At 36.8% G+C, this 62,131-nt stretch overlaps 2 protein-coding genes across 2 annotated transcripts; one reads left to right on the top strand and one right to left on the bottom strand.

The window, feature by feature from the left end:
- Positions 1–9,798: 9,798 nt before the first annotated feature.
- Positions 9,799–19,122, bottom strand: Phb1 (prohibitin 1). Its single transcript, XM_089245010.1, has 7 exons — positions 19,042–19,122; positions 17,068–17,161; positions 14,793–14,954; positions 14,341–14,483; positions 12,084–12,200; positions 10,812–10,907; positions 9,799–10,117 (listed from the first exon to the last, which is right to left on the bottom strand). The coding sequence occupies exons 2-7, from the start codon at positions 17,153–17,155 to the stop codon at positions 9,905–9,907; spliced, it is 819 nt and encodes a 272-aa protein (XP_089101136.1). The 5' UTR covers positions 17,156–17,161; positions 19,042–19,122; the 3' UTR covers positions 9,799–9,904.
- A 10,205-nt stretch (positions 19,123–29,327) lies between these two features.
- On the top strand, positions 29,328–46,265 carry LOC149077251 (glutamate dehydrogenase, mitochondrial-like). The gene is made up of 11 exons (XM_089245009.1): positions 29,328–30,046; positions 31,916–32,116; positions 33,565–33,651; positions 34,970–35,058; positions 35,177–35,275; positions 35,416–35,553; positions 35,815–35,955; positions 37,406–37,610; positions 39,838–39,929; positions 43,129–43,191; positions 45,275–46,265. Exons 1-11 carry the CDS (start codon positions 29,611–29,613, stop codon positions 45,392–45,394), a joined length of 1,671 nt encoding a protein of 556 aa, XP_089101135.1. The 5' UTR covers positions 29,328–29,610; the 3' UTR covers positions 45,395–46,265.
- Positions 46,266–62,131: the final 15,866 nt, after the last annotated feature.

Here is a 62,131-nt window from a genome sequence, read left to right as displayed (position 1 = left end):
GTCCAATGAATATGGTGAAAATCGTGAACTTGAAAATAAACATCAAATCTTCTCATCTAAGAGAAAGTTCATCACTTTCATCATCAGCATCACTTTGAGGGTCAGGCAAAGGATGAACCCATAGAAATCAATGCTAAAATTGTCGATTCTAAACTGTAGAAATGTGGAAATTTAGTGGAGTTTTCCGCCACATCAATAATTTTACAAATGTTATTGTATTCTCGATTTTTGAAACATTGAGTTCACTCAGAGATATATACGAAGCCCAGAAAATTAAATATGAAGTAATTAGCTGGATCTACTTTTTAGTTGGATATCCATGCAATAACATTGATTTCAACTTTTTATTTATATCTTCTCAAGCATGAAAATTAATGTCTCCGTATTGTCTTTTAATATTCAACTGCATGAATTCATATAGTTTAGGATGTTTTAAAATTAATTATGGGCCAGTAAAGTACATCGAAGAAATTCCACAGCTTGAATTAAGCATTTTTTGAAGCAGAAACAGGCAGATGGATAACTTGAAGTTTGGGGGGGGGTGGGGTCGAAATTCCTAGCGCCCCTTGAAAAAGGAATAAAAACTTATTCATTTCTACGTTTCTTTAAATCTAGATTTGTTTCTTTCATGAGCCGCGGGAAGTCTCCATATTAGTTAACTTGAACACGATTTGTATGTCCCTCAAAGAAAGAGGGAGATATCACGTGATACAAAAAGCCTCATTAAAGAAAACCCGGTCAGCGCCGGGTATTATAGCTAGAAATTTATATAAGAAGCAGAAAGCTGCCCATCATGTTTGGAAACATTAAGATACACGTACAATACGCAATTCTTAAAAGACAAAGAGATAATAATACGAAAATATACTAGTGATATATGACACTGCAGTAAGATTACGATTACAAAATAAAGTTATTACAAATAAATATTTTACATGTCAATTTCATGATATGATAAAATATATTTTATGGCTATCGATAATATCATAGCAATAATTTGAGATCGCATGGAAACCAAATAATAAAACATTGATGAATACACGTGTAAAAAATAAATATTACGTACACATCCATGGATAAAATTTATCAAAATAGGTTAATGCTTTCAAGATCCAATATTTGTTTCAATATATTTTTGAACTGCAGTGGACTCTTTACATAACTTATACAGGGTGTCCTGTAAGTGATAATGCGGCCTTTGTCTCATCAATCGTTTGTCGTAGAGGTATGGTTTCAATTTAAAAAGTGCTCAAAATATATCAAAATTTACTCTGTACCAGTTTTGAGAACCAAAATACAGTGTGTCATAAAGTGAAAAAAATCTATATTTTTATACTGTGCCTCTGTCCTCTAACTTCAAATTAGAAAGTTGTTGCCCTGTCTCTCCTGGAGCCAAAAAAAAAAATTCCATCTTCCTAAGTGTTCGGAAAGAACAGCATATAAATGAGGGAAAGTAGCGTCGTTTTGTTAGTTATGATGTTCTTTCCCAACCTTTCGCCGATTTTTGAATTTAAATATCTCAGTGAACATTGTAGTTAAACACATGGGATTGATTTTTTTTTTTTTTTTTTTTTTTTTTTTTTGTCTCAGAAAGGCCAAGGCAACGACTTCCTAATTGGAAGCTAGGGAGACAAGGGGACCGTATAAAAATGTTTTTTATTTTTATTTTGTGACACACTGTATTCTCACTCTCAAAACTGGTACAGGGTAATTTTTGAACGTCTTTTGAGCATTTTTAAAATTAGAATCATACCTCTACGACAGGCGGTTTGATGCGATAAAGGCCGCATTGGCTCTTACAGAATATCCCGTATATTATGAGGAATAGTAAGTATAGATATTGTTTAATCTTTGTCGATTTACAGATATGTGTAGAAGGTAAATGATGATTTTTCTTTTTCCATATAAAATCAATCTTATTTTTGAACAAATATAGTTGTTTGATTGTGGATATTTTATTATCCCAAAAATATTTCAACACTTTTTTATTTTAAAACTGGAACTTTTTTGAGTGCCATAGACTCCAAGAATTTTTCAGGTGCGAGAGATTTTTTTTTTTCCAATATTGTTCACCTAGAAAAGCACAACTATGAGAGGTACACAACAGCAATTGTATCGTAATACTTGGAATTCCATCACTGAGTGATAACCAAAATGATGAATATTTTAATTGCCATTCTTTTTTTTTTTTTTTTTTTTGTCATTTCTTATAGCTATTAGCATTTTCAAACCCCTGTAACATTTAAATTTTCTGACATACACGCACCTAAAATAAAGGCGTTTCTCACCAAATCTGAAATATCAAGTGTAAGCGCGTACACTAAAGTTTTATCACTTTTGAACTTTTGATTTGTTTCGAAAATAATTTAATTATTGATTTCCTTTAGAATTATAGGTAAGAGAGTACAGTGCAAAAAAAATTGTATTTCAACATACGTGGGTACTGTCTGGAAAATTAATTATCATATATGTAAACTAACTATACGTTTATCATGTGGGCAGATACTTATTCTAATTGAAAGTATTTTTCTACGATTGGCGATTCAAAAGTTAAGGTGAGTATAAAGACCACTCTGCATATGGAGTACCGTAAATTGCCCACTTTCATAGAAGTTTTTATTTAATATTGTGCTAGAAAATAACAAATGACAAATACTGAAATTTAAGGTAATTTTTAGATAGTTCAATATTTTCACTAAAAGGTTATAATATAAAGAATCCACTTTCTGTAGTTTCATGAAATTTATTTATTTTTAGTCTGGGCTAAGGTAACCCATAAGTTAGGCTAACTTTGTTCCACATCAAATATGTCTATTTCAAAACACTGAAAAACATGCTTAAGCAACACAACCCACTGGTTTTCAAGAAAAAGTACTCTCACATATAAATACAAAAATACAATTTATTTACACTAGTACTTTTGTCAAAAAGAAAAAAAGAACGCTTAGAAATTCATAAAGAAGAAAGCGGAGATACGGGGGCATGGGGAAGCAATGCCCCCCCCCCTGTTTTTCAAGTATGTCTCCGCCTATATTAACAACATTAGTCTCAGAAGTCTTGCATAGGTATGGAAAAAGACACCCTTTTCTACAAATGGTCTGATATCGCACAAAAATCGAGCCTGCAAAATTATTTAAAAGAGTAATTTTTTCTGTGACTATTGTATAGCCAAGAATTGAAAGTTGTATTTGAACTTATAAAAGACTGATACAAAGACTATACTTCGGTAACACACACCTATGTATGACTTTGTATAATCTTTGTTTCAGTCTCTTATTAAGTTCAAATGCAACTTTCACAATTCTTGGCTATACAATAGTCACACAGGAAAAAAGGACTCTTTTCAATAATTTTGCTGGCCCGATATTTAATGCTATATTAGACCATTTGTAGAAAAGGATGTGTTTTTTCTGTTGGACACTTTTGTAGGCTACAGCAATCCACAATAGTGCGTTCTGCTACACTCATAACCAGTCCTAGAAAATGTTTTCTCTCTTCCAAGCAACTTCTGAAATACCTCCTTCTTCCAAAGTGTCCTTTGAGAGGCGTCTTCAACCTGTTGCTCGTGAACATCACGATGCTCCTTAAACACCTAGAGTTCTCGATGCTTGTGACCGATTTCGTGTTTGCGAGCACTTGATGAACGTCCCAATTAAACACCTTGTACAAGGATAGTACAGTCCTTGTACCTTGCGTTCAGGGATTAAAATCATACTGATTTCAGGCATATGTATGTCAAATCTACTTGATCCCGGTGTTATCTCGAGCATTTTCCACTACTTCGTTTTTATTTTTTATTTTTGGGACAAAGTACCCCATTTTTTGGAGTTACCAATACTATTTTTTTATCTATGCATATAACTAAAAAACCTTGATAGTTCAACAAAAACCTGTTATGTATGTTCTTAATCCGGGTTACCGACTAAAATTTATTACTTACTTAAACTAAAGCATTTACGGGATTCCTTACACAAACGGAAGTTTGACATCAACAAGATTCGTGTATTTAACTGGGTTATGAAATTAGCACTGCTGCAACCTAGCGGCAAATAATAAAACTCTGTGTTGAAGATGAGCTTGCCTAACTAATGGCCCAGCGGAATCGGCGGTTACCTCGCGGACCTGAAGCAATCGGTTTGTAGCGCACACATGGCTCAATCATTTTTTCGTTTTGGTCAGTCCAAAGTAACAACCCAAACCATAGGTTCTCAAACTGTTCACCGCGGCGTCCTGGTGTGCCTCCAACCTTTGTCAGAGGCGCCGCGGAGCGGTGACCCTATCAAAGGTTTTTCGAAATATTCTTTGCTAAACAGCTCTGGGGAGCCGGTGGAGCTTGCAGATAAGCATTGAATAGGAGGAAAGGGGCGCCACAGGTGAAAATGTTTGAGAACCCTTGCTCTAGGGCCAAAGTAGTCTGTGTTAACGATAGCATATTTTACTGCGTTTGATCCACAACGATGTATTATCCGCACTAAGAAATATATTTCGATGGGTTTTTTAACGTATAATCAGCGGATTTTACGCTGGAAAATACGATACACAGACTTTAATGTTAAAGAAGATTTCAACTATACATAAAAATTTTGATCAAAAATTTAAATTTTAAAAAAAATCCAAGATTCACGTCATACTCCTAAAACCAAAATGTTAATGTCAGATTAAATTTTGGCATTCAACACTCGGTAGCTTCACGATGCGGTCATGATTGTGTTTTACTAATAATAAATCAAAAATATAATGAAATAAAAATTTGAGCTTTAGAAGAATGATCTTTTAATCGAACCTCTCACAAAATAAACTTTCGGAAACAAAACTGGAAGCAATTCCAGAAAGAAAAAAAAAATCTTGACAATCTTTTCTCTGGCGCAATATCGTTCTGCGCAATAACACACGCGCCGCGGCGGCGCTGTATCGTTACATAAACTTCATATTTCGGTCACGATCCTATTCCAGTTCATCGCATAACATACAACACACACACAGAGAAGGGAGGATACCCTTAAACCCATTTACAAATGGCGCCAGACTGCCATTGCGGTTTGGCTCTCTCTCTCTCTCTCTCTCTCACTCACAGTCCAATCCTCTGTACTGTCTCTGCATTAGGGACAGGTACATGGTTAAGAGCACGAATACTCAATCAGCAACATGGGACTTTGCTAGGAAAACAGGTGGTACGTTTACCTCGTGGAAATCAGGCCTTTTTTTTTTCTTTTTTTTTTTGCGTAACGGCGCCAGTCCCTGGCGGCTGCTTCAACACGGAAGGTAATAACGGAAGATCACAGATCTCTTCCAGGATTATTGATTGAAAGCAATTCATTTTTTCCAGCATACGTTGTTGTTACCAAGGAGGCAAATGACACGTTCGACCAAAGTCATTTGAATGTATGGAAGTCTTAAAGCTCTGATACGGAACAAATTAGTGCGAATAACTGAAAAAAATATTTTGAGGTTCTTAGATTAATCAAAAGTATCTGAAGACCTTCAGTGTAAATCGTATAAATTTAAAATCACTTTTTTTTTCTGCTGCGAGATGTCCTTTTTATTTTATTTTTTGTATTCTAATATTTTTTAGTATGTTTCTATATACCTGGGGTTCTTAACCTTTTGTGCTAGATTGACCCTTTGTAACAATGAAAATAAGAATATAATGTTGATAATATAAGGTAGGAAACAAAAGCACCCACGACATAACAAAATACAGAAACTTCAACACTTAGTTTTGAAACCAGAAATGGCATCTCTCGAAAATTTTTGCGATGCCACTCTCTGAGTAGAATTGCCATCTCTTCATATGGTAAAAGATACATCATCTAATAAAATATTATGCAATGCCAAATCCTCGCTGTACTCAAATGAGTAAAATGGATGCAAATGGGTTAATTTCATTTAATGTAATGCTATATTAATTCAATTATACAGGGTTTTCTGTTAATGGACCGACAAACTCAGAGGGTGGTTAGTAGACATCAAGAGGAACAAAAATTGCAATAGATCATGGTGTCGCAAACTACGTTGAGAGGGTGAAAATCACGAAAAGCGCATACAGGTTTCGACGTCACACTGGAACGACAATAAGTACAATAATAACTACAAAAAGATTTGATTAATTGTTACAAGAGTTGTTAGAAGTGGCGGCCGCTGACGTTGCACAGTCTAAAACGACGTAAAAACGATTCCCGGACGTGCTCGAAGATACCAGGTATGCTTTTGATGTTCGTTTCGTCGTCCGCACCACGTGATCCCACCCCAGCGCATGCGTTTCGCGACGCTGCTTGCGTCAGATATAGTGAGCTAAGGCGCTTTGATAAGGATCTATCCTTATTCAAGAGGCTATATGGTGAGCGAACCCACGAACGCATTCGGCGATCAACTGACATCCAACTTTCGTCTCCTCTGGACTCAGAGCCTTCATGCGTTTTTCGCGATTTTTACCCTCTCAACGTGGTTTGCGACACCATGTTCCATTGCAATTTTTGTTCCTTTTGATGCCTACTAACAACCCTGAGTTTATCCGTCCATTAACAGACCACCGTGTATAATCATGTTAGAATTTTGCATATTTTCCAAAAAAATTTCATAAAATATATGCGCGCAAAATATGCCTTTTCCGTAAATACTAAGTCTATTGGATTAGTTTTTCCTCTTTTTCTATTCACAATACCAGTGGTGAAAAAAACAAAAGAAACAATGACATTAATGAGCCCTGCCCTCTTCTCCTCCATCAGCATTCGTTGGTATCCCAGAGTGAAGAACTTGGGCAATTTTGTCCACTACTGTGACAACGAATAGATCATGAGTGTTGGATTATGAAATTGTGAAGTATCCTTCTACAGATTTCCCAGGTGTTTCCAAAAAGTATTGGGAAAGAAAGGCATATATAGTAGCTGATAACGTTCTGTTGAATACAGGGACATTTTATGCGATACCAGCAAATTGCATGTATCAGCATGTATAGGTGAATGAGGAAGGGCTGTTCTTATCTGTGATACCCTTTCAAGGAGAAAGAAAAGCAGAGGAGAGCGCCTGAGAATATGGCTGGAAGCTAAACATATGAAGTTACTGAAAATAACCCCTCCCCCTTTAAAATTTATATCGGTGGCACCTTGGTATCACATATGATGCATATCTCTCGTTGTACAACCAAAGTCATTCAGCATCAGGTAAATGAAAAACATTCTATTGACAAGATTGTTTCTTATGCAATTGATGGATGCATTTTTGTTTTCAGCTTTCATGATGTTTAATATAATTTACATATTTAATATTCTTTCACAGATTTAATGAGTTTTGACAAAAAAAATGAGCGTACTCTAGATCAGAGGTCCAACACTTTTCCTTGAAATCAAGGATGATTTCAATCCTTGAATGCAATTTGTTTGTACAAGGTGTTTAATTGGAACGTTGATCAAGTGCTCACAAGTACGAAATTGGACAAGAGCATTGAGAACTCTGGGTGCTTTAGCACTGTAGTGCTCTCAAACAATGGGTTGAAGATGATTGCTCTAGATTTATTCACTTTTCAAGTTAAAAAATGTCATTGAAATTTGAAATACTTGAATCAAGTCAAACAATATTCTTGTTGGTACAAAACATCTATTATTTTAAATCAGCAAATTAGGACATTGATTTCAAGACTTCATACAAAAGCTAATTTCACGGTTGGATTTTTTTTTCCATCATCAGGGGAACCCTATTGTAATGCATTTAAAATACTTAGTGCTGTGGTATCAAGTTTAGCTCCGTCTATATTTTTCTGAAATTTTCTTTTTCTCCATGCACAAAATAGAACACTAGAAATAGAACAGCTATCTTTCTGCACTGTATTCTAGGAATTAGGTCAAGTATATATTCACCAGATCTATATTTCTTGTAATCAAGAACTTATTGATATAACAGACAGATAAATTTAGTTATTTTCCCATAACATGCATACCATACTAGATTACTTTTACTTCCTTGAAATTAAATAAAAGTGGAATTTTGTGATTTAAATCAATGATTTTTTTTAAATCGTGATTTTAACCTTAATTTGAAATTGGCATACCCTGAGCACCACATTGCATAGCCTATCACCTTGGGTGATAGGAAGACTCCAAGAAAACCTAACTTGGGTTCACAGGTTTTGACTTGAGCAGACCCTTGTGCAAAATAATTATTACTAGAGTTCTATTCGAAGGTTTTTAACAGCTGGCTGATGCGAAAAAAAATATATTTAGGAAAGAGAAAATCTAACTGCCTTTGTGGGGAATCGAACCCACGTCCTCTCACTTGCTGGGTGAACAATCTAGACCACTAGGCTTTTGCCTGAATTAGTTCCACCTGTCCATGTATGGTCACGTTCAGTGCACAAGAGCTCCAAGGAAAGCTATTCGTTGCCTTTGTAGTCTAGTGGTCTAGGGTGCACACCTGGCAAGTGAGAGAATGTGGGTTAAATTCCTCGCAGCAGTTGAATCTTCTCGTTCCCAAATATATCCTTGCATCAGCCAGCTGTTAAAAACCTTTGTATGGATAGCGGGGAGTGACATCATCCTCCAATAGAGTTCCATTATTAACAATCAGACTTCCTAAAAGGTGACTTTCAAAATCAGACTTTAAAAGGTGAAAATCCTGCAATTTTCTCACAAAAATTCGGCAAGCGTGCTTTTGCACATCTCATATATTTGTCATTTTATTGCCATGAAAGACCTACACACAGATGTGCCAACTTTTGGAATCCAGATATTCTCTTGAGGGAAGAGGGTTCCCCCAAGGACCAGATAAAGAAAAATTGTGATAATTTTTTTTTTGAATAAAAAAAATTTTTAAATCAACTGAGAAAAAGTTCCCTGCATCCCCTAGGAAGGTCCTGAGTAGCCCCCGAGCAGAATCTAATCATCATTGAAGCTATATTAGTGATGTATAATTTTGGGTATGCAAACTCTCAAAAACATTTGTATGTTTTCTTTTTGAAGACATTTGATGAGAGAAAACAAAAAACTTCAAAATATAAGATTGCTGACTAAAAAGCTCTAGTGGTATCACATATCACATGATATACAACCAATCTCTGTTATGCATTGTGTTTGCCGTGTGGTTGTTGATAGAATACAATAATTACACAGGGATGTCGATGATTCACTTGCCAAGACCATCCCCCTAATAAATGGTTGCGATAAATGCTAAGTAAACAAAATCACGTCATTGCATTTTTTCAAATCTGGTCACCAAGACATTTTTGGATGGCTACTCGACGGAAGTGACGTCTTCAACTGAGTAGGTAGGCTCTGCTAAGGCAACTGGAATAAGGATAAGTAGTGGCAATAGGTTCCAAGAACTACGGCTGTCCTCTGTATGAGTTTTCCCCCAGCGGTGACCATAGTCATTGATATCATGACATCGTAAAAGCTCAGGGAAAATCTAAAAAAATTTTATCTAAAAGAAATCACAAAAATTTTCTTCCAAAACTAATTTTGTGCTAAAAGCAGGAGAAATTTTCAACAATTCTCCCCCACCCACCCTGGAGAACCGGAGGAGGGGCAAAAGATCCGGAGAGTTGGCAGGTCTAAATAATAACCAGATTTTTAGTCTGTATATGAATATTAGAATGTTAAAACATTTGAGGCCTCAAAATTATCTCTGACCTGGGTATATGCTGCACTTACCCATCCAATCAATAATCATAACAAAGCCAGTTATGACATCTGACATCTCTCCCACACCCCCCAACACAAACACTCAAGCTACACAATGCTTCCTCAATTTAAAAAAAAAAAGTGTACACATGGTGTTTCCATATCATCCCCAAAAAAACTTGAATAGTTACTATTGATGGAAATTATTTATTACAAATAATGTTCATCTGGAAAATTTCAGAAACTAAATTTATCTAAACAATGTTTTTGATCAAGATTTTTTTCTTTTTAATCTACTGCGGGATCTGTAATAATGCGTTCTGATTTGGAGGTAAATATACAATGTTTCTTGATTTCGACATTTGATAGGCAATATCCTCTGCAGCTTCTAATCGCCTGAGTTCCACCAAAGCCTCTCCAGACTCTCCAAAAGCTTTGGCAAGAAGAGTTGCTGCTTGTGTATCACCTTCAGCAGTGATGACAGTTGCCTTCTTATGTTGCTCAGCCTTTAATAAAAAGTAAAAGAAAAAAAAAAAAACATTGGTATGGATAAATAGAATGCATTCATAAACGACTGAAGTCAAAAATAACTTGCTGACCTTCAACATACTCAATGTTATGCTCTGAACTACTGTAGTTACACATGAAAGGAATATAATATTAAGATATTCCCAAATTGTGTAATAGAAGTGTGGCTGAATAGATATTTTACAAAAAAATCAAAGCAAAATACACAGAGGGGGATGAGATAAATTGAATGGGGGAAAACCATGAAAACTGACATAGCTTTAATGTCATACCACAGAAAACACTTTTGCATGAATATGGTTTGCTACTGCTAGGAAAACATGAAAAACTGATGCAAAATGTATTTTGGTCCGGGACAGCAATACACTCAATTAAAATTATTCAGCACTAAAATTTGAGATTTAAATATGAAGATATCGCATACTATGAAATTGTATCTTATTTTTACAAAAACACAAGATATATTCATTTTGTTTAATTTTTCCAACCTTTGAAAAAATAAGGGTTAAATCTAACATAGCTAATCATTTCAATAGGAGCCATAATGAAAACATTTTACTCTCATGGATTATTTTTATGATTAGCATAACCCTTCATAAATCTTTCTAGTTTCACAGTTTTGTTCGCTATTGCGTTATTTGAGACTCTTGTTTATAGTTTGGTAATACAAACCTTTTCGACCAAGAACCTTGCTCTCTCCGCTTCTTGCTGGGCAACCTGTTTCAACTCCACAGCTAGCGTAAATTCTTTGCTGAACGACAGATGAGTCTGAAATTAAAGAAACAAAAATCAGTGACAACAGCATTCAACATCAGAACTTAATAACAGATAACTTAGTAGAATACTGCTTAACAGAATTCACTAAATAACAAAACGTGTTTAAAATATGCTTTAGCATATGAGAAGAATAAATGGGAGGGGCTCAGAAACCAACCAATGTAATGACTTTTATATTGCAAGTGCCTCTTCATTGTTAAAACTTTCAATTGCCAAAGCATTCAAGTTGTAATTTTTATACTTTTTTTTTTTTTTTTTTTTTTTCAAACCGAGCACAACTCAGGTCTATCGCCATAGGCAATTTTCTACCTAGCGAGTTGTGCCGGAAGTGTAATTGTGTGCACCTAACAGTCTGAGTGCGTATCTAGTGTTGTGTATGATTTTTCAGTGCTGCCATCTATATCTCATAAGTGAAGTGAGTGATGTGTCGTGACTGAATATTTGTACTGTTTGTAGGTCTGTTGCTCTCTGTGGCGAGACTTTTTAATGGGGAGATCGGCTCTCATTTGCGCCTCGAAGTTGGGAACCACAGAAAACCAACTTCAGCCGACCACCACTGTGGCGACGGTGGGGCTCGAACCCGGGTCCCCGCGATGCGAGTCCGTCACTATGACCACTCGACCACCACAGCGGCTGTAATTTTTATACTGCAACAGCAGATAGCACGTTTTATACTGACCACAGAATAAAAAGATCCTCTCATCTGATTTTTAATGTTTATCAATACTGAGTGGCTTCTGAGTCCTCCAAATAATATAAACCCAATTCTATGGGAAAACATTTCAGAAACCAAATCTAAAGAACCAGGGCTGTAACTATGATTTTTGCCGCCCGGGGTAATCATTATTTTGCCCCACCCCCACAACTTTAAAACTGTGTACTTTGTTCCTACATAAAAGTTGGCCTGGAACAGTTGCCACCTCCCTCCTCCTCCTCCCCCAGTTACAGCCATGAACACTGATCTACTTCCAAGACAATTAACAGATTTACAGAAGCAATAAAATAAAATTTATGTGTTATTGTGATAACTCAAGAAATAGCATATTTGTATTTCTTAAACAGAAAATTTAGCGCATTTGGGGGGGGGGGGGGAGTCAGTATCAGTAGTCATTATCTTAAACGCAATTGTGTTAAATTTCATGAAGAGGGAAAAAAATATTATCTCACCAGTGAAATATCATCTAGAATCAAACCGAACTGTGCAGCTCTATCTGTCAGCTCTTCTGATACCTTCTGTGATACTACTTCTCGCTGAGTAATCATTTCACTTGCATCAAACTGAGCCTATATCAGAAATATCAGACATCAAATGAAGGCATCAGAAAATATAAAGGGAAATATAAAAGCAAATGAAAGTGTTTAAATTTTTTTCTGATGAGAAAAGTCACTGCTGAGGTCACATTAAATATGAATAACATCAACTTCTTACAACAAATTAAAAAAATGTATGTAACTACAATAATTTTTTCCTTAATTCATTAAAACTGCAAGACGCTTTGATTTTTGTTGTTTTGACTGAAATACATTTTACACCAATGTTTCTTAACCCTCTGACTGCTCAATTTGTGGACCGAAATTGCTTCAAAAATTGCGTAATTTTTTTCACTCAAAAAGTGAAGTTTGAGCGGTAATACCACGTGCCTTCAAATGCCGCAATTTATTGGACAACTAACGACATCTGTTGGCCAAAACGTAAATGAAGCGTCTAATACTATAAATAATTTTTTTCAGTTATTAAACAGGGAAAAAACGGGATGCGCTTCTCAATAAAGGAAGAAAAACACATGCCCGCGGAAATCGCGGGATGAGCAGATTTTGCTACATTTGAGTTGCCCGTGGAAATCGCGGGATGAGCAGCCAGAGGGTTAACCTCTTTTTTGCCCATGGCCCTCTTTGAACCATATTTTTTTTCTCGTGGCTCCCGTCTTATCCAGAGTTTTCGACCCTCATCTAGAAGCAAGATCCTTTATACGTATTGAATAGATTTTTTCGGTGAATTTATATTGAACGAAAATTTTGCAAATAAGATTGGCCTTCATACCACTGGCCTAGAATTTATTGAGCTCCCCGCTAACCCGAGTTCTATTCAGGGCCGTCTCAACATCATGAGTGCCTTAGGCAAAGTGATTCTATGGTAGTCCCATACTTAGCTGGAAATAAACAGCCTACATATTTCCTATTTATTTTCAAAATTTATTGTACTATACAAAATATCATAAGGTGGCGTCACTTATGAACATGAGACCCCCGGGCATGACCTCTCACATGAGTGGGACTGACAGAGCTGCATATTATATCAGGCCCGATATGGTTTTCATTTTTTGTTTTTCACATTATAAATTTAATATAGAGGAGGGGTTTGTGAAAAATGTAGCTGGGGGCCTGCAAAAAACCTCATCCTAGGGAACCTGCTGCAAAATATAGGCTGTGGGACCTGGGTGGATCTATGCCCTAAGGTGGCCCTGGTTTTGTTGGATTCTGTAAGAGTGTATAGTCACTAATATAAAAGCTTTATTTCTTCACACCTTAATTCTTGTTCTCAGCTCTCTGCAGCCCAAAAAACCACCTGTCATGGCCCCTTTCTCCATTTTCTTCTGTGGCCCCTTGAAGTATCTCAGTACCACTAGGGGGCCCATATGTCCCCCAGTTGAGAACCACTGTTTTACACCAATGGTACAAATTTTATTCCACTACCACTCCCTTCTTGTTTTTTTTTTTCATATACAAGTATGATGATTTCAATGTTCTCTATCTACCCTCAGTTTTCATGAGGAATTACAAACCAAAATTGTAATTTAACCCTTAGACATGCAAGGTGCAGATATATAAGCCTCTGCTGTTTTCCTGTTTACCTTAAAATGTTCAAGGTATCGATATATGGGCTCCACTGATGATTTATGAAAAAGAAAAATTGTTAAAAACTAAACCAAAGGTGATATGTTTGTTTATACTTTTGAAATGGGGATCCTCTTAAAACTGTATTTTACATAAACAAAAGCAATTGTATCTTATCCCATCTGTGGGGCACAGCTAATATGTAATACGCCGCCGTGAGGCACTCTTACAAAAACTATTTTTACATAAACAACAGTGTTGTTCATCTCCCCCATTCAAAACTTCTATATCTTAGACTAGTGTTTCCCAACATGGGCAATATCACTCCTCGGGGAGAGGCCCTGGAATGGTTCAGGGAGTAGAAGCTACAGTTGTAACATAATTATAGGATGGGTTAGCTTGCTTTGCGATGGCAGAAAATATTTCTGAAGAAGGGTGATGGAACAAAAACATTGGGAAACTCTGTCCATGACCAAAAAATAGATTTGCAAGAAATTTATGAAGAAAAATTTTCAAAAATAAAGAACGAGTTTTCAGGGCTAGAAAAACACAAATGCTGTTGAGGGCAATAACGTTAAAAAATACATACCACTACCGCTTTCAGAACTTCATTAGTAATAGATGGAAGCACTCTCTCATCATAATCACCACCAAGTGTTGTATAAATTTTTGGTAACTGATCCGCAACAGGCCGGAAAAGAATTCGAAGAGTAATGTTCACATTCTGAAGATCTAGAAGGAATGATTTTCAAAATTCTTTTAATGAGCAATCAAAACTGCATAATGCATGAACACAGAAGTGCAAGTAAACATCATCAATTATTCAATAGAATTTCATAATAAGTATTTTACGTTGGTAAGGCCAAACACAAAAGTTTGACATTACGAGTAAAATCAATGATTGCAAGAATAAAAAATGAAATATCTTGCAACCAAATTGGTTTTTCATCTATTTTTTTCAAATATAAAAGATGGGAAGAGTGAGAAAACATGAATACTTTGGAAATGCATTTCAATTTACCAAACACTTAATGTCCCTACCTTTGCTACCAGTGATAACTGGTACATTTCTTGGTTTGGATCGAACATCAAATATGATAGGTCTCTGCACCCATGGGATCAAAAAATGAGTCCCTTCCCCAGTAACATTTGGCTTGACCCCTGTGAATCTGTCAAATATAACAGCTCTGTGTCCTCCATCCACTGGAAAAAAAAAATCAGTCATTTACAAAAGTGAAAAGTAAATAGAAAATAATTTACGCCGCTTATTAGACTAGATAATGTTATCATTTGGGTATTTTTATCACTTTCCCAAAGAACGAAACCGGTCAATATCATAATATGGGGAAAAATTTGTTGAAGTTATCAGGAAGAAGCTAAGATTTAAATAAACCTAAAGTATTTTCCCGCAAGAGTTATCCTTATCAACCTGAGAGACTATACAAAAAGCCAGAAGGTGTTGTCCTTTTCATTTTATTGATGAACATTTCCATACTGAATGTCATAATCAGCCGTTGTTCGACAAAAAAAACCTTTCCTTCAGTTCTTGATCAGTTTCTTCCAGTTTACCAGAGATTCAAATTTCTTATCCGAGAGACTCTCTCAAAGGATCTATGAAACACATTGTATAATACTAGTGTATTAAAAAGTATTGTAATTTGGGATACACATTAGACAGGTCCATTGTAACGCCCTACAATGGTATGCACATGCCCATGTACAGAGATGCCAATGACGCACTATAGCACATCAAATATCCGGAATTTTGGAAAGGGACACACAAAAATTTGGGAGAGAGAAAAGAACAGAGATACCTCTTTCTCCTACCCAGAACATGGCCTGCTGCTCCCTCTCAACGAAGAGATATAAGCAGGTGATAAAGAACTGGGGGCATGCTGGAAAAAATTCATAGATATACTGGTGAATTATGGGGGAGGGGACTATACTTTTTTACAGATAATTTTTTTGTCATAAGGGACCCACTTTCACTCAAAAAGAACCCAGATTTTTCGAATAACCTGGTCCCGAGACCCAGATAAATTAGAGTACAGTGGCATCTCTGCATGCATTGTTGTACGCAACAGGGGGAGGTTCCAACCAGCACCTCCTAGAGACAGGCCTCTGCAGTGTTTGCCATAAACATCATTCTGACTACCTAGCAAGTTTGCCACATTTGGAAGCACAGCATCCTATTTTGTTTCTTCTTATTTTGGCATCAAATTTTAGCCGATTAGCTCACAAATACCACATAGTGATTGGATATGGGGCATAGAAATCGCCAATTCTGAGCCCGATCATTCCTTTTCCTCACAACGATGATACTGGTACGAGCAGGGAATTTTTTCCCCTTTATATCCTGCGGGAAAATGGACTACTTCCTGAGGTCACAAGCAGACTGCGGAGGCCTTTTATCTCTAGGAGGTGCTGTTCTAACCCTCTCTCAAGCAGAGATTATAGTGTTATTCTGCCGGAAAAAACTTAACCACCACCACCACCATCCCCCCCCCCCCCCGAGAAAATTCTGTGTATGCCTATGTCTGCATGTATATATATTTCATTCTAGCTACAATCAATGGTTAGATTTACCAAAAGCACCCGAGTCCCCTAGGACTAAGTGATAAGTGTGACAGAGCCTGGGTGCCTCTCCGTTCCTATTTCTATTACTATCTAGCTGGGAGTTTGTAGTTATTTTTACTAATGTGGTTTATAGTAGGGATAAATCCATACTTACTTTAATATTTGTGGGGTTCAAGGAAGAAAAACTCTTTCAGAGCAAACACAGAGAACTGTTTTTCTTATGATATGCAATATTTTTAATTTATTTTCATGTAAATGTGGTCATTATTCGGAAATCCTCTCGTTCGGAGGTTAATCTTATCGTCAATCCAATACGATGAGCTCTGTTCCTAGAAAATGTTGCCGTTGTTTAAAGGTGACCATTGTGGGAGGGTTTACTACTACTTCACTAAACGCCAACTCTGGCCATATCGCTATATTGAAATTTACTACCATTAATGAGATGGGTTGGGAATGAAGGCGTTATCTATCGGTTGGTCGCCTCAAGCTTGTTAGAGACAATATCTCATCGTTATCTTCCCTCAGGTTTGAACTTGGGACCATGATGACAACATTAACTGTGGTAGACTAGCATCTTACCACCACGCCACTCAGGCACTGTGAGGGTTTACTGTAATAAGAATAACTATTTTAATTAATCTATTTGAAATAAGCAAGGGAGCTATCATCCACAATCTTAGCACTGAAATTGATCATTCTTCTTTTATTCACATTTCTTTACAAAAGTAATGAGGTTAACCTGTATAAAGTGCTGAGTTGACAACACCTCCAGCTATGGCAAGTCCTAAGCCTACCCGGCCCAAATTGTTGAACAAACGAGCAGCCATCTATTACTAGAAACAAATAAAAGAAAGAATTGCATTAAAAACACATACTTCTAGAAGAGAACATAACATTTAAAAAAAGACAATTATAAGACATAATTATAAGACATAATATTAAGCTGATCAACAATTAATACAAATTGTTGATCAGCGACTATTTCAGCGGAAAAAATGACATTTCATACACTTGAGTTGCAGACGTCATTCCCCCTCCCCCCTTAACTCTACCCAACAGTCTGAATTTGTCTGATTTTTCAGTGCTGCCAGAAGTGAAATGTGTGAGTGTAATAATTGAATATTTGTACCATCGTAGGCCTTTTGCTCTCTGTGGTAAGACTTTTAATTAAGGATTGGTTAACACTCGCTTCTGGAAGTTGGAAACCACCAAAAACCCACTTTAGCCGACCACCACTGTGAAACCGGCAGGGTTCAACCTAGTTTCGTGCATGTGATGCAATTCCCCTCACTGACCACTTGACCACTGAAGCAGCGCCTTTATAGTTCTAGTCCGTTGATGCTTTTCTTCCTGTCTACAATGAACACCAATTTTTTTTCCATTAGCTATCATTTCCTTCGATTTCTAGACTCTCATTTCTTTTCTGTTGCTTATCACCTGAACGTCAGCTGCTGCCCCCTCCCCCCCCCCCCCACAGAGGTCGCTAGGAATAACAAACTTTTGTATAGTGTGCAGTGTTTGAATTGATTTGAGTCCGTCAGAATTCAGCTTTTTTTGTTCATACGTTGCATTATAAACCGTTCTGCCCAGAATGTTACATTCAGTTTTTCCTCGATAGAAATCTCCTTTCGACTGATTTTCTCTTAGGCTGTATATTCATACTTTCATTTTTATTAATTTTTTGCACACTAGCCGTGGTAGTTGTGACTTCACAATCATGTTTTTATTAAATTCAGAGACTGTTTTCGACCAAATGTTTCTGTTAATGTGTTTTCAGTATTAGGCTATTGTTTCTGTCATTCATTTTTTTTATCTGAATTTCTTCGTTTTAACAGAACACACTCTTTCGGTGATGTGTTGGAGACTTTTTTCTTTCGGTAAGGAACACGTCCAAAAGCACACATGGCTCCCTTTCCCTCGCAGGTTATACTGAAACTGTTTTTTTTTTTTTTTTGTCATCTTTCTCTGTTGCTGCGGGCAAATCAAGTAGAATGAAAAAAACAGCCATACCCACATTGCATCCGTGGAATAGCAAAAACACGGGAGAGAAGCGAAAAAATAGCCTACCCTTCAACTTCCCTCGCACAAAAAGATTGAGTGGCAAGTTTACAAAAAAAACATCACTACACAAAGAGACTCTAGTAGCCACAAGTTAAACTGTAAGAGAGTAGCCAATAAGCTCGCTTAAATTTAATCGAACCTTTATAGGGACTACCTGTGAAAAGTGGTAGATATATAGATGGTAGGGATCAGATCCCCTCCATCACATTCCCCCCCCCCCCGTAAATAAAATGTCAATAAATGAATAAACCCATTGCATTCTGATTGCTAACTTCTAAGTTTTGAAATATAGGAAGCTAATGCAAATTTAGGTGACTATAGTAAGACTGAATTTGACTTCCTAATTCATTAACTATATCATTACTTATCAAGCGGAGCATCCCCCTCCCACAATTTCTATGATTTTTCAAGATTATAATTTTAATAATCCTTAATATAATTATCATACAATTTGTTCAAGGCAAAACATGCATAATGGGAGGGGGGGATTTTTAATAGTTCGAGGTACACCACATGCGTATCATTAATGCTCTCATTAAACCTATTATGGTTTGTTTACAATCATTACAACATCAATCATGTTTATAATTAACATAAACAACAAACAAACGTAAAATATAATAATTACAAAAAAACAAGGAAAAAGTCTCACATGCAAAAATTTCAGGACCGGTGACAGTTACGGTTTTTGTTGGGAAACCTGATGCAATTTCTCTTATCTATGAAATAGGACCACACTGAATGTAGTGAACGCACAAAATCAAGGCACGTCCCGTTTGTAGATGTGATGAAGACTGATTTTGCGTGGCTCAGTATTACGTTTGATAGCAGTTTTAAAAAATAATTTGATTCAAAATCAGCTTCATTTTGAAAAATTCAATGAATTCGATTCAATTTCAAGTTGGGACGGTCAAAATTCAGCAAAGTCATGGAAGTGCCCCGTCATATATCAGTAATATGGTCAGCAATTGATATCCAGTTTTTTTTATATCGATGAAATGGGGAAAATTTTTATTTATGCAAACAAACTCTCATATTTCATCGTTGACATTCGAATAATAAAAAAAATTAGGATTTTCTTCACAATTTAAAATTGCACCAACAAAAGATTACGAGGTTTTAAATTAGAAAGATAATTTCTTGAAACTTCATCTGATGTAGTGGCACCTACTGGCGTATTAGAGAACCTCTAGTGTTATCATTATTCGCTAGAGAGCAGCATTAGTTCATAAGGCGTCTTCATATGAAGGGGCAATTGTAGAACCACTTGATACCCAATGACATTGTATATGAAGTCGTCTTAAGGCTCATTTACATTGAGCGAGTTTACTAGCTACTCGCCTACAATTTTACTCGATTCTACTGAACTCGCTCTGTGCAATACTACACTCGCCGCTCGCTCCGCTGGAGCGAGTAAAGTTGAGGGTCGGGCTACTTTTCTCGCTGCTAGCTGGTGTTTTTGCTATCTGGCTTGTGAACTCGCCGTGTGCAATACGCCCGCTCGCTACTCGCTATAATATATATATTATAGCAAGTGTATAAAGGGGTTCTAGCTTGCATGCGCACCCTTGATGACGTCAATTTCTGTAACAGATGGCGTCACTTTTGGTAAAAAAAACCACACACACACAACAAACAAACACACACCACTACAACAATTTTTCCCAATTAAAACAGAACCACTATACATATTACGGAAATTTGATAAATCCCGTTATTACGCATAATCACCGGCTTTTACGCATAGTTACCGACCATTCTTGAAATTTTAATAAATTTTGTTTTTCACATTTGTCCGGTAATTACGTGTAACCCCCCCCCCCCAACTCGTATTGTATAAATATGATAAATCATCAATAAATTACTTAAGTTTACGGAAATGTTACTCAAATGTCAGCCTAAGGTGATGGATTTGATCAGTGATGTTGTTTATGCCTAAAAATATTGATAAATATGAAGAAAATATGCAATTTTATGTATTCTTCAATTTTATGCATTTGTGTGCATTGATACTGAAAAGGGTCAAAATTTGCAAATGTATATGCACTTATGTATTTGCGTATCATCCGAGCTCTGGTTATGAAAAAGGTTATTCAAACTCACCCAATAAGTTGTCACCAAAGAGTAAAACAAATATTAATGATATAGTAGATGTTTACGAAGTAGCTTGAAAGTAACTTTTGGATTCATCTGGTTCTTTCGAGGAAAAAAACACACAGACACGCAAACACTCTTGCCAATGAAGAGATGGTATTTTTTCGGCCTGAATATACTGAGAAATTGAATTTTCTGGATGTTATGCCGAAACTGATAATTGGAAAGAAGTGATTTTTTTCTCCTCCGGGAATCGAACCTGGGTCCCCTTGCATACCGGGCAAGTGCGCTAACCAATGCACCATAAGGAATTCGAAAGTTTGTCTCTGGTGTATTGGTTAGCGCACTTGCCCGGTATGCAAGGGGATCCGGGTTCGATTCCCGGTAGCAGACAATAATCACTTTTCTTTCCAGTTATCAGTTTCGGCATAACATCCAGAAAATTCAATTTCGTAGAAGAGATGTATGTTTCAGAGAGAAAAAAAAAAAATTCCCTGAAGGAAAAAATATATAGAATGATTCCAGAAATCTGAAAAGGAGGACTGACGGTAACCCCCCCCCCCCCCCTTCTTGACACTGTGCAGTTTTTTACTTTCATTTAAGGTTGCCAGTTTTGAAAACTGAGAATGCAGGGCACCTGAGCCAATACCACACTAGAAATATTACACTATCTTCAGTGTGGTGAACTTTTCCCAATTTCCACAACAGATGACGTCACTGTACTGACCAATAACAGTTAAAACCAGCCAGACAACAAATATTTTTCCCAACTAAAACAGAACCGCTGAAAAAAACAAAAGCAGAAAAAATTCTAGGAATTTCGACGGCTATTGGTCAATGAAAAAAAAAACTCATATTGATGAATAGATGTATTTTTCAGAGTGAAAAACAAAAATTTCCTCTGGAAAAAAGGAAAATAATTCCGAAAACAGGAAAAGGAGGACCAAAGGGGGATTTTTCTAAAACGGGGGACACTTGAAACGACATCAAAAGGAAGGATATCCTTTAGGAGAACATTCCCCTAAAGGATGTGTGTGCCGGAAGTGTGCCTGTGAATTGTGCCGGAAGTGTGAGCGTGGTACCTAACAGTCTGAGTGCGTATCTGATTTTTCTGTGCTGCCCATTACATTTCAGAAGTGAAGTGTAATGATTGAATATTTGTAGTGGTTTCAGGCCTGTTGCTCTATGTGGCGAGACTTTTTAACGAGGAGATCATCGCGCATTCGCGCTTTGAAGAAAACCTACTTCAGCCGACCATCACTGTGGCGATGGTAGGGTTCACACTCGGGCCCTCACGGTGTGAGTCCATCACCATGACCACTCGACCACCACAGCGTGACTATACTGATAAACAACAATATTTTTCAAACCTAGAGTTGCTCCTCTGTCGACGTCCTCCTAGAATCATCCTCTATTACGAAGACACGTACTTCTACGTTCCAAAAATAAGAACCCAATTGGGGTGCATAGAGAGGGCAGAAAGTTGTCCCGCATAACGGGACTGCATGACGGAAAGAGCATGACGGAGCCCCGGTCCAAGGGATTTTCTGAGGCCCTTTACCTGCCAAATTTTCGAAAATTTCAACCGGTTCTAATTTCTCTGAGGCCCCTCTTTCCTTGTGGCCCCCGGGCCGTGCCTGGGTGTGCCCATGCGTTTAGATGGCGCTGGTTTAGACACGCATTTTGACTATTCTGTTCCTCCTTTCCCCTCCCTAGTGAGTCATCTTTTTTCGCTGGCTTTTGCTGAAAGCCTGATGCTGCTGTCATGTGACACTTCCGCGACTAATCAGATGGGTCAAAACTAGGAAGTTCAGGAAAAAGTTGTCGAAAACAAGGTTTTCTTCTTAAGGTACTGGGGGGGGGGGCGATAGACGCAAAAGACGAGTCTCCCCTCGGAACATGGGGGCATGCAATGTTTTCCATACCAAAGGAACGTCAACCTCTACCCGACCAGATCATAAAAGACGACGCTCCTGGGCCACCACCTCTCATGACGACTCTCCCGTGGCCACCTCTCTCCATCCGCATCCACCATCGGTCAACACTGCTAGAAGCCATCCACCAAGGGCCACACCTCTGAAGACGACGTTCCTAGGCCACTACCTCTCATGATGACTCTCCCGTGGCCACCCCTCTCTCCATCCGCATCCAACATTGGTCATATACAAGACGAGTGTGGATGGGAAAGTCTGAAGGGATCGGCCTCAGCGAACGTACCTCAATCAGATCGAGGATGTTTTTAGCAAATTTTTAAAAAAATTTGGCTCTTGAAAGAAATTTCAATCATTGTATTGCTGATATTTGGCTCGGTTGACTAATAAGTTTGCCGACCACTGGATTAGAGCAACTTTTTTCCCCTTTCTTCGGTCATTTTCTCACATTTGGGGGACCAGACCCCCACCCCCAAGTCACCCTCGCTACGGCCTTGAGTGGAAGGGCCTCGTGAAAATATGATCTCGTCGAATATTTAATAGTGCGGATATGTCAATTGGGTAGCAGGTATTTTTTACCAGATGTTTTTGAGCAGGCCCCCAGAAAACTCATTTGGCCTGGGGATCTGATGCCGTTAAAATGCTCTTGAGGGAGGGAAGTGCTGCCTCTTTCATTCAGAAATATAAAACATAGTGGTCTTTAAAGTTTGGAAAAAGGAGTCTTTTTCTAGCGATAGTGGTGCCATCTATTGTAAAAATGGTAAGCTCACGTTACCAAGAATGCGCACTTAGGTATACTCCTTTCTCAGATTACGAATCCGGTAACCATAGTTGCATTGCAGGTTCATTAATTTTTTTTCGGGGGCAGGAGCTCAGCCCCTCACAAAATTTATTGGGAGGTCACATGGCCTCATCCTCCAAGACCCGATGCATATATACATTAGATCAGTCAGCTCCATCATTGACATTGCGCGGGGGGGGGGGGGCATTGTCCATCGTATGTGTCCCGTATTCCTTCTCCGTGCCGCGATCGACACAGTAAATGCGGCCCTGAAAAGCGGCAAGATTTGTATCACTCCCCATCATAGATAGCCTCTGAGATCAAGGAACTAAAGTCAGTGTTGATTTCCAGTACCGTTTCATTGTCGTTTAATACAGCAATTCATTTCTTTAAAATTCGAGTTTTTGAACCAGAAGCTAGTTTATATATACTGTACTATACTATTATCGCGTTTCATCTAATCAGGATATAATCCAAAAAGGATGTTTTTTTCAAATTTTTAATCCAATCTAGAGGTGAGAATTGCAGAATTTACGTGTACTGTACTTTATGGGTCACCCAGTACCATCTATATACATGAGTGCCACCGGGTATGGCACGGAGACCCATGCCCCCTGCGTAGGGGTCCCTAGACTGGGATCAGTCTAGAGTGCTCTCGGGCTCCTCCATTATGAATTTTTGAGTGAAAAACAAAAAATGATGAGAATTGTCTCTTGGGGCCCATCATCTTGAACCTTGTCAGCCCAACGCCTTTGTTGGAGCATGCGAGCTTAACTCAGTTGCACAGAGGATTCCACGATAAGATCTGGCACACTGATTCATGACAATAACTATGTATATTAAGAGGTGATGCACCTACTCCCTCTTCCATTTTGACTTATGATGCCGTTGAGACCGCAGTATGGGAACAATTTTTTTTGGATAAATATTCAAAAAAAATTTGTTTTAACTCCTCCGCAGAACAGCCTTATTATCACTAAGGGTTCGTGAAACAGTCATATAACCAGGGCTTCAATTAGGGGGGGGGAGCAGCAGGCGGTTCTGGTGCCCCGGGCGCTGGAATAGAGTTGGAGAGCGCGCTGAATTCGCCCTTTCACTGCTCCTTCTACGTTACACGGGGATGCCAAAGCGAGTGCTTGTCCACCTGACAAAATACCTCGTTGCGGCCGTGCGTATACTATCAAAGGAAATGTCGTCTTAACGCATAGGGCCCACCACGGCACGGCGCGGGAGGCCTGAAGTGCAGAGGGAGCCTCGTAATAATCATGGTAATCAGAACTCGTAAAGATTTTAGAGATTAAGCATGTGCAAATTTTTAAGTAATCATTTCTAGTCAGGCGTGGGGATGTCTAAGCAAAATCAATTAGCCCGGGGCTAATAATGCTCTGAAGACGGCCCTGATCAAGGTTAAAGTGTTCCGCGAAACACTTTACTTTGGAAACGCCTGGGCTGGAATAATATCTGCAATGCTTTGACGTGTCTTAAGTTCTTGTTATCTACGAATTTTGGGTGATTGGTGAAAAAAACATAAACGCACACACACTGATGAAGAGATATATGTTTCGCAGTGCACTTTTTCCTCTCCTAGAAAGATACAGGGTGATCCAAACGTCACGCAACCCGTTCTAATATATTTTATTTTTTAAATTCTATCAAGAAATAAGTAAAAAAAAACTATATAGTTCAAATAAGACAACATTTATGGATACAAAAATAAAGTTTGTTTTAAAATGTTACAACGTGTATTGAAATTGTGAGCATTTTGCATGAATGCAAGCGTGCATTCTTTTTACCAGGATTCTGGCCATTCTTCTCAGGGCACTAACCTTTTCACTCTTCCATTGAATGTTTTTTTTATAAAATTAATCAATGGCAGGCTGCTCCTTGCTCCATTCTGTTGCAAAAAGTAAAAACGTTCATTTTCATCCAACAGTGCAATCTGAATTACAAGATCATATCCCTGTACAGTTCCCCCATCCACTTTTTCTTAAAAAATGAACCCACATTTTCCTACGGCGTGAAATTGAGCACCACTCACCGATTTTGATCTAATGCGGCGGCTTTTGATGATAGACGTGCAGATTTTCGGTGCACCAAATTCTGACATTTGATCTGATCTGAAGCTTTCATATCCGGTGCAACCATAACACGACAGGGTTAAACTCCAATTTCTTCAGTGTTTTGCTTTTTTTAGTTTTTTCCCTTTAGTTCACGCATTCCATGCTGGCTCAGTAGAGATGAACGCCCACTTCGTCTTGCGGTCTTCAACATTTCCAGTTTCTCGAAAAAGGAACACCAATCGGAAGAATGTTGTCTTATTAGGCACAGAAACACTTTTGGATTCACTTTTGAGCGCCTCAATAACGATTTCAAACGAATGAGTTGAAAAATATTGTTCAATCAAGTAACTACTCATACGGCAAACGGAATTCATTTTGCTACTGGATCCATGGACCAGATATCAAAGTTTTGTAATCCAAGAACAAAGCTCAGCTTAAAAAATAAAATTATGATGTACACATAAGTGATTCGTCCATCTTTACTCTATGCGGCACCAGCTTGGTTATTTGCTTCCAAAGGGAACATGTATAGATTACAAATTTTTCAAAACAAAGTTTTAAGACGCTTTACAAGAGTTCCCAAGTACTTCAAAATATCAAACTTACATAAAGAACTTAAAATGGAGTAGATTTTCAAATTTGTAAAAAAGGATTTCAAAGAATTTTTATATGACAAACTGGAGAAATCTAATATCAGACATTTTCAGGACATAGTGGCATATGACCAAAATGAAAGACTAAGACGTCTTAGACCATAGTTTGCCAACCTTTTTTGTCCCATCGCCCCCTTCTTCAGAAATTTTTTTTCTCCCATCGCCCCCCAACGCAATCTCACCCATAGGATCCTATGTTATATCCGTAGCTTCTACCGCCCCCCTGGAACATTCCATCGCCCCCAAGGGGGCGTTAACGCCCACGTTGGGAATCACTGTCTTAGACCAAAAAACCTACTGATGATACAATATAGAAAAGTGTTCTGAGAATATACTTCAGAAAACGGTCACTATGTTGTGCAATTTGTAATTTTAGTGAAAATATTTATATACCTAATATAACATGTAAAATTTTTCTTTTGTTGTTCGAAAGCTATTAAACATTCATTGGGGTAAGATATAAGATAATATACGCATTTCAAATCGGATGATTCTTTTTGAAACACCCAGCATATTAGTCAATATATTATAGATATGGATTGATATATATTATTGAAAACAGTTTTTATATTGGTAATTAAGGACTTTTACTGGTTTTGGATTATAATGTAGATTATTCTGATAAAAATATATAATTTAGATTGTCATTTATTTATTATTTCTCCTTTTATTTAGTGAGCTGTATAGACTTGTATAGACATATGTTTTATAATCGCGTTTATCCTTTTTTTCATTGATACAATAAATTGTAGCAGTTTGTGCTGAGAAGTAATTACATAGAAATTGTAAAAAAAGTGTGTATTTAATTGAATTTTGTTTATAAATATATACTAAAAAGCAGTGAATGATAGAATAATATGTATGTTTTTGCTAAATAAGATGGGAGGGTAAATACCATCATGTATAATTTAATATTGAAAGATGCAATAAGATATCCACCTTTATAGCACAAAATATATCATTTTTCTTTTTATTCTGGATCATCAAGAAATTATGAAGAAGAGAAAGGCATAGCATTGTATAATATGCAGAAGAATGATAGAGAAGAAGGAAAAAAAAGTGGGGGAAGAGAGAAGGAAATTTATAGGGAAAATTGACCGATCCTACGTGATGACTAAGAGCACTCTGAAAGGTGTACTAACTCATATATAGAGAGGTCTATATATCACATTTCGGCTAACGAACGTGATTCTGGAATGAATCAATTTTTTTTTAGCCGAAGTATCACCGTATTTACAGAAGGATGTTGATAGCTGGTCTATCAAATAATGAAAATAAGCCCTACGTTCGAAAGATTAAGTTCATCGTGTGAATGAACTTTGAGTGGATTTTTTTCATAGCCTAATTTTTAAACGAATATAGTACTTTTCTTTTCGACATTTCGAACTCAATCTCAGTCTACCCGGATATCTCCGACCTTAATCAGCGTAGTGTTATTGTGAGATAATCTTCAACGATTCTTGTTAAACCAAACTGGAAGTGCCGTAGAAAATAAAGAGAGTGAACAAATTACATTTAAAAAAATATTTTATCACGTTTAAAATCGTTTCCCCTAACCATATTTTTTGAATGTATCTCATAATCCTTACGCCCATGGATTATAATTGATACCACAAGAAAATTTATTTTTGGAATATGAAAGAATAAAAAATTTTGAAAATGAAAAATAATTTTTTTTGCTAGAGGAAATCAATAAATTTAAAGAGATAGCCAATGCAGTGGAACCTCGTTTTAAGCCGCTCAGTTATACGACTTTCACATTTATTCAAATACACCGTCACAACAGACAAAATGCCCAACGACGTGGCTGAGGGAAAGATGCCATAAAAATATAGATGTCATTTATTCGACGTTTGGCTTAGGTCACATTGATTTAGTAATTTTTTGATTTGCGTAATTTTTGTAGACGGTGAAAACGCATTGCTGAAACACTTCTTGCATATTGCCACCGTAAAAGCCATGAATTTTAAACTGATTGCTGACATATATGAATTGACCGTTGATCTGGCTGGTGATCATTTGGAGTGGATACTTGAGTGATTTGTTTATTGATTATTTCAGAGAATACGCAGACACGGCGACCCTTAAAGGAACAGGTTTTAAGGGGTGTCACGACCCCTGAAGTCGAATTTTATTTCATATATATATATGCAATTATTTGTCATTATAACAGAATTGGGGATGCAATTAAGCACATTAAATTTTATAATATTATAATTATTGCATTTATAAATGGATATCATTATAATTATTACTTTAATATATATATTTTCAAATTTTATAATAATTATAATTTTAAATAATAATAGTTATAATTTTAAATAATAATAATTTTATATAATTTAATAATAATTATTATTATTGTATAAAACACATTAAATTTTGTAATATTATAATTATTGTATTCATAACATATAAATTTGTATGTCTGGACAATGATTTTTTTTCGCGCCATGATACATCAGATGAACATAGTTTTTTTCTGGATAATAATGCCGAGATGAACTTTGGAAAAAAAAAGGTCCATTGTCTCCACACACCAAGAATCGCACCCAGGACTTCTTGCAAGACGAGAGAGCACACTGACCATTATATATAGAGACCTTCGCCTCCCTTATCCCATTAAGACAGAGCTCGATCGATCGTGCGGGTGAAATACATTCATGTTTTAAAAAATTTCCCGGTCTTAAAAACTTATAAGACGCACAAAAAAATTTATTTAAAATTTTTTACTGCATGACTTGCCGAGTAGAAGTAGTGCCGCCTTTCTCAACTTCAGCGAATGGCCTTCAGGTAGCGGCTCTAGAAATGGATTATGATGTTTTTTCTCGGCATACGATTGGTGCAACCAATATGCGTTTATCCGGTTCGCAAGAGGTCCAGGGTTCGATGGAGACGATGGAACTTTTTTTCCCAAGTTCGCACACACCTCGGCATAATATCCAAAAAGTATTGATTTGATATATATTGTCAGTCGGGAAAAAAAACATTATCCGTCTCTACTGCTGCCAGCTGGAGGCCATTTGATAAAGTTGTGGCATAAATCTCTACTCGGCAAGTGCTGCTCTGCTGAAAGTGTTTTGAGGGGGGAAACTCATCTCTGTGGTATAATGGTCAGTGCGCTTGCCCGGTCTGCAAAAGGTCTTGGGTTCGATTCCCGAGAGGGATAACGGAGCTTTTTTCCCCCCAGTTTACCTCGGCGTTAATATCCAGAAAGTATATTGTTTTGGTTTTGCACGTCTATTGGGGAGGGTCATTTTCTTAAAGAAGTCTTAGTTGTGTGACTTACGCATTTATACGACGCTTCGACCCGGCTCTAATAACGTCGTATAAACGAGGTTACACTGCATTTTATTACGTAATCCTTTGATTGATCTTTGACAAATCTTGAGGTCATTTTAAATCCCCTTATTTATTAGTTTGTATTTGGCATCAGAGAACGAAAAACTGTCTGCTTCTGCTGTTGATTTAATCTGCCGCAAGCAGGCAAGACCTTGGAAATTTTGGACCAATGAAACGGAGTGTATTATCAGTTTAAGAGGTTATTGTTGTCAGAGAATTTTTTTCATTGGCTAATGGAGTGGAGCAGCTGTCCGCGCATGTCGATTCAGGATCGGCTTCTGGATCGGTGTAGGACTTGAAATGTTGTAGAGGGATTTTCATTAGCTGAGAGATATCAATCATTCATCACCGGTCGTCATCATGCTCAAGCAAGTGTCTTGCTGCATCATGAACAACATGGGACTGTTTGCGACCAGGTCCAACATGATGCTAGCTAAAATATTGAAGCCTCAGGTACTGTCTTCCAGCGTTTTGCCGTCGCGATCCTACAGCCAGCACGAGATCCCGGAGAACCTGAAGTACGTCGAGGATGTCGAGGACCCTTCGTTTTTCCACATGGTCGAGTATTTCTACCATCGAGGATGGCAAATCATCGAGGACAAGCTCGTCGAGGAGTTCAAGGGAAAGCTCAGCCTGGAGGAGAAGAGGAAAAAAGTTAGAGGGTACCTTGGGATATTGGGACCCTGCCACTCCGTCCTTGAGGTATCTTTCCCTTTGAAGAGAGATTCCGGAGAGTACGTGATGATAAATGGCTGGAGAGCTCAACACAGTCACCACAGGACTCCTTGCAAAGGAGGTAAATTATGCGTCTATTTATTGCAGTTACCTTTCATACGCGCCTTGTTAGTTTTAAGTCTGGTGTAAATAATGTTCACAACTGAGGGGGTTCTTAACCAGGGGTTCACGGACCCCTTAGAGGTCCTTGAGATTAGTTGAAGAAACAATTGCCGCATCAGTTTTACATAGTATACTGAATATTATTCCGAAAAGTGGGGAGGGTTGGCCCCAGAGCCGCAACTAGATGCTTGGTCAGCCGGTGCAAGCATGCACTTTGACACCCCACTTTAAATGTTGAAGGTGTGGCTAATGGGTGAAATTTGTGCCTCTTCTGGTCCAGCGTCTGGGGTATGGTAGGGGGTGGTCTACCACACCCACTTGCTCCCACCTAGTTGTAACCCTGTTGCAGATCCTGGATGATGTGTCTGGGAGAGGTAAATTGTCTACGTTTGTTGGATCGTCCTTTGTTTTACGGTGAAAGACAAATTTCCCCATGCTTGGTTCTTGTATTGCCCCTTTCTCTGGATCCGTGCCTGAACGAAGGTAGATGTCTTCATATATTTTCAGCAGTGAATGAAGTGGAGGCAGGTGTATCAAATGTACGATTTCTGGCGAATTTTTCACCCATTGCAACTTGTTCTATTTCCCACTAGTAGTTATTTTCCAGCAATTTTAGCGAAAACTTTTCTTGGAAACTTTAACGACAGACAAATCTTTTTGGCTGTAATTGGCAGCTTTTCTTGCCTTTGAAATTATTGAGAAAATTGGCGAAATCTCATACGTTCCCCACTTTGCTGTATTCTTTTATTAAGGAAGTATGGTTGGTCTAGGTATTTATCGTGTTTTGTGTATTGACACTTTCTACCGGAACACCTTCCGCGAGCCAGATGGGTCATGCCTGAGTGAAGGCATGGTGGCAGGTGTCTTCAGATTCAAATGAAGCAGAGCCAGGAATCTTCAGCTGCAAAAGAAGCAGAGGCAGGTAAATGCATGGCGATGTGTCCGATAAGTGACTTGTGTAGGTGCATTGAATCATCCCATAATTTATGAGACACATGTTTCTTATATTATTCTTCTCTTGGGAGGGGCAGTTACCCCCCCCCCCCTTCCCCCTGTGATCCGTGCATGTGTGGACCACAAAATGTTAATCCTTTCATCAGAGTTCTGAGCATGCATAAAAAAATATTTTAGGTGTTCAGGATGCGAGTTTGTACCATCGTTATGAAGAAAAGGGCCTCTGTGCTGGTAGAATTACATTTGAATTATGGCACACAGAGCTGTATTAATTCATGGGCTCATCCAATGAAATTCTCCATCCATCAAAGAGATATTGCCTCTTGATATAATGATAATCTCTCTACAACAATGTATTTTCTTGGTCCGCAGAGGATATTTATGTCGATGTTTCAATTGTATATAAATTATCAGGCAGTTACACTTCCAATTAGGCATAGGATCACAGAATGTCACATTGCCCAGGGGTTGTGATGTTGTTAACACGACTCGGCGGTATTATCAAATTCTGTTTAACCTTTTACTGGCCGAATTAAGATTTAAATTGGTTTTTTAAGTTTTTTCCTGATATTTTTCCTTCTGATACTTTCATTTAGAAATATCAACAAAAAATTAATGGAAAATTTTTTTGTTGACTTGCCCTTGTCCATAGAAACATTAAAATTAGAAACAAAAAAAATTGAATTTTATTAAAAATAGTCAGTTAAATGCAAGTACTTTCATCTTACAAAAATATTTTTTTCTAATTAATAAAACCAATGTTCGCTATTGGGGGAGAAGAACATTTGCTATTAAAAGCTTAACAATCGTATTTATTAAATCCTATCTTATCATTATGATTACCCTAATTATCTTTATTGATTTTTCATTGAAGGGATCCGATACAGTCTTGATGTGAGTTTAGATGAAGTGAAGGCACTGTCCGCATTGATGACTTTCAAATGTGCCGTTGTTGATTGTCCGTTCGGAGGAGCCAAAGCTGGACTCAAGATCAACCCTAGAGAATACAGTGAGTTTGAATTGGAGAAAATTACAAGGAATTTTGCACTTCATCTTGCGAAGAAGGGATTCTTGGGTAAGTCTATTTTGCAATTCATGCAGCCTACTTCTACAGTGTTTCCTGCAGACCCCAGTTGCTTAAAGAATAGCTTTCTGACATTTGGGACATCTTTTTTGTATGAAACTTTTACACATCGGAAAAATTTAAATTCAATTGTGACATTTTTTTTCTTAAAATACTTCTAATCAAAGATTTGTGGATTCCTCAGATTCATTGAATGTTTGCACAAAAGAATTATTTATATGTATTGACAAATACAAGTCATGAAATTCTCCCTAGAGACGAAAAAAAAAGCATTAAACCAGGGGTGCATAACCTCCGCCCTGCTGAAGTTTTCCTACTAGAAAAGTGTCAGCAATTACCAGGGATGATCATATTTCTTTCATAAAAAATACAGGATATTGCTAAAAAAGTTGTCAAAGCAGGCAAAGTTGTCAGTTACAGTAAAAAAAAAAATATCAGGAGTTTCCATTTATACAGCAGAAAAATTTCTCAATGGCAAATAAAGTTGCCATTTATAGCCAAAAAATTTACAAAATTATTAAAGTAATTTACAGCTGAAGTAAATTGCCAAAGGCAAGTATAACTGCCTTTGTTAATAACTGCCAAAAGAATTGTTAAAGGCACATAAAGTTGCCAACTATCACTAAAATTGCTGAAATATTACCAGTCGCGAAAAATTATGGCTACAACAAGTCAAAACGTAATTTGTCAAAAAAACTTGTTTGACAAATATCGAAGATAGTTAATTATAAACATATAAATATATTTATGATAATTATAATTATCATAATATAATTCATAAGTCATGAAAATCATCTCTATTCTTAATTTCAAAAAATTCAACTAAGCTTTGTTGAAGATGGGAGATAAAAAAGGGCATTCTATTTAAAAAGTTGGGACGGTCAAAAGTATTCCATAAAATACTGGTCATGTGGCTACAATCTATATACAAGTTTCTGGCTCACGAGTGGCAGAAATATCGCATATCTGGCCCACGGACCAAAAAGGTTGTGCACCCCTGCATTAAACCATCACTGAGCATTCACAGTGAAATCTTGATGTAATGATATTGTGTATACCAAGATAAACAAATATATATATTGTTATATTCACCATCGAAACACCGGAGACAGCATCAGCCAGAACACAAAACAAGCACAACTCTGAGTACATAAATATGTTAGGGCCACATATAAACTCAGAACATGCATTCCGCAATATGTAAAATTCATTAGAAATTCTGTAGGGTAATTTGTACAAGGTGGGTTTATGGTTAAGTAGTAGTGTAGTCATTGGCCTATACAAAGGGATGTTTGTGGCTCTAACCCCCTAGAACGAGATTGTTTTTTCCTGCCTTTTGCAGGAAAAATGATTAAATGTATAAAAATTTTGGTTTTAGCTAATTCATTAAATCAGGGTTTGACGGTATTAATTTTTTCGCCCTCATTGCATTTTCTAAGGTCCTGGATTAGATGTGCCAGCACCAGACATGGGGACCGGTGAGAGAGAAATGAGTTGGATATCTGATACTTATGCTCAGACGATTGGTATGTTTTTCAACTTTTGTACAAATCAAAAATGAAAATAGACATTGTACATATCTATAGATTACTAACATGTCCATTGTTTTGGATAAAATGTTGTTTACTTTTGGTACCATCATTTTTTTTTCTAATGAAAACTAAAAATATCAAGTGCTTTTTCATTTTCATATGTAACATTTCTTGTTATTAATCCACAACTTTGATTAAAAAATTATGTTTATAATTTGTTAATCAATAATAAATTTATTTTAACTTAAAACATAATAAATTTATAATTATGTTATATTACATTTTCAGATTCATTCATATTTCATTCAGAAGTTTTTCTATAATTATTTGAATAATGCATTCATTTCATAGTCTATAATATTTATCACACATTGATTATGATGAAGTACAAATTTTAATTTTCTACTGCAGGTTGGCAAGTAAAATTTTGAATAACAAAAGTATTTATTATTCAGAATATGATTTTTATACATATGTTTGTTAACCTTATTATTGGTCTTGTGCTCTCTATTACTTTAGTTTGATCTTTGGATATATTTTTGTTCGAATGTTGGTTCATGTTCACTCATCCTAACCATTTACAGCACCAATTCTTTTATTCAGTTTTTCAAAAATTATTCAAGTATGATACAGTACCAACACTAATACTCCTAACATTTAAAATTAATTTTTGAACCAATTTGGCTTCTCCAGTTGAGAATTATATGCAAATACAGTCGAATCCAGTTTTAACAAATACTGTTATATGTAGTTAAAAATCTCCTTTTAACAAACACTTTAAATCTCCCAGATAAGCTTACATAGAAACAATGCAAAAACCTGGAATCCCTTTATAAAATTTCTTTACAACAAAGTGATTTCTCTTGGCTCTTGGAGTTTGTTAGAACGGGATTCAACTGTAAAATCCCCGATTCTGTATGAGAGGTAAAGAACACTGTCCGTTTTTGTCAATATTAGGATAACACTATTAATTTGCAGTACTTCTAAACTTCCCATAACTAGAAGACACATAACTAGAGTCCTATTTAAATAAATAACAGTTATTTGCTTTATAAAACAAGTGAGCTTCATAGAAAGACAGACCAAGATAAATATTTAAACAGCCTCTCCTGTAAAATTTCCTTTTTGTGACATGGTGCCTTTTACCTTTGGCATACAGAATTGTCTCTGAATATTATTTATTATGAAGTTTAAGAAGTTTTATCTGTTCTGATGAGGCTTGTTATGCATGAAAGGGTGAAGCCTGTTTGCACTGATTTCTTTTATATGAAATTTTTATCTGCTTTTCAAGCAAAATCATTTATTTTTTCAGGTCACCAAGATATGAATTCTCATGCATGTGTCACTGGCAAACCCATCAACCAAGGTGGCATTCACGGAAGGGTATCAGCTACTGGCAGAGTGAGTGTATAAAAATGTCAATGTAATGACATACAAGTTTTTGCTAGTGTTTTTTTATAAAAAATGCATGCATTTTTATTAATTATACTGATTTTAGGCCACTTTATTTCTATCCTAGGGAGTATATCACGGTTTAGATAATTTTGTAAATGAAGCAAGTTACATGAGTATGATTGGTACCACACCAGGATGGGGTGGAAAGTCATTCATTGTTCAGGTATTAACATAGAATTTTTCTTTTACTTTAACAATAAAGAAATTTTATTCTCTTTAAAAACTATTAGTTGAAATTTGAAAAAAAAAATTATGGAAATTGATTTTATTAGAAATCATTTATGAAAGTTTATTTTTTGTTAGGGTTTTGGAAATGTTGGATTGCATGTAATGCGTTACCTTCATAGAGCTGGAGGTCGTTGTATAGGTGTTATAGAAGTTGATGGAAGCATATACAATGCAAATGGTATTGATCCACGGGAATTGGAGGACTGGAAATTGGTTGGTAAAATTCTAAAGTTAATCTTTTTTCAATTATGCATGTATTTATACTGATTACTGTTTTTTTGTTTATATTCTTATTAGATTTATTGTGTAATTGTGTGAAATCGCTATGACAAACCAATGCAAAATCCATAGCTATGAAATTTTGGTATTTTTTATAGATCATTTGAATTTTTTTTTTAATTTTTGTAAATAAAACGAAATCTTTAAATTTAAACTATCGTGTCAAATAAAAATTGTCATAATTTTTATTTCCAGGCTAATGGAACTATTGTTGGATTTCCTGGTGCAGAAGCTTATAAAGGAGATAACTTACTGTATGAGCCTTGTGAGATATTGATCCCTGCTGCAACAGAGAAAGTTATCACCAAGGAAAATGCGAATAAACTGAAATGCAGAGTATGATAGTAATGATTTGTTGTGTAAAACACAAAGTATGATAGTAAGAATTGTGTTGTGTGTGTTAGAATTGAACAGAAATATTGTTTCAAAACTTTAACTGCTCAACATTGAATACAAAATATAAATTTAATATGAAGCAGTATTCATACATCACCTGAAGGAGGCTCCACAGCAATTGGCAGATATACACACACTCCCAGGTTACCTTTAAGAGAAAATCATAAACACTCTGCTGCTATAGCAGAGCCACGACCCGAAAACACATGAAACGTATCAGAGGTGGAAAAAGAAAACTTTACATAATCTCAACATAGCGAAACAATCACAGCTCTGACAACATAAATACGTTGAGACTGCACATATTGGTGCATACAAGGGGGGGGGGGTAGTATGTGGGGTTGTGGTTAACTCTTTTTTCCCATAAGCTGAGAATTATTATGTATTATGTATTTTTGCAGTAAAAAACGTAACACCCTACCTCCCCTGGAAGGGGTAAAAATGTTAACTCCCTCCCCTTGAGAAAATTCTGCATTCACTAATTGGGTACACATACACTCAGAACATACATTCCGATATGTACCAATTCGTTGAAAATTCCAGAGAAATGTATATAAGATACATACAGCTAAGTAGTAATAGTACAATTGTATGCATGAATACATATTAGTATGTGTGAATATTTCATAAGTGAAATTTGAATTTGTTTCACCCAAAATAATAATCTATTATACTTTGCTATCCTTAATTTATTTTTTGTTTATGCCAGAGGTAAAGGGCAATATGTTCATTTTCGTTTATATTGGGATAATACTATTAATTTTCAGCATTTTTATTACACTACATATAGGTATAAAACACTAAGCCCTATTTCCATAAATAATGGAGATCTTGACTTTAAGAAATATGCAAGCTTCCTAGAAAGACATGCTAAAAAAAAATCTTGAATTTCTGCTATAAAATTTCACTTTTGTGACATGGTGTCTTTTACCTCCGGCATGTAGATATGTTTTATATTCAAATTGAAGTTTGCTGAAACAAAACTTCATGCTGTGAACTGTTACTAGCATTAATGAAATAAAATAAAGGTTGAGGTGGGTTTTTTTTATTATAGTGTGATCCTCTCTCTCTCCCTCCCTTCGATCACACACACAAAAGATCTGTATGGTCTGTCCAGGGAATTTCTTAGTGTTAGTAGACATCCATTCCCAAAACTGGGATTTAAACCCAGACCTGCAAAGTCAGATGCTAGCTCCCTTGCACTCAACTGCAGGTAATGTCTTACAAGGTTTTTTTTAAATCATGAGATTTTTTCAGGATTTAAAAAAAAAAAGATTTTTTGTAAGGGAAATATCCAATGTTTATACATTTATTTTTGTGTTGAATGTATTACTAATTATTCAATATTACATTGTATGTATTTAAAAAAATATATACACACACTTTACAGATTATAGCTGAAGCTGCTAATGGACCAGTTACTCCTGCTGCTGATAGGATACTGATGGAACGAAATATATTGGTTATTCCAGATTTGTACATAAATGCTGGAGGTGTGACTGTATCTTACTTTGAGTGGTTGAAAAATTTGAACCACGTCAGCTATGGCCGTTTATTATTCAAGTATGAGAGGGATTCAAACTATCACTTGTTAGGTATGTGCAAATTAATATGATTAATATGAGAATTTCTTGTATACAGAGCAGAATATGTTTCTATTTTATAGTTCATTTATAGAACAAAAAGGGTGGCATGCAGTTTAGACCCCTTCAGAAAGTCGCCAACTGTGGCACCTCGGAAATGTTTATTTTTGCTGTGCTTGCCTGCTTCAACTGGATTATACTGCCTTCTCTATCTGCTAGGGCTTTAATCTTGCTTAGTGAAATAATATTGACATGTTTCCAGTTGTGGTGAAAACAGAGTTGATATTTTCAGTCCGGGGGCCCCCTTTAATGGCTGGAGGAGCGAAGCGACTTCTGAGCCCGAACAAAGTTCAGCCTATAGGTGTAGTCACTGATAAAGTATTCTGAATCAGTTTTTTTTTTTGTGTATATATTACATATACTCAAATATATATTTGCAATGTACATTGTATGGTATTTATTTAAAAAAAAATTAATATTCTGAGTTGAGGCGTCATGACAAAAGCAAAGTCATATCTATGGTTATAGCTGTAAGCATTTTACTACGTTCCCTCTTACGTCTTATTTGCATATTTGCATCACCTATGTTAGCGATTGGACGAAACATTTTCTGCACTAATGCATTGTTGAACTGCATGTCACTTCACTTCCATCACGTGTTGTTGCCGGATATTTTGCTCACAGTCGCATTTCAGCACAGATTTTTTTACATTCTTGACGGTGTTAAATAGCTTCTTTTTGGCCAAGGCCTAGTAACTTCAAACACTTCAGAATTTATTTTTCTGGTGATTTTAATTTCCTACTTTTGTGACTATTTTTTAAAACTCTGTAGTATGACTTTACCGCCATTCAATTCCATGTGGATTATTTCAATTTATTACCTGCATTTTGGATTATTTCACGTGTATGTGTCCTAAGGATTATTTCGGTTTCTATGGAATTATTGCTGAGTGGTGGAGGATGGGGAAAAAACAGGTGAGTGGTGAAAAAAGTTATTTTCCTTTTGCAGGATTACATTAGAGTCGCCACCAATGACACAAGCAGTGCCAAGAAGGGTGCTTTTTCACCTAACAAAAATTTTCATTAAGACTCACATTTCCTTTCATTTACCTTAACCCCTTGACAGTGTCTCTAGAGTTCAGTTTGGGCAATTCACACATGCAGTACATGCAGTATTTGTGATGATATCGCCATAACACGATGTAGTCTGGGTGCCTCCTGGCACCAAAGCACAGTATTTGTGATGTGCGAACTGACTTCAGTAGTAGAAAGAAGGAAAAAAAATTGTTTCTATTCTGCGAAGCCTGAACAAGTTACCTTTTTCAGATAGGCATATAATACCTAATTTACTATTTTCATAATAAATGGCGATACTGATCCTCCATTTTTCCATTTCAGTAGAGGATAAAGTAGTGGTCATCCTTAAAGGCATGCATTAGGAATGAGTATTTTTCAAGAATTTTCATACCAAATAGATTTTTTTCCCCCAATGTCAGATTCAAACGATGAGTATTTTTTAGGTTCTTCAGGCTCAAAATTTAGTCTATTTTACTGCAATTGAATAAAATATGACTGAAATCCATTAATTTTTTACTTGCATGTAAATATAGTAGTTATTGCATTTAAAACTTCATTTTTTTCACAAAATAACCATTTTCTAATCTTTATATTGACACAGAGTTCAAAATTAAGCAGGAAATAAAAAAATAAAATCATTTGTTGTCTGAAACATATGTGATTGTAACATCCTTTAACCTGCTGGAAGGACTTACTAAGTCCCTTGGAGTCACAAAGTGTTTGTATTTATGTGTTTTTATGTTTGTATTTATATGTCTGTTTTTTGTTTTGATTTGTCTGCGATTTGTTTATTTAAAAAAATCCAATTTTTTTATGCACATTTCTGAAATATATGTCACTGCTAAGGGGTTAACATCTGTTTCTCTACAATGAAAAATGATTTCTATCTGACAATTTTTCTTCGTTATTTTTGAAAAAACATTTTGTTTTAACTCCCAGATATTTTAAAATCTGTTTAAACACTGAATTTGTTTACTAAGATAACCAGACTTTCTCTCTTAATTCAGAGGCAACCATGCACTCCTTATTGTTAAATTACTCTAACTGTCCTGGCATATTCAATATGGATATAAGAAGTTAATTTCAATTTTTTGATTTCTCCATGTTTTGGCTTTAAATAGAACATGTTCTCATGCACTTCATTTTATGTATGTATTTGCAGAAAGTGTACAAGAGTCTTTGGAAAGACGGTTTGGTAAAGCTGGTGGTCGTATCCCAGTAGTTCCAAGTGAATCTTTCCAAAAGAAAATTTCTGTAAGATTTTAAGTTTCTAGCCTTTGAAAACTTTTTTGCATATTATATAAAATTATGATGACGATAATCATGCTTGGAATTAATTTTCAATCTGAATTTAATCTTTCACCTTTTTTTTTGTTATGCACTTGAGTATCATCATGTAAAAAAACTGCTGCATAGAATAAATATTCTGTGAAAGAGCTGCACCTAATTCTGTATTAATGAATTTCAAAATGTTAGCAGGGTTCTAAAATGCATGCTGTATATAATAATAATATGATCCTCACGTATTCCCAAGGGATCAGCATGATCTGTCCAGGGAATTTGTTAGTATTAGTAAACATCCATGCCCGAACTGGGATTCGAACCCAGACCTGCACAGTGAGAAGCTAGTTCCCTAACCACTCGATTGCCAGGCGGATTCATTATGTCAACACCCTATTTTGTAAATTTGGAAAATGGAGTTTTTCCTTCAGTTATCAATGATGTTATAAAAAATAAATTAAAGTCCCCTTAATAGCACACAATATTACCTTACACCTTAAAGATAGCTGAATAATATAATTTATATTATACACAAGATGTACAGGGTGGTCATCTAACTACTTTGCTAAAGTCATACAAGTAGGATATGTGCAAGTCCCTTGCTGCCGCAAAAATCAACAAATGTGAATGGAATTCAAGATATAGATGTTCCAGGGTACGTGCTTGAGAATGAGTGGAAAAACAAAAACATAGTTCACGGTTACATTACCAAAATTTCAAGGAATTCAAATGGCAACACTATTTTATGCATTGCAAAGTAATGGGTGCAGTATAAAACCATAATTGCCATTGGAATGGCACCTGTAGCCAGTGCCATCTTAATGCATGACTCGGGACCTCATAAAAATGAGAACTGGGAGAAATGTTCTTGGTAGGGCTTCGGAAAAATAATTTTTTCTTACAGCTCATGATGCTCTTAAGATGGTTCTGCCTGTAGCATCATAAATGTGGGTGCTACTACTAAACCATGCATGTACCTCATCCATATTCCTCTGCGGAACTTCTAACGAATTGGTACATGTTCATTTCTGTGTAATGCTTGTTATATATGTGTAGTGCTGCCATCTGCCCCCAGTTTTTTCCAACTATGAGTGAAGTGTAATGACTGAACAATTGTATCGTTGTAGGCCTGTTGCTCTCTGTGGCGAAACTTTTCAATGCAGAGATCGGCTCGCATTTGCGCCTCGAAGTTGGGAACCACAGGAAACCAACTGCAGCCGACCACCACTGCGGCGACAGTGAGGTTCGAACCCGAATCCTTGCGATGCGAGTCCGTAAATGTGGGTGTTAGATGCAGACAAAGAAATGTGTCAAACAACCAATGCAGATCACACTTCTGCTGCTGGAAGTTCCCCTTTCCCCGAATGGTTAGCACACCAACCCTTTGGCTAGATCTTTCTTTGTCTGCATCCTTGTGCTACATATACCGTTCCAAGGCCGTTCAACATTTTCCACCGTGTCGATCACTTAGCAATTCATAAAAACTAGTGTCATTTGAAGATGTAGAAAAATCTTGTTTCTGTAACTAAAACTGAGAGCTACATTTTTTTTCCTACTCATTCTCAAGCACATATTCTGGAACACCTATATATCGAATTTCATTCAGATTCATTGATTTTTGTGGCCTGTATATTGAGGCATAAAAAATATTTACTTGTGGTGGGGGGGAAGTCAAGTTTTTAATGCATGGAAAAATAAATATGTATCAAACATACAAATCCATTTGTTTTATGTTCATAGAATTAAACATTTTTGTATTTTCCATTTGCAGGGTCCATAGCTAACAGTGTGCACCACAAATTACTGAAGAAACATTGATTCTAGAGGAGTACTTCCAGTTAGAAAACTTACCTGAATAATGTGTAGAATTCAAATATATGGGGGAGGGGGGCAATTCATGTTGCGTGTGTGTGTGTGCGAGGGGTTGTATAGCTTAAAAAAAACTTTTCATATAAGTACATCCTGTGCTAAAGAACCCCATTAGAAAGTTGTTGCCCTGTCTCTCCTGAGGCCAACAAAAAAATTCCATGTTTCTAAGTTCAGTATTCGCTGAAATATTTGGATTTTAAAAATAGGGGAGAGGAAAAAACAGTATAAATGGGGGTAAAAAATGTGTTTCACCTGCATTTTTATTATGTTTCCCCCAACTTTTCTGGGTTTTTTTCTTTTTATAAATTCAACTATCTCAATGAATAATGAATGTTGCACTGAGAAACATGGAAATTTTTTTGTTAGCCTCGAGAGAGCAACAACTTTCAAATCTGGTTCTTAAGCATGGGGGGGGGGGGGATCTATATGAAAAAAGGTAATTTTTTTATTTTTACCCTAACAGCAGCAATCCCAAGATATCTTGTGTTCTTAAAACAGCAACCCCTGAGCCCAGATACCATAGTAAATTTTCTTCTCCTGATAGCATGGCCCCCTCCTGTCCTGTCAATCAACTACCAGTGGACGAAGTCAGTTTCTGTTCAAAGTCTGATAACAGAAGGGGGAGAGAAAAGATGTTTTTCTTTTCCATTCGAGGTTGTATGTGATTATGCTTACAGTATAAATAACAGAAAGCGATAGTTTTTTCTTGTATTTGTTATTGTGTGTGGGGGAGGGGAATCATTTATCAGCTGATGAGATTAGAAAAAAAATATTCTTGAAAATAAATGGCAATTTCTAGAAGGTTTAGCGATTTCCACTGTGGCAGTTATAGTGTAGTATACATTAAAAACTGTTTAAAGGGTTAAATAGCTATACAACCCCTTACACTATGAATGCATTATCTGAGGTCTACGTGTTTGGATACTTTTTCTAACTACAAACATGCCTGTAGGATCAACGTTTCACCAGTAATTTGTGGTGGATGCTGCTAGCTATGCAGCTATGTATATTGTAGTTAGACATAAGATTGGGTGGTTAAATGAAACCTAGCACTGTGATCAGCAGTCTGTTGTAGTAAACCAAATGGGAGAACTAGTCTATAGAATTCTGTTGGAATATGCTTGTGAGAATTAGTGTTTCAATTTCTAACCTATATCGAAACTTCAATCATTGATTTTGCTTTCTGAGCCTACCATCATGCAATGAAGCGAGGGTTTGTCTCTTTTAAATGTCTCCTGGCTTACTTTCAGATCAGTTTTGTCATGTCTTATCTTATATATGTTCATGATTTTTATTTTTTTAGGGTGCATCTGAAAAAGACATTGTACATTCAGGGTTGGATTATACTATGGAAAGATCAGCTCGGGTGAGATTGATATAATTTTAAAAGTTTTGAAGATTCTTGTCATATTTTGTAAATCAAAAATTGTTTGTTAAATAATATCAAACTCCCATTATTGCCATGTCGGTGTCTACCATCACGCAAAAGTTGTGGAATGAGAAAAAAAGGTCACAGAAGTCCCAAAAAAGTCATAAAATTTGAGTGAAGGCCACAATTTTTTTTGATTCTCTAGAGATGTTTTTTTTCGATTCCCCAACCCTTAAAATCTAAGCTTTAGAGAAACTGGCATTCAATATTTTTCTTCTCTCTCAGGTTTTTTTCTCTTTTTTTTTGCCCTAAGAGGGATGGATGGGTGTGTAGCAACAGAAAAGAACAATGTCAGTGTGTAGCCACCCTACATTGGGGCAGACATTATATGGATGGGCAAAAAGCTGTTTAACCTGGATGAACAAAAAAAATTCTTTCTTTGCTTGTCTGGACCTTCCAACATCTGTAATATTCCCCTAAAGCAGTGTTCTCAGCATCAGGTGATAATTCTTAGAGGCAGGGTTGACCACAGCAGTAGGGAGTTCTTTTAGAAACAATATTGGTTTTCCTTACAAAGGGCATGACCCCCTCCCCCCACATCGTGGAGCAAGGCCCATAGGCTATTGGATCTTTTGCGGGTTTGCAAGCCAGAGTTTTAATTGGGGGGGGGGTCTGTAGTGAATTTATATCAGGAAAAACCAATGATGGTGACTCTCAGCTCTGTCAGCCCCATCCTTGTGGGAGCCAAGTGAAAGGGCACCAATTTTTATCCCCTGCAAAGAAAGTTTTTTAAATAGTCAATTGGTTTTGTTTCATTGTGTTGATATTTACCAACTAGCTATCGCGAACGAGGAAATCGTACAGAATGAGACAAAATGAGAGTTTAAGAGAAGACAAACATTAGACTCATTTGCCATTATTTGTGTTGCAACGCAACATTTAGGCTGAATTTAAAGGAATACCACAGTGTTTCTAAAACTGTGCATCGCAACTCCTAGGAGCATCATGGTGAGCTGGAAATATTGATTTGTGCACCTATTTATACTTTGAAGTGGTTTTATATATGGGAAAATGTCCGACAAACTTTTTGGGGAGCCGCCGATGAACCATGAATTACGCAAGGGAGGCAGGTTACAAAAGAGAACCATTGGGAAATATTGACAAGCTTGCAATCTAGACCAATACCAAAGCCTGAAGATGGAGCAAGTAACAAGCGTCTGATATCAAATGTTCCCTCAATATTAGTTGTCTGCACATGAATCCTGTCGATTTCAGCATGTTTTTGCAATCATATAATTTAATTGCCTATATGACAATCAAAATGTCCGCTACTGTTGTTCTAGGTAGAACTTTATTTTACCTCAAAACTAAGAAATTTATAACATTTATATTTTATGAACTTAAGAGCCTTAACAAGATAAATTTTAACAACCTGAGATAAACCATTTGGGTGTATTCACATGTCAAAGTAGCTTTGCAGTCAAAATGACTGCTTCCTTTATTTTAGTAATTCTCTCGATGATGCTCCTTCTTATTCTAATAAAGGTATCTAAACTTTTTGAAAAAATGTTTTGAAATGATATTAATATTAAAACAAATTGGCACTTATTTTCTAAAATCAATAAAGCATACATTAGTCGTGAGAAATTGAATATTCCATTTTCATTTCCTAAACAGCATTAAAAAAAGTCATATTAATCATTCCAGCATATTACCTCTGGTTTAGTTTAAAATGCAGTAGAACCCAGACTTAATATTCTTTTTCTTAAAGTTCTAGTATGAATGTTTCTGATATTTACCCAGTTCAGCCATTCAGGGCTGATATTTCTGTTCTATAAATTAAGGAAATGGTTGAATTGGGTGAATATCAAATATTCATAGTTTCATACTGGAACTTATGGGGGGAAAAAGCAACAAAAGAGATTTTACTTTATTTTCAAACTAAACCAAGATAATAGGCTAGAATGATTAATATGACCGTTTTCTAATTCTGGTTAAGAAATGAAAATAGAATATTTAATTGGTGGTTTGAATGCAATAATTTGATATCTAATAGATTCAATGTTTTCATAACTTGCAGGCAATAATGAGAACTGCCATGAAGTTCAACTTGGGACTGGATCTGCGTACTGCTGCCTATGTTAATTCTATAGAAAAAATTTTCCTAACTTACAGAGAAGCAGGGCTCACTTTCACATAAGTCATTGATTGAACTTTGCTTATGGGTCTCATGTTATGTCACTAGTCCATCTTTTTTTCATTATTATGTTTAAAAAAAAAAGATTGTTTATGGTGTGCCATCAAATATGTTGATTATCATGGGTAGATTGTTAATGTAGCTCTAATTTTTTCTTCCCACTGCGCTGGGTATAATGCAATTTTAATATGTTTTTTCAGTATATGCTTATTTTGAAAATATAAAAATCCTCACTACAAATATACTTAAGAAAAGAGTATTTGCTTTCTATGATTTTTAATAACTGGAAATGTTCACCTGTGCATACAAAAAACTCCTCAGTATTTTGTTTCTAAATTTTTTTTGAAAATGCTGAAAATTAAGCCCACATAAATTCAACTAATATCGAAAAAGCCAATTTTTCCATAAATCTACAGATTTTATACTTTACACAAATATTGAGTCCATTTTATGTGACTTTGTATTTTTAAAAACAAAATTGGTCTTCCTCTATGTGTAGTTATTTTGAATAAAAATTTCAATTAGTTGTTTTGAAAATGTGTTAATGATAAGATTTATGATATATACTCGTGTGTTACCAGTTCTTTAACAACTGTTGCTTTATTGAAAAAAATGGTAACTTTTGATTTTCGCTGTTTCTAACATTTCTTAGAAACTGAATAGATATGAGTATGAAAGTGTCCATTACACATAAAAAATAGTCTGAGGGGAACTGAAGAAGTATTATGTACTCAAACAGTGTATTTCAAGTTTTTTCAGTAGCTACCATATACCTTAATTTTGAAGCTGTATAACTTGGCTTTGTCAGTCATCAGTGTTTGAGTCATGCTCAAGTATGATCTTCAATTGAATAATTAAAACTAAAGTTTGAACATTTGCTTCAAGAATTTACTTTATGGCTAACTGAATCTTAGTCAAGACTTTTTTTTACTTCACTGTCGAAATTGTTTTGATTAACTTTTCCTAAAAAAATCATTTTATAGACAATCTTTACATTTAAATCACACACACACATTGAGATCATTTTGACAGCAATAACCTCATTAAATAAATTGTAATATTGATGAACTTGGATTGGCTTTTTATTTTGTTGTGTAGCTACTCATTTGCTAATCACATTGTGATCATTCAGGTAGGTCTATACTACATCTTGTAAAAAAATTTTGATTGATGAGCTGGTGCTCAGTAACATGATTTTAAATCTGGAACTAATCTGTCTCTACAGAGTATGTTGCAATAAAAAAAACATACAATCCTTGATTACTGAATATTAAAGCATATGGCATGACAGGACTCACATATACAATTACCCCAACAGTTTGAAGTTAATGCAGTGATCCAATTGAATATCCAAGTTAATTTAAATAATTTGTCAGGGTTTTTCTCTCGGATGAGCCCCCTTCTCTGGCCTATACCATGTGACTAGAGCCTGGAAGTTCAAGCAAAATGCTGTAAATGCCTATTTTTTGGTGAAAAATTTTCTGCCATAAATGTCCATTTTAACAGTTTTAAGTTTATTAGTGAATTTCAGAGGCCATAATTTGGAAAATTTGGTTATTTTGAGCATTGAGAACAATAGAATTGTTATTTTTAAAAATTTTCCAACTCTCAGTATTAATTATCAAAAAATGTCCATCCCATTTAAATGCAAATAAGTCATCTGAAAGATAGGGAAGGCTTTTGGTGTAGCCATGCATTTTAACTTTGCTTTGACTGGATGTTGTTAGACGTGAATGATTTCGTTTCAGCTGATCATAGCCCATGTAAGAAAAGCAAAGGAAAATTAGACATTTGTTTCCCTACATACTTCACATAACAAGTTGGAAATCCAATCCCATTACCGGAGCCAATAAAGATGTTTCACTCAGTCATTGGACGGCATCGTATATGTATAGCTGACCTATGACTGTCCCAAGAGGACAAAAGTTGACTTGGGGTAGGAGCAGACATGTGGTTCTGGGACACATACTGTTTTGATTTTGTTTTTTGCACCATAAATGCACTGCAAAGAACCATGGCTATTTATTTTGCATACATATATTTAGTAGTCAAATTAAATTGACCAGTCTCTCCTCTCACGGGTGTAGGATAGATGCTGCCACGCAAGGGCCCTGCGCTTGAAGGAGTCCCACATATGAAGTAACATAAGTTAAATTTTTTTACAATAGAAAAAGATAGTTATATGTTTAATCTATGAACTGATAATTATTCAAATAAACAAGAAATATTCACAACTTGGAGCCTTAAAGATAATTTCATCTATGAGTTCTGGTAACGGTGGCTGGATTGGATTCCTAACTTTGAGGCATTAATGCAAGCCAATCTCCTGTTAAAAAGTCTTGCCACAAAGAACAGGTCTACAATGGTACAATTAGTCAATCATGAAACTTCTAACACTCATAATTACAAAAGTTGATGGTAGATGCCAGCATTACACATAACAAGTATTACACAGTAACAAACTCCATGTTAGGATCACAACATGTACAGCTTCCAGCATAGGCCCAGGTGATCTTCGATCACCTAAAATCTCTTCATTGGGGCAGGCCTGGAACTGACCTGATCCTAAGGGTCTACCAACATTTTATTTTCAGCTTGAAATCAATTCAATTTGGACAATCATGCAGTTATTATATACGCTAATTTAAACAGATGGATTAAGTGCAACCAATTTTTCAGCTAGTTTTTGGATCCTAAATTCTTTAGTTTTTAGTTATATTTCCTCCCTCCATGAATTATAAATGTCCTTTATAGTGCTTTTTTGCCTGCCTATTTCGACCATTTTTAGTGCCTGAACTTCCGTGCTCTAATGATATTTGTTTCTCCCTCTTGGTAAGGTGGCGAAACAAATATCAGCATAATATAGTCACACAAGATACGAGTGTTGGTATGCTGTACCTGGTTTTTTGGTCTGTTGCAGAGTTATTATGCATTAAATAACCTTGGGTTAATATCGGAATGTAATATGTGTTAGTGTGTTGGTGTTTGTCTTTATGTGTTAATTAAATTTCAACTTTAATGGCCCACATGGTAAGTGTAAAAAATATATGAAGCTTCAAGGCTTACTGTCCTTATAAGAGAGTTGTAAAATGTGTGTGATTTTGATTTAGGTACTGCTGTGTGTGTACTCTGTGTATACTAAATCTGCAAGGAGTGAAGGAAAGCTGTTCTCTATTGAATTTAGAGAAGGAAAAAAACTTTTATCATTACTTACTTATTTATCTATATGCAAAGGGGGGTAGGGGGGAGAATCAGCACTTCAGAGGTCAGTTAATTAGATATAGAAAGATCTTCAAAGAAAGCAACTTCAGAGCCTTGACTGTTAATATGCCTGAGGTCGCTGCAGCCCTTGGTTCATGAAGACCAGGGTTTGAATCCAACCAGAGGCATAGTTGGTGGTTGGTTGAAGGTTTTCTGTGATTCCTAATTTCAAGGCGTGAATGTGAGCTAGTCTCCCTCATTGAAAAAGTCTTACCACAGAGAACAACAGGCCTACTACGGCACAAGTATTTCAATCATTAGATTTCACTGTTAGTTTAAAAAATAGAAAAGCGCTAGATGGTTCGGTACATGAGCACTTTTCTGGCACTTGGTAGTAAATTGCCCATGACAATAGACTGGAGTTAGATTTTCTCACTCCGAACTTTGTTAGTTCTGGTGTAAGGCCCTTGTTCACCTTTTACTTAGGATCATCAGATGAATTATTGATATCTAAAGAGTAAAAAATGGAAACAACAGATTTCTAACTTGTCCCTGTTTTGCTAGAGCACGATTTGCATTCTCAAAGCAAAATCTTCAGATGAAACATTGCAACATTTTCTTGATGTTGCAACCAAGAAATTCGGATGTTTTTTTACTTCTCTCCCCCTCTCCATATATACCTTATGATCAAATCTTTCTTCTGGTTGCCTAATGCCAGGAGAAAGACATTTTTAAATGGTTTTGCGACACTGATAAAAAACGAAGCATGTTCAAAATCAAATGCTTTTCAGAAATAGCATGTCTCTATACTGAAACATGAAATAAATTGAAAATAATTTTGAATTGTATATTTCTCATAAACAAAATAGCCAGGAGAAGGACATTTAATAAAGACGCTTGCCTCTTTTGTTTTTCCTGAATAAATTTAATTTGTGAGTTTACAATTCAAATTGATTTAAAAGGAGGTTCAAGAGCAATGGCTACATTCTTAATCCTTCAATATTTTCCAAATATTGTAAGGAGGAAGCTGGGGAAAAGTATTTGGCTACTAATTTCAGGCTCTAGGTCACCATGGTGACTAAAAAATTGGTAATGATGCTTAATATTTCCTTTGTGCAATTATACTAAATTGCAGGCTGCGAGCAGCACAAAATTTTTGGGAATTAACTTATCCGCCAACATGAAAGAGTCACTATCAGAGTCGCCGACATGAAGAAAACATTAAGGTGGAGGGGCTGAAAATTGCAATTCCTCAACCATATACGGGACTCAAGCCTGTACGCAGAAAGTGGAATGGTGCTTTCCATTGTAATTCATTAACCTTTTTTTTTGGGGGGGGGGGAGGGCCTAAAGCTCAAATGGCCTAGATTTCAGCGCCTATGGTCCTTAAGAAGCAAAAATTTGTTCAAGGGAATTTTAAAAATCTGTTGATGAGAGAGAGAAAGAATTACAAATATATAATATATATATATAGTGTTGTGCGACACGTCAGAGACAGGAATATAAATAAAAAGTGAGAGAAGGAAAAAAGAAGTTCTGTGCCAAATATACGTATCCCTCGCTTTACGTGCTATAATATGATTTTTAAAAGTTTATTCCAACCTGCAAAGTTCAGCTTGGAGTTTCTGGAAATGGACTTGTGCAAATTGAAGGTATAACATAGTTAAATCATTTGACAAAATACCATAGGCGGAGATAGACTTGGAAGTCTGGGGGCACACGATGATGATGCCAATTCATATATACACATATACATTAGATCAGTCGACTCCACCTTTGATGCGGGGGAGGGCAATGCCACCTCGTATCTCCGCCCATGCAAAATATGTTTGATTTGATGATACAGCTGAGACAAATTCTCAGACACAACTCACCAGATTTCACTGATGAACGTTTGATAACACATTGACAATGCCATAAGAGATTAGTAGGAAAAAGCGGTCCCAGAGAAAAACTAGGATTCACATATTAATGAGAAATATGCAGCAATCTCTGCCTTTGCTACTGAAGTTTCTGTATGGAGGCAAAAAATGCTACTTGTCAGCCGAATCTTGACTTTCGTTAATAAGAGTTTATCAGCCTATCATACCAGGCTTTTTGGAAAAGAAAACGTTCACACACTAGAATCGATCAGAAGCAGTGAAGACAGAAAAAGTATTAATTTATAGGACTTGAGCATACAGGATTCAAAGCCTCTGCTTCCTTTCAAAAAATGCATGACCTTGCGGGAACAGAATTTTCTGACACTGGACTTAAGAAATCTATTTGGCTTTCACATTTACGAACATCTGTCCAATCTATTTTGAGCACTATTGATAAAGATTTGTTCAGGGATCGATGATGTTGCGGATAAAAGTATGAGATGTAGCTAATTTTGAGTTCATATATTGCAACTCAGTGTACCGTCCAACTCTTTCAATTCCTACTGGCACATCTGCAGCCTGAATTGATGATTTGAAAACTGAATGTCTTTGCAGGGCCAAAACTAGAGGGTGGGGAGAACAGCCCAGAGAGTGGAAACATTTAGAGGCCAGCAGATTCAGGTGGGAACAAAGAACACTGCTATGAAATTATTGAGTTTTAAAGTTATGACGGCAGCAAAAATCAAACTTACGGCTTTGAGTCTTTACCACATAAAGTCAGGGCTGGAATCTAGATATTGTTCTGGTTCCCGCAAGTGATTACCGTTTTACAAAGCAGCAAATTCAAATCTTTCCAGAAAGCTTCGCAAAATATAAAACTTTGCTGGTATTACAAAAGAAATTTGGCAATAAAGCTGATCGATGCATCAAACCATGTTACAGGGATTCATCTAGTGCTTGCTGTTGGGAGGGGTGATTTTACAAATCAGTAAAAAATGTCTTATCATGGGATGGCTATATGTCTTGCATTTTCCGCTACAGTCGCATTTACCATCCCAACTTTTTTAGAAAATGTGTCCCAGTTTTACCCAAATTCAAGAAACCTTGAATTTGGGTAAAATTTTTCTTGAATTCCAACAACAAATTCTTCAACAGATTTCTTGAATTTGTTGTTGGAATATTTATCCTATCGAAATTGTGAAAATTTCATGAATTATGGCATTTTGCTTGGGGGTAATATAAGGGGTTGTGATCACCCTTGCGAAGATTATGTTCAAGAAAAAAACTGGCGAGGACACAATTTAGGGACTCACTCGCCCATTAGTGAATTATGTTTGGTGTGTCGCTTCAGATTTTGTAGCGCTTACAGCAGGGGCGTAGCCAGAAATTTCGTTCGGGGGGGGGGGGGACCAAACTGACAGCACAATGGATTTGGCCATCTTTTCCCCTTTTTACGGTCATTTTCTCACATTTCGGGGGGGGGGGGGACCAGACCCCCAAGTCCCCCCTTCTCGCTACGCCCTTGGCTTACAGTTCGTTCCAGTATTACTTCAGCAAGTTTTTAACCATTTTGAACCCCTCCCTGTCAGCTTAACTGACCCCCCCTTATCATCCAAATTTCGTCATCAGCTCTTACCCTCTGAATTCTAATGCATAGTGGTGTGATCAGAGGACACGGGGGACCCCCCCCCCCCTGATCAAAAATTTATTTTTTAAATGAAAAAAAAAATTTTTTTAATTGAAATTGAGAAAATACCTCTATATGTGTTATTCTAATCAATTTTTGTTAATTTCAATGCTATTTGAAAGCTATGAACTCAAAATTTATCTTTAAGAAATTCATTGCGACCCACCCTCTAAGACATATGTGATAAACCCTTGGCCTGCAGATCAAATGTGTCCCTGGGGGTTATCTGATACAATCTGCCCGCAAACCTAATTTTGTAAAAATGAACTAAGCAAAGCTGCACATTTTCAGATCACTTAAGTGGCCCACGACACAGTTCCAGAAAATTTCAGCGATCCATGACATATTTAGAGATCCCTTCACTGACATATAGCATAGTTTTAGAGCACATAAGCGGCTCCCAGTGCAGTTCTACATCACTCAAGTTAACTGCTGCACATTCTCAGATTATTTAAGTGATCCGCGGCATAATTACAGATCACTTTAGAGATGCATGGCGAAGTTCCAGAGCACCTAAGTGGCCCGGACACATTTCCAGATCACTTGGATCCACAAAACATTTAGAGATCACTAAAGTGGTTCCGTAGGGTACTTATCAATAGGGTGAATGTTACTTAAAAAATGCCCACAAACTATCATAAGGTTTTTCTCGTTTTTTGCGCACCGAGTGAGATGCCATTTATAGATATATTTATTATAAAGAATATTTTGTATTTTCATACAGGGTGGTTGATGACGTAAACATCATCCAACCCCCCCCCCCCCTGTCATCAAAAATCAGCAAATCGAAAACCCCCTTCATTGATTCTGACGTAACACTTGAATGACCCCCTAATTTACATCATTACAGATTTTGGTGAGAGTGGAGTCAATATTTTGTGTGTGTGTGTGTGGAGTGGGGAGGAATAAACATGCAACAAAGATAAATGAAATTTTTATTACACATGCTCCGATACAAGTAACATGTATCCATATGCAAATGAAAAAAAAAAAATTGTGTTCTCGCAAAACAATAAACATAAGTAACCAATCCTGGTAGAGATTTTCAAATATTATTTTACCATTCAATCAACAGATCAAACCAAAATGTCATATTATTCGACCATGTATTATGAGTGTGCATAATATAAGTATGCATTATATTTGAAATAGAACGTTTTTCTACTCGGCAGTTTGGGGAGCCACAGGAAGAGCCGGTTTCATCTTCCTACCATACCACGTATACTTCTCAGACGAAGTTATACGGCGCAGCAAAGTGCTATCTTCTAACACCTTATCATAGAAATACTCACATTCCATGACGCAATTTTGTTTTACGACAAGCATAGCCCTCATCGTGTCGACACTCAATCTCGTCTTCGTAGACCACAAAACATTCATGATTGAAAATACCTTCTCGATGGGAGTCGTACTTCCAGGAAGACAGAGAATGAACTCTACTATGTTATTAAAGTCTGCAAAGTCTAGATTTTTCTCGTTCATTTCGGAGAAAATCTGAACCCATCTATCAGACACGGATATGTTATTGTCGTTCCACATCTCTATCTGCTCCTCGATAATGCATTTAATGAAACCCCACTGCTCCAACACATGAGTCTCATCTGTCTCAGTACGCGCGAAGAATTCATCATCAAGACTGTCCTGTATCTCATCCCACTCCGGTACAGTTCTTAGTAGTGCCCACTTGAACTTCTCAGAATTGCCAAAACCATATCTCCATTTGTTGATGTACTCTAAGCTGGTTTCATAAAAATTCTCGACAGTTTCAAAAAAATCAACATCATTGATTTCCCCTTCATACACTAACAACTTCAGCTGTTTGTGAACTTCTGAAGACACAAACATTTCACTTTTTCTAAGTGCTAAATCGTTAACAAGATCCTCAATGTTCAAGGCAACTTCTGTTGCTGAAATGTCATCATTCTCAATAGAGCTGATATACATCTGAAATGTAGAAACTTGTTCTTTAACAAACGTCAACCACAGTTTGAGACAGGGATCCTCGAATAATCTCCGTAATGCAGCAGGGCATTTCTCCTCAGAAAGAAAAAAAGAACGAAGAACTTCAAACATCTCTAGCATTAAATCAATTATCAGACTCAGTGGCAAAAATCTCGTCTGTCCAGGGTCCAACAATTTAGCGTAATTGTTTTCGGCGAACTCACAGAAGCTCCTCAGCTCTTCGACTCTCACAGAGTATACATTGAAGTACTTGCACACTCTAAGGGCAAAACACTCGACGTCGATCGGCAGGCAATCAATTGCGCACTGGAGACACTTGTGAACGATCTGCGCCCCACAACTAATGCTGATGATTTCCCTGTCCAGTTCGGTCTCAAGCTTCCTGCATACGTTACTTTTCTCGAGTCTTTTACACCCAAAATTGGTGTTGGTGTTGTCGGCACACAGGGCCACAATCTTGTTCTGTAACCCAAAGTCATCACATATCTCTTTCAGCATAAAGCTTTGCAAATCAGACGTCTCATCAGGTAACGAGGAGAACTCCACGATTTTGGTCTGGACGCCGTGTTCAGGCAGAAAGTAGCGAACGATCACAGGGAAGAGCTTGAAGTTCTTTTTGGTGGACCCGTCGATGCTGATCGTGATGCTCTTGGTCTGGCTCAAGTCTTGCTTCACCTCATCAAGTATATGCGGGGACAGGACATTCACAATTATCGCTTCGGATTTGGTACGGGCCGAGGAGAACTTCGGTTCGTATATCTTCTTTATCAACGTCGACAAGCAATCATTAGCTCGGAATGTTTGTCCATGGTGGACGGTATGGTAGGCGATGAGAGCCTCGCTCGCTGCGATCCTATTTCTTTTCGCTAGGCGCCTCTCCAACAGCAGTGACATGTCCTTGGCCGAGGGCGGGTCCTTCCTACCAGCTTTCTTGTGCCTTTGGCTGTTCAGGTGGCGGTTGATGTCGCTCCTACCCCCGTGGGCGACGGAGAAGCGCTTCCCGCAATGCTCGCATATCACTTTAGACCGATCGTTGAACATCTTGTCCAGCTTGATGAACTTGAATTCGTCTTGGAGATCGTCGTTGAAGCGACAATTTCGCTTCTTTATCTTCGCCACCGTCACCACTTTCGCCATTTCTTTACGCGACATTTAATTATATATTTATTAATTTATATATATTTGTTTTTAATATGCGAACAATTATAAAATTCAAACTGGATCAAACTCTTACGCGAGATCAACAACACTAATCAACATAAAATAACCGTTCAGCGTTTACACTTTGACTTCGCATCGGGACGGCTTTGACTGCGGTCGGTGGCTAAACCAACCTTAGTGATATATTGACTTTCCGCGGCAATTCTCACGTATTAGATAACCATAAAACTGAAAAGACTATTTTTTCAGAGAAAGATAACAAAAATCAGGATTTTGAGTCAAAATGAAAAAATATAAAAAAAACACAGGAGTCCCTAGAATATGATGAATATGGTCACATGTGAGAAATAGTTCTCATAGTACATTACTGCCATCTATTAGTTGTAAGGTAATGACAGTCTGTTTTTTATACGCAATAGATGGCAACAGAAGTTATATTGTTTATAATATTTCTTTTGACCATATTTCGACGTGAGAAATATGGAAACTGTTGATTGTTACCAAAAACAAGCAAAACTGTCAAATACGACTATAATATAGGTTTTATATTATAGATTTTCTGTGTTTTTTCCGAAAAAAAGGGGGGGGGGTTATTGGGTTTTCACAGATATGGGTGAATGAGTGGAATTGCCAAAAGTAAGCATAGTTGCCAAATACACTGAAATCACTGAAAAATTGGCAATGGTGGATAATTGCACGATACTGCAAATTGCAGTCGATTAAAATGAATTAGAAGAAATGAACGTTTCAAAAACACTGGAATATATTCAAGAGAGATGAAAATTCATGTTGGCTTCATTTGAAAATACAATAAATTTAACATTTTTGCATAAACGTCGGGACCATTTAAAATGATGTGAAATTACAATTACGGCCTGGAAAATACAGAACCTATGGTTGTATGGACCTCACTAAAAAGATCACATTTTCTGAAAGAGCAGGAAAATTAGAATTTTAAGTGAAGAAAACACTAAAGGTCCGTGGAATATGACTAATTGTGATGAAAAGAAACAGCTAACGCGGAAGTTTACTGCCAGCTATTGGATTGTAAGGTATTTATAGTTTTTCAAATATAAAATAGATGGTAGCAGAAGTTCTGCTACCCATTTCCTTTGCACTAACCATATTTTCTTGTGAAAAATGTGATATGATAATATTGTATTCAATCACAATCCGTTGAAAATTACCTGTATCAACGTTTTTGATTAAATAACAAATTCAAGAAAACGTCCAAAACTCAAATTTTGAAACATTCAAAACACACAAATTCAAAAAATGGTAACGATTCAGAAAAGTCGGGACGGGGAAAAAATAAAAAAACAAGACTGTCACGAAAATACGGGACAAAATAAAATAAAGGATTATATATCTCATCTAAGGATGGAATGGTCCAGGGTGAGGGGCGGTAGAACGGCTACGGGTTTAGTACAGGATCCTATGCATTGGCTCTTGAGTTGGGTGGTGAGAAAACAAAACGTTTTTGAAGAAGGGGCGATTAAATGAGAATAGCCGACGGAAAACTGTGGGTTACAGACATAAAATTACGATAACATATAGCTATATTCATTCCATGGAATGGCCCTGTTTTTTTTCTCTATAAAATATATAAATATAATAATATATATATATAATATATATAATCTATATAAATTTTGAGGGGATCGCCTCGTTCCCCAAAAAATTTGCATGTAGGTGGGAGGGTGGAGGTGGAAACATCCCCTCGTCCACTATACATCCGACCCCCAGTTCGAAGAGCCTGTATCCTTGTTTGTTAGTAATGCAGTAGTACTGTACGCAGAGGAGCATAGGGAGCTCGTGCCAAGCCGAAAAACGTTAAAGAAACATTAATATTTTTTTAATATTAATGTTTCTTTAACGTTTTTTCAATTATAACATTGAAAAAAAAAAACCCCTTTTGTAGACCTATGTGGTTTTAACTGATTTCTGTTAATTTGAATGTTTTTTGAAGGCTTGTGTCCCCCTACCTCCCTAAATATTTTGTCCCCCCTTTCCATCTTAACGAAACCCAGAAACTTTTCTCCAACTTCCAACCCCCTCTCTGTAATAACGACAAAATTTGTTAATCGCGACAGTACCCAATTGTCCTATGTTCTCGTTTCGGCAGTACATATACTGCCAAATAAGACAATGTTTTGTTTTTATAATAAAACTTTCCGGATACACCCACCCTTCGGGAACGCTTCGATATCTCTATGAGATGGGAAGCGGGGTGTGTCCGGTCTTCAAAGGTCAAAGTACATATACTAAAATTGGAACGATACAGAGTACCCAATTGTCCGGGGAAAGTATGTTGTGAAAATTTTGTATGTTATAGTTTTTTTTTTTTTTTGCTTTTGACACAAAATAAAGTGTTCCGGCCTCTGGAAAAGATCTCGGCAACGGGATAAGTCCAGTGGCAAAGTTCTAGCGTTCATTCATTCATTGCCCCCCCCCCCTTCCCAAAGGTAAACTCTACGTACGCCCCAGACTAAGATCCCTATATAACCGAGCGGCTGTTATATAACCGGTTTTGTCGTGTAGGGGGTACGAACATAGTGCACGCTGGTTTCCAATTCTGCACTTCGACATCGTTGCTCATTTATTAAAAACCCGAATTTCAGGTTTTTTAACCAATCCGTAACGACTCGCAAAATCGGAAACCAGCGTGCACTATTAGTATAGCTTGGAGTGACAAATTTTTTTTCGTTAAAAGTGAAGTCTAGCCATTAAAAAAGGCAGGATAAAGAATATCGATTGGCTATAGCGATAATACTGACGTCACAGTTGACACAAAGATGGCGGATAATCTAGCCTAGGGTATATGTCAAGGAACCGTAACCCTATGACTGTTATTGCAAAATGAATGACGGATAAAAAGGGATGAATTCCATCTTTAGACGAATTTACACGTACGAGAGAATTCGAGAAAACTAAACTGCTGCTGCTATCTGTTATTGATTCGAAGAAATTATAATTATCTAGTTCTAAAATGTGATGGTAGATGACAGCGCCATCCGTTTTTTCTGTTTTGAAATTCGCGATACCTACTGATGATGAGAAACAGACATTTTGTGGAGAGGAAGATTCATCATTTGTAGGAGGGGAAAAAAAAGTGATAGTTTTTTTTCTTTTAAAGATGAAATTGTTGTCGAAGCTATACCGCAGTGCTTTGTTTCAGCGCAGGATATCTGATAAGTGCAGATTATAATTTTCACTACCGTTTTACAAGTTCTGATAACTCCAACATGCACGGTTATGTATTTAAGCCATTACTTTGAAGCGAATTTCCAAAGTTTTGTATTTGTCTTCGTAATCTATATTTTTAAACGTTCGGATTGGATGCGCTATTTTCTGGCAAATCGAGTAGACTGTCTGTATCTCTATGACGTAAAATGGGGCGGGGGAGGGGGGAAATACAGTGGAACTTGCTTAACAAGCGGTTCGGTTAACGAGCAAAAATTTCGCGCTTTATTTATCTCCACGTCATCGAAACTGAGATGACAGTTTTTTTTTGCTTTCGTCCACACAGGTGTTATGGAATTGTGGGTAATATTTTCCCCCAAAGTCTCCGGTAAGCGTACCTCACTCGAAAAATTAACTCACAGTGTGAATACTTTTACGATACAAAACTAGATGTAGCATTGTAGACATGCGGTATGTGCGCTTGAAGTTATTTTTCAAATTCTGCTTGGAATAAACTGTGGGCTGATTGCATTATTGAACGTGAGTATCTTTTTCCTTAGCCACGTCGTAGGACATTTTGCCTGTTGTGGCCATGTATTTGTGGCTTTGAGGGTTTAACTCATGAAAAGGAGCCACTACTAGTCGGAGAGATTGTGTGCTTCGGGGAAGACCATGGACTGGAGGTGCATGAGGATGGCATTCAAGAACTAATGGTGGAAAATGTCTAGGAGTTGATGGTGGATGAAGTAATGGATCTTTTTTGCACGCACTAGCAAGAGTTTATGGACGGTATCTCATCTGAGGAAGAGAGACATCTCTCACATAAAATGAAATTAGAAAGATGTGTAGAATGTGGGAATAAGATGAGGGCTTAGCCCGGTGCTCCGCAGTAAGGTTAATGGTAATGGAATGTGAGAATCTCTGAGGAAAACTCTGTAGGAAAAAACCGCTTGATGTTTATTTATGGCATTATATGTATTATTGCGTTTACTTATTGATTGAATGCCGTTTTTATTAATCATTTTTATGTGAATTGTGGAATGAATTATCCGAGCTTCCATTATTCCCTATGAGGAAGTTTGATTCGAATATATCGAGCACGTTGGTGGAACGAGTTAAGCTCGTAAACCGAAGTACCACTGTAGATGGCATGCATTTCTTTGCATGTTAATCAGCTTTGTGGGATGATATGGGTTTTAAAAGTACCTGCGTGTAATTAATCAGTATTTAAAACGATAAAGCGTTCATACTCGCTGAAACGGGAAGACTCGCGATAGTAAAGCACCTCACATTTTTTTTTTTGACTGAGGCTGAGCCGTCAATAATTCATGAATATAGAATTCGACACATTCCGCCCTCCACACAATGAATGTTTACATTAAATATATACGAGACGTCTGAAAACCCAGCTCCTACGCTGTTATCCTCTTGTCGGTGCCTTTTATACAATTGTAAGAAGAGGTTTACGATTTTTATTCGCGCCGAGGTTTACGTTTTAGTCAAGCTCCAGCTAAGAATAGTATTAGTACAGAACCACGGCTGCAAATAAAGACAGGGACCATTTCTTCCTTTTCAAATACATATTGCTTATTTGGTGCGACCATTAAGTAGGGTGAATTACCCCTTTCTTCGAAAAATGTGAACAGCCCGCTGCCTGCCACATGAGTATTACGTTCTTCCCTATATGTTACCTAACATTTGCGCTTGTTTGTCAAAATTTCTCTGCAGGTGTTTGTTCATGAGGTAGTTGCATTGCGTAATGAAGCAGAGAATCTTCATGAAGTTCTGTTTCGAATCGAGTAAAACTACAACAGAAACCCGCGAAATGCAGCATAATTTGTATCGAGATGAAGTTGTACCTTCCACGACAAAATTTTAGTGGTTGCATTGCGACAGTATTTCACACGCTTTCGTGATAGTCATGAAAGCATCGAAGATGAGCATTATTGTGGGAGACTTGTGACGAGCAGTACGGCGGCGAATGTCGACAGAGTTCGGCAGTTATTGTTACGAGATTGACATTTGTCTGTACGAATTATGGAGGAAGAATTGAATCTTCCGCGTGAAATCGTTCGAACCATTGTGACCAAGGATTCGGGTAAACGCAAACTTTATGCAATTGTCCCTCATCACCTAAGCGACGAACAAAAACAACAGCGAAAGGAATCGTGCTGCGACTTCACCAATACGGCAGATAGTGACGCCACGTTTTTATCGTCAATCGTTACTGGAGGCGAAACTTGATGTTTCCAGTACGACCCACAAACTCAAATACAGTACTGTCTTGCGAAACGTAGCCTCATCTCGGTACAAATTTCGCAGCATTTCTTGCAGGGCGCGTACGCAAGATTAACCTTTGGATGAGGCACAAAAAGTTTCTTCCTGAGAAATTTTGATTTACCACCCTCCAAAAGCGTTTAAATTAACAGAAATTGGTTAATATAATATATGAAGGGCATCTTTTTTCGATATTTTCATTTTTCACTGAAATATCATTTTTCCCCAACTTTTGGTCGGCTTGGGGAGAGGGCACGAGTCCTTTGCGCTCTTCCCCTACGTGTGCCTCTGATTTCACGGGCTTCCGTTGCAGTTTCACTCAGTTCGAAACAGAATTCCATATTGCATCTCTGTTCTATTACGCAATGTGCTAATTACTCTTACGTTACAGCTACCGTATGAACAAACGCCTGCCGAAAAACAATCGCAGATGTTAGGTAACATAGGAAAAAACGTAACGCTCATGTGGTAGCACATTGGGCTGTTTACATTTTCGAAAGGAGGGTGATTCACCCTACTCACCGATCACCCCATGTACAGGAGTATCAAAACAAAACTTGGTTGGGAGAAAACAGCCCGAAGATGCCCAAATAATACAGTATAACTCATTTAAAAGAGGAGACTGAACAGTGGCGCCGGGGTCGCTGTAGGTGCTCGAGCACCGACAGTTATTTGTACCATGGGTCCGAGCACCTTCTGGATTTCATTCAAAAATCAAAATCTATTACATATTAAAGACGAGCACCCACACGTCTACAGCCCTTCCGATACCTCTGAGACTGAAGACTCGTCAAGAAAAACAAGACCTTAAAACAGACAGGACTGAAAGTAAACATCGGATTATCTACGTTTACGCTAACATCTTCATTATCATTGTCGTGATCTACCGTGTCTTTGTCTTCAGATTAACTTACGTCACCTCTGTGACAGTCACTTTTCGCTGCCAAGTCATATCAGACCTACAATTTATAAATTCAGATGATAGCGATTCCTTAACTTATGATGAAAACGAATGTGTGGAATGCGTGGATTTCCGTCGAGAAACAACGTTCAGAGCTGATTGGATGAAACATGTGAAATTAACAAGGTGCTTCATGGAACGAGATCAGATATAATGTAAGTGATTCGAACGTGGGCGACTGAAAATAGAAGAGTAAAGCAATTGCAGTAAATAGGAAAAAGTAAATTGTTTATTTCGAAGTCCGTTTACTCGCGTTAATGATCTAAGTATCTGAGTAAATTTCAAGTCGTCAAGTTCTCTAGAATGTATGCAAACGCTAGGAAATAATAAATATTGTGAAATGTAAATAATTGTAAATAATATGATAATCCCAATTGCAAACTCATATGGTAGTACGAATGTACTGTTGGCGCTAAGAAGATTCTGTCTTTGTAAAAGTCCTTCAC

The sequence above is a fragment of the Pholcus phalangioides genome, unplaced genomic scaffold, assembly GCF_987345545.1.
Source record: "Pholcus phalangioides strain wild (caught in Gottingen) unplaced genomic scaffold, Ppha-v1.0 ptg000015l_1, whole genome shotgun sequence".
Taxonomy (NCBI): Eukaryota; Metazoa; Arthropoda; class Arachnida; order Araneae; family Pholcidae; genus Pholcus; species Pholcus phalangioides.
This window is presented reverse-complemented; position numbering and strand designations above follow the sequence as displayed.

Excerpts from the sequence above, each read along its gene's own strand:
- Phb1 (XM_089245010.1), bottom strand. The coding sequence starts at position 17,155 with ATGGCTGCTCGTTTGTTCAACAATTTGGGCCGGGTAGGCTTAGGACTT. Across the intron at positions 14,955-17,067 it reads CAACTCAGCACTTTATACAG|TGGATGGAGGACACAGAGCT; the intron begins GTTAACCTCATT and ends TTTTTTTTCCAG. Across the intron at positions 14,484-14,792 it reads AGTTATCACTGGTAGCAAAG|ATCTTCAGAATGTGAACATT; the intron begins GTAGGGACATTA and ends CATTCCTTCTAG.
- LOC149077251 (XM_089245009.1), top strand. The coding sequence starts at position 29,611 with ATGCTCAAGCAAGTGTCTTGCTGCATCATGAACAACATGGGACTGTTT. Across the intron at positions 33,652-34,969 it reads TACTTATGCTCAGACGATTG|GTCACCAAGATATGAATTCT; the intron begins GTATGTTTTTCA and ends TTATTTTTTCAG. Across the intron at positions 43,192-45,274 it reads CTATGGAAAGATCAGCTCGG|GCAATAATGAGAACTGCCAT; the intron begins GTGAGATTGATA and ends CATAACTTGCAG.